The sequence below is a fragment of the Camelus bactrianus genome, chromosome 3 (genome assembly GCF_048773025.1).
Source record: "Camelus bactrianus isolate YW-2024 breed Bactrian camel chromosome 3, ASM4877302v1, whole genome shotgun sequence".
NCBI lineage: Eukaryota > Metazoa > Chordata > Mammalia > Artiodactyla > Camelidae > Camelus > Camelus bactrianus.
This window is the reverse complement of record NC_133541.1, coordinates 87,410,774-87,482,862: the sequence shown is the minus strand read 5'-3', so window position 1 is coordinate 87,482,862 and position 72,089 is coordinate 87,410,774. Positions and strand designations below refer to the sequence as shown.

Below are 72,089 nucleotides of genomic sequence, written 5' to 3'. Positions count from 1 at the left end.
TTTTCCATAGCATCCTGTCATCTTTTTCTTTGTTTATTGATTACAACTTTTATGCAGCTGGATTAGAAAGGCCAAGGAATGGTCTCCACTCCACCACTGAATCTCTTCCTTGAAAGAAGTTGAGTATTGGCTTTGGTGTGTCCATTTCATTTTATCTAATTTGTTCTCTGTGTGGCTGAAATTCCCTATACCTTTGATTGTTCTTCAGTTTCAAGAGTTATCATGTGTTTTTTTTTTCCCCTCTGTCTCTTTAAAATTTTGTTTTTTTCTTTGTAATTTTGTTCAACTTCAGTGGAAAAAGGGTTTATAAACTTCTCCATTGCCTGCTTTTCCAGAAGTTACCCATTTCTTCTATTAAAAAATGTTGCAGTGAAAACCTTAGCCCATTTTCATTGGCACCATTTCATTTTTATCACACTGAAAAATGAAAGAGGGCTGAAAACTTAATTAGCATGAAGATTTTTTTTGGAAGAACCTAGAAATGAGTAGCTTCTAAGAGATGCTATATGTACAATCCCAGGAGAATTTTCAGTTTGTCCTCTTTGGATAACTACAGTAGAATAAAGACAGTTAGTATATATAACTGCCATTTACAAAGATGCACTCTAGAGTTTGTGCTTATTTACTGTCTACCCCAATATTATATAAATAAGGTGAATTCAGAGGTATACCTTGACACCCAGGACACTGAACCTTTACAATGCATGTGTTTTAATTATCTTGCTTCTTTGCCCTACAGAAATGTGCTCACCTGGTAAATTTTTTTTTTTTTCCTTTGCTTTTCTCTTTGTTTTATAAAATCTAATTTACCTGAACACTTCATTTGATGACTATTAAAACTAAACAAATGCCTTCCCCTTCCTTCTCTATTTTTGAATAGGCTATCCAGACTATCACTTCCTCCAAATAATTTACTCACCCTTATTTTTGCTTGAATGCCACAAAAAATGGCTATCCTATGAGGTGATTGGGATTTTAAGACTACTTTTCCTTTGCGTAACATTTCATCTTTTAGGACATATGTGTCTACATAATCATGAGCCATCTTAATTGTTGTATTATTTATAGTGAGTTGAATTAAAATTACAGTAGGCAACTGGTGCTTGCTTTCTGTTGAAGAATGAATGACCTGGTCCTCTAACACATATATTTTTCTCTGTTACCTTTCTTTTTTCTCATTCTCTTCCAAGTATTCTGTGACAGGTGTGGTGGCAGGCAAAATTTTGTCTGAATGAGCTCTACCTCCTGTTGATTATGTTATGTTACATGAAAAAGGGGACCTTGCAGATGCATTTAAGGTTTTGAATCAGTTGATTTTAAGATACAGAAATTATGTTGGATTATCTCTGGGCCCAATGTAATCACATGAGCCCTTAAAAGCAAAAGTGGGAAGTAAGGAAAAAAAGCAGGAAATTCATAGTGTAAGGAGGACTCAGTATGTCATTGGGACTTTGATGATGGAAGGAACCAGATGCAGAGGAATGAGGTAGTGTCTAGAAGCAGACTGCAGATCCTGGGTGACAGCCAGCAAGGAGATGGGGACCTCATTCCTCTAAGACCTCCAGAAAGAAGGCCTAATCCAGCCAAAACTTTAAATTTGATCTTGTAAAACTCAGAGCAGAGGATCCAGTCAATCCTACCCAAATTTTTGACTTACAGAAGCTATGGGAAAGTAAATCTAGTGGGGAAGAAAAATGAAGACAATAAATGGATATAGTAAGCTACTAAATTTTCTGTGATTTGTTACAACATCAATAGAAAACTAATGTCATCCGTCGGCTGGAGGAGAGACCAAATGGAATTGGATGTGGTATGGAAAACTGATGCCAATAAGGGCTCCTCGCAAAGAATGGCGTATCTCCTGAGTCAGTGTGAGTGACCTCTCTGGGTCTGAGGCTGTGAGTTAGGCAAACAAAGGAAACTGAAAGTAAACTTCCCTTTGGGGGCAAGATAACTTAAATTGTAGAAAGTTGGACAAGTGGAGCTTCCTCTCAGAGTGGGAAAGGCAAGGAGCAGGAACAGCAGTCAGAGAGCCTGTGAGAAGGGGCTTCCTCCAAAACAGGCAAGCCCAGGAAACAAATTCTGGGCCTTTAAAAATACACAGATTCAGATTTTTACCATTTCCTTTTTAATTGGATTAATTTTTTGAAAAAGGAGTCTAGAAAATGACACACATATTTAGAGGAATAAGTTATAAAGAAGAAATCACTTGTGATCAGAAAAGATCCCATGGGTATAAGAACTTGATTGCAAATTAAAAAAAATTTTTTTTAAGTGAATAGCTTGCAAGAGAGAAAGAAAATAAATTAATTCAGGTAATGAAAAGGAAAACCTGATACAGAAGACATATAAGAAAAGGCAATGAAATAAAAGATGAAAAACATCAAAGAAAGATCAAGAAGGTGTGTGTGTGTGTATATAACAGGTATATAACAGATATACCATTTGGCATGAAGTACTAAATAAAGTGTAGAGGAGAAAAAATTTTTTTAATAACTTCCTAATTTTGCTTGGTGTTGGAAATGATCTCTAGTGAAAACCTCCCATGAAAAATCAACAACTGAATGTATTTAATTCTAAAAAGAAGCATTCAGAGCACAGTCCTAAGTATTTTCAGAAATCCAACTCCCTATTTTAAAAAGCACGAAAAATATAGACAAAAAGGATGGAACAGAGCCTGCCTTCAGCTGCCCCAGACTGGTCATGGTGGGAGCAGGGGCAGTTCTGTGTCTAGTTTTCCCAGCTGTGGAATAGGCGTGGCTAGGCGGGAGACCAAAGCCCTACCCAGCTCTGGCTTCATAATTCTTCCTTATTGTTTGTAATTTTCAGTTGTCTCTTAGACCTACACCTAAAGTTTTGCTACAAGGTGTTTCAGCATAAGGTGGTCACAGACAGAAGCTAAAACACTCATCCCATCATTAGGCTGATCATGTAAAAAGGCTCCCACCAGAGTTTGCCTACAAGCTCCCATTGTTCCTCCAGACTCCCACATGGGGCGCTGCTGGGCCACTTCACATGGGTTCAGTAATAACCAGAAAAAATAATGAAAAAGTGCCAAGAACTCTTACACATATGATTAGACTAAAGATAGATTAAAAATAATTCTGTGAACATCTGAGAGGGGGAAGTTATATCCAAATAAAAGTACAAAGGCTTGAGAATTCTCTTCAACACTAAACACCGAAAGACAACAGAAGATACTGTATTTGAAATGACATTTTCTTCTAATTAAAACATAATACCTGGAGTGAGAGAAGAAGAGTCAATATGTAGGGAGGGTCAAGGAAGCCATGAGAAAAGAGGGGGGACAGCTGTCTCTAAAGTCTTAGAGACTGTACTGTCCTTCTGAATATTTTTAACGAGCTTCCTTTAAACAGTGGCATTTGTTTATATGTTCAATAAATATTTAAGGTCATAAGGAAGGAAATAAATCCAGTCATAATCCCACCACCCATGGGACACTACCTATAATAATGATCACTTTTGGAAGGTAGTTACGTATTTCCTTACTCTGACTGAGATCACAGGATACATAACTGAAAATACATACTGACAACTTCCCAAGTTAGCCCCAGTCCAGACCCCTCCGTCAGCTTCAAACCCCGCTTTCTGCTGAGCATCCTTATTTGAATGTGGAGGTTAGCATATCTAAAATAAAGGGCTTGATTTGTGGCTCTTCTCTTCCCATAATTCTCTCCTTTTCATTTTCCTCACATTAGAAATTAGTGTCACCCTCCACTCAGTTTTTCTCCTTGAGTTATAAAGCTGGAAATCAGTCCTTACCTCTTCTCCTTTTCCTTAATGCCGTCATCCAAATTATCAGAAAATCTTAGTCATTCCATTTCTAAAACACACCTTGGATCTGGCCACTGTTTATAAAACAGATTGCAGTCTATGCACACCACTTCCCTTTCTCACCTGGGATGCTAGGTTGCCTCCTGTCTGCTCTCCTTACTTATCATGCTTCTCTTCAATCAGTTCTGCACTAGAAAGTGGTTCATTTTTCATTTTTTGGTTTTTTTCTTTTTAAACAAACCAGATCATGTTTAAAATCAGTTTTAAACAGTTGAAAAAGAAATACTTGTACAAAGAAATAAATCTAAACCTCTTACTTTTAAAACCTTGTAAAGCTTTTGAAGTCATCAATGAACAAGTCTCTGACTACCACTCAGCCTTGTAGGTCATGATTCCCTATGCGTGGAATGTGCTTTAGTCACGGAACATTCCATCAGTTTGCAGACTGTTTCGTGTTCTCACTCCTCTTGAGCTCTTCACATGTGCTGTTCCCACTATTTGAACTGTTGTCACTACCATTCATGTGACTTTATGTTTCTAATGACCGACGTTTTCTCTTTGCAAAGAGAGGCTTTCAGGCCACCTGATAGTGGAGAGCTGCAGTCTTCCGGCTTACTTCCTGTTACACCAAAGTTGGTGGTTATATATTTGTTTAGTGCTTTGTCTCTCCTACAATACTATAAGCTTCTTTCAGGTAGAAGCCATGTATTTTTTTTTTTAACTCTTCACATAGTTAACCCTGCTCCAGTGTTTAGAATTTAATGGGTGCTCCATAAATACATTTTGAAAAAAATGAACATTTTTCTTTATTATAGAGGCTTCAAAAACATGATTTTTTCTTAGCTGCAAAATATTTCAGTATAGGAATGAATAATAATGTATCTAATCATTGATTATTAAATGCTTAGTTTTTTGCAGTTCTTCACATAAAATGCCAATGTATTCAAACATAATTTCTTTAACTTTTAAAATTTAATTTTATTGTGGTAAGAACATATAACATGAGATCTACCTGCTCATCAGTTTTCAAGTGTACAATACAGTGTTGTTGCCTACAGGTACAATGTTGTGCTTCAGATCTTTGGAGTTTATTCATCTTACTTTATTGAAAGTGTATGCTCCTTGATTAGTAACTGCCCATTTATCCCTTCCGCAGCCCCTAGCAACCACTTCTGTAAGTCTACTTTAGATACCTCTTGTGCGAAGAATCGTGCAGCATTTGTCCTTCTGTGTCTGGCATATTTACCTTAGCATAACATCTTTAAGATTCATCATACTGTTGCATAATTTCTGCCCACTTATATATATATAACATATTCTCCTCATTGATTTGCACATGGACGTTTAGGTTGTTTTTACATCTTGGACATTCTGAGTAGTTCTGCAATTAACATGGTGCTAATAATGTTAAGATTCTGATTTCAGTTCCTTTGGATAAATACCCAGAAGTGGGATTGCTGAATAATATGGTGGTTTGATTTTTAATTTTTTGACAAAATGCCACACTGTTTTCCATAGTGGTTGCACCATACTGCATACCAATAAAGGGGAGAAGCGTTCCATTTTTGCCACATTCTCACTAATACATGTATTTTTTGCTAAGAGTCATCTTGACAGGTACGAGGTGATATCTCACGGTTTTGATTTACTTTTCCCTGATAGTTAGTGATGTTGAGCATTTTTATATACCTGTTGGCTATTTATATATGTATTTCTATCTATTTATTTTTAATAAATATTTATATTTATTTAATTCTTTTGAGAAATGTGTATTCAAATCTTCAGCCCATTTTTAAATGAGGTATTCATTATTTGCTCTTGAGTTGTAGGAGTTCCTTATATATTTTGGTGATAAACCTCTTATCACATACATGGTTTGCAAGTGTATTCTCTCATTCTTTAAGTTGTCTTTTCACTCTTCTGATTGTTTCCTTTGTTGTGCAGAGCTTTTTAGTTAGATGTAGTTCCACTTGTGCTTTGTGCTTTTGGTATCACAATCATTGCAAGATCAATGTCATGAAGCTTTCCATCTATGTTTTCTTCTTGGGATTTTACAATTTTAGGCTATAAGTTTTAACCCATTTTGAGATGATTTTTTTGCATAGTGTAAGGTAAGGGTCCAACTTTATTTTGCACATGGATATCTGATTTTATGTAGCACCATTTGCTGAAGAGATTAGTTTTTCCTTATTGTGCATTCTTGATACCCTTGTCCCAAGAGCAGTTGACCATATATCCTTGGATTTATTTCTGTACTCTGTGTTCTGTTCCATTGGCCTATATGTCTGTTTTTATGCCAGTACTTTACTGTTTTGATTACTCTTTGTAGTATATTTTGAAATCAGGAAGTGTGATATATCAAACTTTGTTCTCCTTTCTCAGTATTAATCTGGCTATTCATGGTCTTTTGTGGCTCCATATAAATTGTAGAGTTGTTTTTCGCTTTTTGTAAAAACTGACCCTGGGATTTTGATAGGGATTGCATAGAATCTGTAGATTACTTTGAGTGGTATGGACATTTAACAATATTAATTTGTTCAGTCCATAAAAATACCTTTCCATTTGTTTGTCTCGATATCCTTCATCAGTGTTTTGTAGTTCTCAGTATACAATTCTTTTTATCTCCTTAGTTAAATTTATTCCTAAGTATTTTATTCTTTTGGATACCCTTGAAAATGGAATTGTCTTTGTAACTTCATTTTCAGATAATTCATTGGTAGTGTCTAGAAACACAACTACTTTTTTGTGTGTTAGTTTTGTATCCTATAACTTTACTGAATTTGCTCACTATTTGAAACAATTTTTTGATGGATTCTTTAGAGTTTTTCGTGCAAAGGTCATGCCATCTGCAAATAGGGACAGTTTTACTTCTTTCTTTCCAATTTAGATGCTTTTTATTTCTTTTCTTGCCTCATTGTTCTGAGTAAGACTTGCAGCACTGTATTGAATGGAAATAGTGAGATTGGACATCCTTGACTTGTTCCTGATATTGTAAGAAACTCTCAGGTTTTCACCTTGAGTATGATGTTAGCTGTGGGTTTGTCACATGTGACTTTTATTATTTATGGAAATATACAAAAGACTATTGCTTATATCCTAACAATGAGAACAAGCTGGATAGGTGATAAGATTCTAGTTTCGTTTAAATAATTGAGTCAAAGACACAAAGACACCTAAATGAACTAAATTTTAAACATGATGGGCCTATCCTGGGGAAAAAATACCGATGCATGTTTTCAGCTCTGTTGAGGTGATGGGAAGAAAAGAAATCTACCACAAACAAAGGAATAAACCTGCCAAAATTTTAATTAATCATCTTGTGGGCAGACAAGATGGATTACAACACCAAGGATCCCCAGCCATAGAACAAATCTACACCTACCCAATAACTCTTAAAGACCTAAACAAGTGCATGGGCATAGGATGTTGAAGCTTGTTGGTAAAAAAGGACAGTTGAGAGAAATTCTTCCAGATCACTCTAGAAATTCACTGATGAAGGCAGAATGTAGGGCAGGAGAATTGAAAGGAACCACACTGACCAGGTGCCCAGACATTCACAGAGTGCGCACCAGTGACCTGCTCAAGGTTGAGAGCAGGGCAGAAGAAAGAATAAAACCTCTCCGAGGTACACTGAATCTCCATTGATGGGAAGACAGCAGATTCTGAATGCTGGGGACAGAGGAGCAGAGTTGAGAGAAGTCTTTCAAAGCCTGGAAAGTCAAGGAGGACTGGAGAGGAAAAAGCAGCATCCTAGTGATTCACAAAGCTATCAGCCAGGATGTAAAACAGCAAAGATGTGGTGTTTAGGATGTAGAACATAAAAAGATATCTAAAATCTAGCAGGTACATAGATTCCAAGTGTTGCTGGAGTAAAAGTTCTGGTTTCACCCTCAACCATTTGAAGTCAGTGATACACTAAATTTATCTAAAGCTGTGATACAACCCCAGGCAAACTCAACTACAGGTGAGATGGATTTATCCATCCATGCTACCACCATAACAAAAGAAGGGTATGTCCTTTTCTAGAGAGTGATAATATTTACTAACCAGCACATGATCAAAATATACCATAAAATGGACAAATAACACAAATTTCAATACAATATTATTTACAAGTGTCAAAAGTAATCTTTAAAAACACAAAGTTTGGAAGTAAAAAGTAGAAAAAAAGATAAACCATGCAAACTGAAAGCATAAAAAGGTAGTGTTAATTATTCAAAATCAGCTAATACAGGCTTCCAGACAAAAGGATTATCAGAAATAATGAAGAATATTCTATAAGGATAAAAGGTAATCAATAAAAAACAATAATCTTACAGTATGCACCTAGTTCTGAGCTTCAAAGTGCTTGAAACAAGTAAAAGACAGAAAAAAGGGAGAAAGTTACATTGCCAATCATAGCTGTAGATTCTGTCACCCCTTCTGAGTAATCAATAGAAAAAATAGATAAAAATTGGTATAGATAGAGAATATTTGAAACACTGTCAGTCAACCTGATCTTATTGCCATTTGTAGAACACAACTATCAACTGCAAAATACACATTCTTCTCATGAGCATATGGAACACTCAACAAGATAGACCGCAACAAATCTCAAAGGAATAAAATCATAAAGTATATTCTAAGCCTCCGTGTTACTAAATTTATCCCTTCCCACCCCATTTTCCTGGTAACCGTAAGATTGTTTACTATGTCTGAGTCTGTTTCTGTTTTGTAAATGAGTTCATAGTGTCTTTTTGTGCTTTCTTTTTTTTTTTAGATTCCACATATAAGTGATATCATATGGTACTTTTCTTTCTCTTTCTGGTTTACTTCACTTAGAATAACAATCTTTAGGTCCATCCATGTTGCTGAAAATGGCATTATTTTATTATTTTTTATTGTTGAGTAGTATCCCATTGTATAAACATACCATGACTTCTTTATTCAGTCATCTGTTGATGGACATTTAGGTTGCTTCCATGTCTTGGCTATTGGATATAGTGCTGCTATAAACATTGAGGTGCATGTATCTTTTTGAATTAGAGTTCCTTCTGGATATATACCCAGAAGTGGGATTGCTGGATCACATAGTAGGTCTATTCATTCAAAAGTCCATGAACAATAAATGCTGGAGAGGGTGTGGAGGAAAGAGAATTCTCCTACACTACTGTGGGAATGTGGTTTGGTGCAGCCACTATGGAAAACAATATGGAGATTCCTCAAAAAACTAAAAATAGTCCTACCATATGATAGAACATTAATTTTAAAACCTAGCAAAGACATTACAATAAACCAACATCCCTCATGAACACAGATAGAAAAATCCTTAAATAGAGCAAATCAAACCTAGCAATATCAAAAAAGGCTATGTCATGTCCAAGAAGCATTTATCCCCAAAAAGCAGTTTGGTTTCACATTTGAAAATCAATGCTGTTCCCCAATTAACGGTGTAAAAAAGTGTATGATTACATCATCTCAATAAATACACATCATGTGTTCAAAAACTATGTAATGTCATAAGAAAATGCATATTGTTATGCTATAGACAACATGGAAAACCAAAACTCTGTCTCAAACGCACCCACATATACACACATGTGAATACACGTATAGTTGACCTTTGAACAACATGGGTTTGAATTGTGCAGGTCCATTATACATGGATTTTTTTTTTCAGTAAATACTACAGTACGACATGATCCCAGGTTCGTAGAGTCCACTGCATATGCGGAATCACAGATACGAAGGGAGGGCTGAATGTGGAGTTACACTTGGATTTTTGATGGCACAGAATGTCAGTGTCCCTAACGTGTGCATAGTTCAGTGGTCAACTGTACACGCACACACACACACACACACACACACACACACACACACACGTACACGAGAGCTTTATACCCCAAATTTTACTTTGGCTTTTATTGTCTTCCTTATAGTTGTTATAAGTTTTCTACAAAGAATATATTTTTAAATAACTTTAAACAAACCTTTAAAAAGTTGAGTTCACATTTGCAGTTCTTGGAAATTTTCAAATACTCATGGAAAATGAAATATGGTCCTGTTCACACAGTGAATCTAGAGAACTTTCTACTACAAAGCTACACTGCCATTAATTGTTGCTTCCTCAAATACAATTATTTCCATGAAAGAAGTTTCCTATCTCTGCAGAAAACTTTTAATATAATAAAAGGTGAAATAATTATTGGAAAGAATTAGTAAAGATGAAAACATGTTGCTAAAATAGCTCTTCTAAACATTGGTGCTTGCTGTGGCTTGCAGTTAAAATTTTAAAATAGCACTTAAATATGCATGTTAATAACATCCAGAAGGCATTTCTTTCAAGCCTGTTTGGGCTGTTGAAGGGTTTAATTTAACCACAGCATTCATTTATGTCTAGCAGTTAAATTTTTTCTTTCAAGCTCAAAGGAACTGTGAGTTGTAACTATGATCTAATTGGTAAGGAATGAAGAATGTTTTTCATGTTTTATAGACAACATGAATCCTGATCATTTTACAGCAGTAAATTATGAAGCACTCCACTTGCTGTGTTTCCCCCGTGGAAGCCAGGGCTGAGCTCATTAAACTATGAAAATAACTTGCTGGGTTTCACAGCTCCTAGAAAGGCCCTGTGACAAGGTGGGTTATTTTTATTTCACTAATGCACATTCACCCACAGTCCAGAGCAAGTAGATTCGTTATGGTCCCCAACTAAATCAATTTATAACTATATCTACATGTCAGAGGGGACGTGCAAAGAGCCTAAACTGCTGTATAGGAAGATAATTTATTATTGATTTTTTTTCAACTCTTTTTTAAAAGCAGCTGCAATTCACTGGTTCCTTGGTTCCTTTCTGCAGCGCAAACAAGCTCTATAATACTAGAGATGCGTCAAGCCAGGTTTTTGGGGCAAAGAAAAAAAGACACAGGAATCAGGAGTACCTGGCTTCCAGATGACTGAAAGAGAAATAAAGAATAACCAAACGGTCATTTAAAAACAAGGAGCAGAAATCATCTGTCAGCCCTGCCCTGTTGTCGAAGATCTTAAAAAATTAAATGCTCATGATCTGTTGTTTAAATATGCATATTAAATTACCTCTTACCTAATAAATCAGGTACTTAATTTTACTGGAAAAAATTACCATAAAGATCTTATTTTTCTTTTGGCCTTCGAGAGGCACATAACCAGTTGTAAGTAATTTGATAATCCTTCCTTCAACTCAGAACTGAAGGAAGTTAGAAGAAGACTGTGACACAAAATCGGTAGCCCGCAGAGTTGAGCCCTTAACGATTGATTCTGATCTCTTTACTCTGGTTTGGCAGTGAACACACTGTGTTGTAAGGAATTCACATTTTCAACAGCAATTTGAACAGAACATGTTTCTTTTTCTATGATTGGAATCAGGGCGATGTACTAAGACTACAGTTCTAAATTCCACCTACCACAGAGTTACTTGACACCTATTCTTTGTTTTTAACCTGACTTTGTAAATGTAATCTCTGTCATCACGTTACTGTTAGGATTCTCTGGTAAAATATTAAATAGCGTGATACCCTTCCTGAAGACTACTATGATAATAATCATCCTGTAATGATTGTGACACAGTGAAAACAGCAAAAAGCCTCATAAACAAATTGCAAAGCATGTGGGCAGAAAATGTACCAAAATTTACTATGGTTCCCACTGCCCTTCTCATACCCCATGTACCCCTCTCATCAGTGTCTTTATTTCGCACATTGTTGGTAAACTTGTTAAAGGCTCAAACTTACTCTTGCAAATAAATTATGCTTACTTTAAAATTATAATGCTTTTACTAGTAAATGGGAATTATGGGATTTTGGTCCCTGGCAAAGTATAGTCTGATAAACCTGAAATCAAATTATCTGACTTTGAATACTGGATTCATCACTTACTAGTTTGTTTTTAATTGTTTTTGTTTTGTTTTATATCTTGGACATGCCACTTTTTTTTTTTTTAGTTTCCTAATCTATAAAATAACAATAACAAAAACTATTTAGTCTATCATTCATATTTTTTGAAGATTAAATAGAGTAAAGTATATAAATATATGTGAACTACACAGCACTGTACAAATAATACATTATTAATATGTTGTCGTTGTAACATTCTACTTACTAGATGGTCATATTTTTGGCTAACTAAACCATCTAGAAAATTGTCATAAGCCTGTAAATAAGGACAAAAGGGGCCTGTGTCTGTCAAGGAAAATAACCGTCCAAGATGTTGTGCATTTTGTTGGTAGAGAAAATATGGGTACACCTAGAAGAGCCTACTGATGAAAGAGGATGACTTGTATAATAAATTAATCTAGTTTCTAAGGATAATATTGGTAGTATTGATCAGAAAAGAAAACATACGATTTTCGTGATCAGCAAAAGTGATTATTATCACAGAGTATGGTGACAGAACTCTCCAACCTACTGACATCTGCACCCACATACTTCATGGTCATTCTCACAAATGTGTGTAAAGTGTCCCCATGCCTTGCGCAGCCCAGTCCACAACTTGCGGACCATGCATCCCCTCTCATCAGTTCGAGAGGATGGCTGCAGCGATCTGTAGGTCCTTCGTCCTCTACTGAATTATTACTAATAGCAATCATGTGTTATTTTTCCCATTAAAAAAATCTCTCTATAAACTCACTCCCAACCTCTGCCAGCTATCACTCCATTTCTCTCCTTACCTTTACAATAATACAAATCTTTCTTGTACTTAGTAGCTCCAATTTTTTTTCCTTTTCTGTGGTATAATTGACATATAACATATCAATTTCAGGTGTACAGCATAATGATTCAATATTTCTCTACCTTGAAAAATGATCACAATAAGCCTAATTAACATCTGTCACATTAAAGAGTTACAAAATTTTTCTCCTTCTGATGAGGACTTTTAAGATCTATTCTTTTAGCAACTTTCACATATGCAATACAGCATTGACTATTGTCACCATGTGCTACATTTCATCCCCATGACTTCTTTGTATCCGAAAGTTTGTACCTTTTGACCCCCTTCACCCATATTTCCTACCCCAACCCCTCTCCTCAAACAACCATCACATGTTCTCTGTATCTATGAGCTTGTTTTTTGTTTGTTTTTGGATTCCATGTGTAAGCAAGTGAGATCATACCATATATATTATATATTTGTCTTTCTCTGTCTAATGTATTTCACTTAGCAATAATGGCTTCAAAATCTATCCATACTATCCTAAATGGCAAGATTTCATTCTTTCTTTATGATTTAATAGTATTTCCATTCTCTGTATATACCACCTCTCTCTCATCCATTTACCTATCCATGGACACTTACGTTGTTTCCAAATCTTGGCTATTGTGCATAATGATACATGAACATGGGAGTGTATAAATCTTTTGGAAGTAGTGTTTTCATTTTCTTCAGTTAAATACCCAGAAGTGGAATTGCTGGATCATATGATAGTTTTATTTTTAATTTTTTTGAGGAACCTCCATACTGTGTTCCTCAGTAGTGTACCACTTTCCATTTCCCACCAGCAGTGCACAAGTATGTCCTTTTCTCCTCATCTTTGCCTACATGTGTTTTTTCTTGTCTTTTCTATGATAGCTATTCTACCAGGTGTGAGGCAATGTCTCATTGTGATTGTGGTTTGCATTTCCCTGATGGAATGTCCAAAATGTAGCTCTTGATATTCCTCTCCATAATGATTCCTCCCATAATCTCACATCTTAATCTTTCTAAATACTCCAGCAAAAATCTTCACTCTTCCTTGACCTACTTTTCTCTCTCACAACCCACAACCACAGTATCAACGCATCCTGTCTGGCTCTACATTTAAACCATATCAGGAATCCAATCATTTTTCATCTCCACTCCTTACCATATAGTTTAAGACATCATTAAATGTTGCCTGGATTGAAGTACTATATTCCTAATTGGTCTCCATCCTTTAACCCTGTTCTTCCTCAAACTGTTTATAACATAGTGTTCAGAAATTCTGTTGAAACATTAGTTAGTTCAGGTCAAATCTCCCCCCTGCCACCTCAGAACTTTCAAATATCCCTTCATTATTTCTCATCGTAAAAGTCATATTTTTATAACCAAAAATGCCCTATATGATCTGACTAACCATTATCTCTCTGATTTGATTACCTTCTACTCTTCCATTCATTCTGCTCCAAGCATACTAGTCCCTTTACTGTTGCTCAAATAAAGTGAACACAGCCCTTCCTTGGGGACTTTGAATTTGCAGTTCCCATGACCTGGGATTCTGATATGCCAGATATACAAGTAGCTCACTTCCTTCAGAACTTCTCTCGGACATCACTTATTGTGGCTCTGTGGACAATTGATTCAATGTTCTCTAAATGAAATTGTCTTTATTTTGCCTTCATTTTTGAAAGATAGTATTGCTGTATAGAATTCTTTTTTGTTTGTTTGCTTGTCCTTCCAAATACAGATAATTTTTTTTTATTGAGGTATAGTCAGTGTATAGAGTTCTTGATAACAGCTTTTTTCTTTCAGTACTTAGAATATGTGATTACACTTTCTTCTGGCTTCCACCTTTTCACTTAAGTAGTCAGTCATTAATTTTATTGGTGCTCTATTGTATGGGATAGATTGATTTTCTCTTGCTGCTTTTAAGATTTTTTTGTCTTTTACTTTCAACACTATAATGTGCTTAGGTGTAGATTTCTTTGACTTCTCCTACTTTGGGTTTGTTGAACTTACTGGATATGCAGATAATTTTTTTTTCATCTAATTTGGGAAGTTAAGCATTATTTCTTCAAATATACTTTTTTCTGTCCCTTTCCTCTCCCTCTAGTCTCTAACTACACATATATTGATACATTCAATGTGGTCCCACATGTCTTTGAGACTGTTCATTTTTCTTCAGTCTTTTCTCTCTCTGTTCTTCAAATTGAAACATTTGTATTTATCTTCTAGTTTAGATTCTCTTTTCATCCATCTCCCATCTGCTGTTGAGCCTCTCTACTTTACTCTTAATTTTATTAATTGCACTTGCCAATGTCAGTTTCCATTTGTTTAAATTTCTGTCTTCTTATTGAGATTCTCATTTGTTGATTAACTGTGATCATGCTCTCCTTTAATTCTTTAAACATGATTTCTTAAGAGTTCTTTGCACATTATTTACATTAGCCACTTTGAAATTTTTATCTGCTAAGTCCATCATCTTTGGACAGAGTTATCTTCTCTTGTTTGTTAGGATTTTTCCCAAGTCATACTTTTTTTAATCCTTTGCATAGGTTATATTTTTGTGGAAAACTGTACATTTTAGATAATGCATAGTACCAATTATCGATTCTGAATTCTCCAAAGCTCTTATTGTTGCTGGTTGTCTGTGTCTTTTATTTGTCTGTTTAGTAACTTGCTTGGTTGAAACCCGTGGGCTTTATCTCACATGCACTGTGTGGTCAGTAATATGTCAATTCAAGTTTCAATTTTTATTAAAGTTTGACTTAGAGTTTGTCCATGTGTTTGCACAGCTTAGATGTCATTCAGAGACTGGACAGAGGTTATCTGCAAGCACTTTAAGCCAATAAGGCTTCAGTTCTCTGACAGTGGATGTGGATTTGGAAAGGGGGTTGAAGAGAGATTTATAAATATATATCACTTTGCCAGGTTACCTGGAAATTTGCATTTGTGTGGCTGGTGACATTTTAGAAGGTGGTAAGAGAGGTTGAGGAATCTGGAGGCAAGAGTAGCATTTAAGAACATAGCTCTACCCCATTAGAGGGTAAACTCCTTCAGGGTATGACTATTTGCACTTGTAACTTCCCATGTATATAACACAGGGGACAAAAAAAGTGAAGATAGGTAGAATCTCCAAAAAGTTTCTTTATTGATGACAGTATAGATGAAAATAATGTGAAGAATCACAGATGCATCATACCGTTAACACAAGAACTTTGTTTAGGAGAGAAGGGCAGAGTGAAAAAGAAAAGCAAATTTGCAATGTTGAAAATAAGCAGTTTTAGATTGGCTTACACTAAACATACTCTAATTTGAGGTGACAATTCTTTAGTTAGGGATTATGAAGAAGTGTACAATGCGAAGAATGTTTTTCATCCTTAACAAGAAAGCTGTTCAAGAAAACCTAAGCAAAACCATTTTTATATCTCAGGCTAGGCTACCAAAAGAGAATTTGTATAACTGCTCTTTGCAAAAGCACATTTTGAAATTCACATTTCCCACTAGACACATCCTTGCCTTTTCAGTTTCCCCCTCTCTGAAGACTCCTTTGTATATAACTCATATATGTCTGTATGTTTTTAATGGACTTTTAGTAATAGTTCATACTGTATTTACAAGTCACTCACTTTCCTTTACATAAATCCAAGACTTGTACAAGTCCTTAGATCTCAATCCATGTCCAAGTTGGTGAAAGGCAACAAATGAAACACTCCTAAAATGGAACATTTCATAGAGAGCCACTGTGGTCTTTATAAGTATTTTAAATATGTGTTGGTATTTTCAAAGATATCTTTACAGGAATTTGTTAAAGGCTTAAAAATTGACTATAAAGTATTTTACCATGTTAGCTCTAAATCTAATTACATTCTTAAGACTATCACCATGAAATATTTCAATGAACCTATGGATAGCTTTTTCCATAGTGATAGCCGAATTCTTTAGGCTACCTCCGAGGACCATTTCTTTACTCACAACTCTTTCCTTAAATGTGAGAAAGACATAAAGACGACTTTATTTCACATTTTTAAGTTGCAAAGAAACCAGTTTGCTTTTGCTTGGTACCACGAGCAATTTAAGTCTCACTACTCCAGTCCCCAGTGGTACATAGCAATACAGCTTTCTTTCAAAGACTTATCAATAACTATCTTCTTGGCAAAGTTTTATTGAACACATCTTTCTTCTGCAGCAAAATGCAATCTGGTTTTGACAGATAGGAAGGATGGTAGACACAAAGGTGAAAGTATCACTCAGTTAAAGAAAAAGTATTGGCCAAAAGGGGAAGGAAAAGGGAATTTTAAACCATGGTCTGAATACTGAAAGATGGATGAAAGCTCTGGGACTACAGGAGTGGTCTCCATCCACATAATAAACACCAGAGATGAGTACAATTATCCAAAGCACATAAGCAGTAACATGACATACAGGGAATGAGATATAAATTTAGGAAAACTTTATTAATATTGGCTCAGTACTACAAAGCATAACCATCAAACATGAGCCAGTGTAATTATGGTTTCCAAACTGTAATTTACTCAAATTTGAAAAGGCAGTGACACAGTATATAATTAAAAATATACAGAGCCACTCTTCAAAATATTCTCAGCCCTTTAAACACTTATGAAGTGTATTCTGTTTAATTTCTGTGCCCATATATTTGTAGTTTATCTGAAATTTCTGTGTGTGTTTCTGAAGTAAGTTTAGTTCCAGCTGAGCAAGATCCTCTTGAATGAAGAGACAAATCATCTATTTTAATATGTATTTTTGTACAAACCGATTTTATGAAAGTATGTTGTAATTGTATTATGTTTTAGATTTCGTAGTTAGGACTACTTGTTATTTTTGGGCTCTGGCATTGAGCATTCCTGTGGTGCTCTTGAAATATTTAAAATAACAGTGTTCATAAGAGAAAGAATATTCTGTTACCTGTAAAAGTGAACTTACATAACAGATAAAAATAAACTTCTTGGAGGAGTTTATATTTCTCTTTGGAGTCTGTTGCCCTGATGCTTTCCCATTGTAGCAAAATTGACTTAGACTCAGACCAGGCACTTCTATTCCTTTAATCCACCATAAGCCAAACATTTTAAATTAGTTAAATCTGTGGTCACATAAAAAGCAATCATGTCATTAAAGTTCTTATTCTTTTCACCTACCAAATTTTCCCACATGGGCAATATTCTGAATTATAAAACCATCTTGCATACATATAATTAAAGCCAGTTTCCCACAATTGGCTCTCTTAACTTGTATAAGTTCAGTTCTAAGTTAGTAAAATGGATTATATTTCTTCCTGGTCAGGCAATAGAGTGGTTGGAGACCTTTCTAATTTTCTTAGAATAATGTTTCTAATTTGCCCACTTCAAAACACAAAAACATATCTAATATTAGAAAAAGTAAACAGTTGCAGTAATAACATGTATCATTTAATGAATACTTAACCATGTTATAGGGAAATGCTAAATACATGAAAAATATAATTTAAAATTCAGATAAGCTATTAATATCCCTGTTTTTGCCATAAGGAAATACTTAAAAGAGGTTTGGTGATGTATCCAGTTAAACCAAGTAGATGTAACCTATTGGTGACAAAAAGAAAAAACAGCACATGTCAGTCTTGAAAGGAAAACTCGCTGCAAGGTATATTATAGTCAGAAATTTTCAAACTGTATTCTCCAGGTGTTCAAGATGTTCCAGAAAGCACTTGATTTAAACCTCTCTATAACAGTTATATATTAACCCATATGAAGATTGTAAAAAGCACAGTTTATCACATAATATATATTGACATATGAGTTGACTTACACTTTGATTTTAACTCACTTTGGAATGAAAGCCTCATCTACCATACTGGGAACATATTTGGACTTGTAAATGTGTTATTTATTGAATGATTATTAGCTCAGGACTGGCCCTTTTGAAATTTCATTTCAGTGAATGTGTTTATAAAATTGGATGTCAAATATCCTACTTTAATTTCTAATGCCACTCAAATAATGTCCTAGGAGGTTTAGATAAATTTGCTTGGGGAACAGTTTCATCCTAACATAGCAGTTCACTGGCGATCACAAGAATGTGTCAATATTTAGTCATGATGATACTGTAGATACTTTTATAATTACTTACATTGGAGAGCTTATATTTTGTAATATATTTCATTATTTTATATCTAAAAGTAATAGCCATTGTCTGTAGAGCCATAACACAGTGCTTATTTTACTGATAAACTGAGTTTCAATAAGTTTAAGTAACTTTTTGCCCAAGATCGAACCCTTAAAAGAGTTAATATGTGAAGACAAGCAGTCTGATTACAGAACACTTGTAACCCATCACAGCTCTCAAGAACAAAAAATGTGAGCACTTTAGTCTTAATGATGGAACTTTGAAACTAAATAGTCCTACTACTCCACTTGGAAGCTACTGAATCAGTTTAATTGAAGAGTATCCTCAGAGTAAAAGGTGATTTATTAGAAACATTACCTGCAGGTACTTATGCAAATCATAAGGAGATGAATTTTATATGTGGAAATGATACATTAGAAATGATGTTTGTAACTGCAAACTCAAAAATTGTGCTCATCATCAAAGAAGCTTCATTATTCTCATTCATTGATTTAGAGTTAGTAAATGTTGTAAATTTAACTCAGACTACACATTGTTTACTGTTAAATGCCACCTTCATCTCTTTTAGCCTCATATGACTTCATTCAGGAAAATGACTCAGGATTTAAAAAGCACAACTAATGGAAAGGGAAGAAGTTGTGGAGTCCACAGAGCTCCTATTGAATCTTGGATTACATGGTGTTGGGCAGTTACTTAATTGCTTTAAACTTCAGAGTAGAGTGGAAAAAAGAAAGGGAAGGCACGTTTATTTAATGGGAGCAGTGACATCTTCAGGGGATTATTGCAGTACATAAAGGAGAAATGCATGCAGAAGGGCCCGGTTAGGTGACACTCACAAGCTACAGGGCTGTCCGAAGTCCAGCAGCCCACGAGTTACCCGCTCAGCAAAGGTGATGGAGTACTCACCGTGGACACAGGACCAAGGCAGCGAAGTGATACCTAAGTGTATGCTTGGTCTGCTGGTAATATTTTAACTCATTAGGGAGAGGAGAGCCAATAAAATTGTTCAAGGGTCTGGATCAATTTGAGGTAAAATCCCTCAAAGAGATTCCTGGAGTTAAAAGAAAAACCCAGAAAGCAGGAAGTTTTCTTCATCTTTGTCTTTCTGCGGGGGAAAAAAGATATTTTTTCAGTGGAGCGAGATAGGCAACTAATGGTCTGAGAATTCTTCTGTAGAAAAGGAAAAAAAAATAGCACAAGATGTATCTATCTTTAAAATGTCTGCAAGTTTATATAATGGCAGAATAATTGGACGTTTTCTATTAACTGCCAAAAGATAGCTATGGACAGATGGTTAGAAATTAGTTACAGAAACAGTTTTGAATTTAATATGTAAAATCAATCTTACATTTAGAATTCCTCAAAAGTAGAATGCATTAGAAATAAACCCATTTCTAATAAAGTAAGGCTCCTGGATTATTACTCATCCGTAGAGCAGGCTGACTTACTGAAATCAGTATAGTTATAGTTAAACACCTAAAAGACACCTGTAGCAGGAGGAAGGAGGAGGGAAAGGCACTAATGCTCCTTTTTCTGAGACTACAGAATAGAAATAGACAACCTTTCTGGTATGTTTCACAATTATCTATTAGTTAGACAGTTGACATTATCCTAGGCAGGAAGACTGTTCCTACTACGTAGGATACAAGTATCCTAAAATCCCCTTCCTTGACTAGGAATGAACATTCTGTAAGGCACTACTTTAACCATTGTATAATTGAGGGCAAGGCCCTACTATTTTATAATATACAATTGAGAGCATATTCTAAGTAATCTTTCATGTCTCCAGAAAAAGAAATGGAGACTTTTCAACATTTGACATCTGACAGCTTATTTAGCTTGTACAACTTCACAAGAAAAGAAGAAATGAGAAACAATGTCACTGAGATAGAAATATGCAGGAATTACACCAGTGGTAGCAACAAACTATAAATTGTCATCTTTCGTCTGTTTCTGACAGTGTACCATAATATTTTTACTACTGCTAAAAAAGAATACGTATCAGCTGCCAGCAGATATTTCAAATATTAATCTCTACTGACCCTCAACTGTCTAAATTGCATGACTCTATTTTGAAACTCTTTTTCTGTAGTGGGACAACTCAGTCTTGCTGTTTTGACCTTTCATTCCTTCTCTGCCTTCATCATCTGTAGTGAAATATATGGGATTGTTTGACCATCGTCCTTGTTCAAGGAATCACTTCTCTCTAGTTCTATCCACATGGCTTTCACAGGAGCCTCCCTGTTACTTACAGTGTCCCTACATCCAGTTTATTTGAGACAGTCCTTGTTTGTAATAGTTTTGTCATCAGGTGTAGCATTCGTCCATGATTTGCCACTTTATCATTATGAAGAGCTGCTTTAAAACAAGGCACGATGGATTTGATGACTTCCAGTTTAACTTCTGTTGTGGCCACATCCAAAAGCATGTGAGAGGCACAGCCAGTGAATAGATTCCTCAACATTTAGCACATAACTAAATCAGAAAGACAATCAAAATTGAAAATTATCTAGAGGAAAGCTAAAGAGAAACTGAAAATGGATATAACAAAAGCTCAAGCAATCCAAATTTAAGATCCAAATTTTAAATGGTATCATTAGGTTTTGGAGTATCTTTATTGTAGTAACATAATTTTTAAACTTCTAATTTGGAAATAATTTCAAACTTACGAAAAATTACTAAAATAAAATTCTTACAAGGAACACCAATATGCCCCTTCCGCGAATTCATTTATTATCAACATTTTGTTCATTGGCTTCATTCTCTTACTCCCCTTTCTCTCTCCTTTTCCTCTGTTTTGTTTTGAAGCATTTGGGGGTAAGATATTTCTGTAAGGGCCCTAAATAGTATAGTGTATATCTCCTAAGGTTAGGGATATTCTCTTGCATAGCTATAGTAATTATCAATTTACTAATCTACTGTCATGTTCTAACTTTGTCAGTTGATCTAATATTTTTTTTTAGAGCATTTTCCTCACCCAATACAGGATTCACTCTCTAGAGTGACATAGTGGATTTTGTTGTCGATGGTCATGTTTCTTTAGCTTCCTTTTATCTGGAAGAGTTTCACAGCTTTTATGTTTTATGACATTGATGTTTTTTAAAAATCTAGTCCCCCTTCCAAATTTTCCCTATTGTAATACAATATTAGGAAGACCATTTTGATCCATTTCAATTGAATAAATGTATATTCTGTACTAGAATGGAATAATTAAGAAGGCCTGTGATTTTACGTCGTCTAAATTTGGAGAAACCTTCAAAAATTGTAGTGATATCCTTATTGTAGTAATATCCTTATTCAAAGTACCTTTGAAATATTTTCATATTTCAGCACAAAAAATAGAAATAAGAATATCTAAATTAATACCCCTCATTAAGGAGAATTTCCTTTTCTCTAGTTCAGGACCTATGTATAAAATACTTTCTCAAATAATGTTGTGGTCTATAAAGTAGAATCAACTAAGGCTGCCAACAATTTCAGATTTATTAACCATTAAAATATTTTTAAAAATTATAGATACTTATGAAAAATTAAAAACTAATGGGAATATATTAAAATATATTCTATATAAAGAGATTTTACCCTGCATTAGAGCCAAATATAGCTGAGAAACTGTTAAAGTACACCCATGTATATAAAAGACAATGATTGTTATTTTGGGGAAATAAAAAAGTCAAAACCTGTTAAACACATACTATGGGAGTTTATAAATGAAAGATCCTCAAGTGTACAAACCATCTAAGGAGATAACTTTAAAATAGTTGTCTCTCATTATCTACAGGGGGACTGGTTCTACCCCCAGCAAGGGAACACAGTCCTCAGATACTCAAGTCCCTTATATTAAATGGCAGAGTACAGGTATTCCTCTGTATTTGCATAATTTGAGATCATCAGTAAAGAAGATGATAGATTCCAGTGGGAGACTCTTCAGAGCAAAACAAAATTGATAAGTGGAGAATGTAGTGGTGATGCACTTTTCAGGAATGTTAGTTATCTAGTGGTTTGCAGAATGGGGAGTTTTCAGGGAAAACACTTGAAGGCTAAAGAAACATTTAGCTATGCTGTCAAGAAGCCCTGCCTCGCTCAGTTGGTTATAGGGAACGTTTCAGAAAAGCATTATCTCCTAGGTATTTTACTCCTTTTGATACAGTGGTAAATGGCAGTGTTTCCTTAATTTCTCTTTCTGATATTTTGTTGTTAGTGTATAGAAATTCAACAGATTTCTATATATTAATTTTGTATCATGCAACTTTACCAAATTCATGAGCTCTAGTAGTTTTCTGGTAGCATCTTTAGGATTTTGTACATATAGTATCATGTCATCTGCAAAAAAGTGAGTTTTACTTCTTTTCCAATTTGTTTTCCTTTTATTTCTTTTTCTTCTCTGACTGCTGTGGCTAGGACTTCAAAACTATGTTGAATTAAAGTGGCAAGAGTGGGCATCCATGTCTTATTCCTGCTCTCACAGGAAATGCTTTCAGCTTTTCACCATTGAGTATAATGTTAGCTGTGGGTTTGTCATATATGGCCTCTACTCTTTTGAAGTTTGTTCTCTCTGTGCCCACTTTCTGAAGTTTTTATTATAAATTGATGTTGAGTTTTATCAAAAGCTTTATCTGCATCTTGTGAAATGATCATAATGGTTTTTATTCTTCAGTTTGTTAATGTGGTGTATCCCATTGATTGATTCGCAGATATTGGAAAATTCTTACATCCCTGGGATGACTCCACTTGACCATGGTGTATGATCTTTTTAATGTATTGTTGTAGTCAATTTGCTACTATTTTGTTGAGGATTTTTGCATCTGTGTTCATAAATGATATTGGCCTATAATTTTCTTTTTTTTGTGTGATACCTTTGTCTGGTTTTGGTAGCAGGGTGGTGGACTCATAGAATGAGTTCAAAAGTGTTCCTTCCTCTCCATTTTTTTTCCTTTTTTGAATAGTTTCAGAAGGATAAGTGTTAACTCTCCTCTAAATGTATGGTACAATTCACCTGTGAAGCCACCTGGTCTTGGACTTCTGTTTGTTGGGAATTTTTTAATTATTGATTCAATTTCAGTACTGGTAATTGTTCTGTTCATATTTTCTATTTCTTCCTGGTTCAGTCTTAGAAGATTGTACCTTTCTAAGAATTTGTCCATTTCTTCTAGGTTGTCCATTTTATTGGCATATAGTTGCTTGTATGAATAGATGTGTATTCTGTACTAGAATGGAATAATTAAGGGATGTCACCCACAGTTGTTATCTCAGGAAGACAATCAACTTCCCCTGATTCCAGTGGCTATAGATGAATACTGTGAACAATCCCAACTGCCTGTACATTCACACTTCCATTCCCAATATATGTAGATAAAATAGAGACTTGAATATATTTTAAGTCAGCTCTTGAAGGGAAAATTAGCAGCTGCTTCCTCCTCTCTCATTCGGTAAATATTTTTTGTGTTCCTACTCTGTGCCAAGCCCCTCTAGGTTTGGGCATTAAACAGTGAGCAAAACAAACACCTCCAACTTCTGTTTGAGAGACATATTAATTAAAGAAAACATGCAGTATGTCACATGGTGATAAAACAGAGCAGGGAAACACAAGTTGAGAGAGGTTGGGTCTCCCAAATGAGGAGGCAGCAGGAGCAGAGGCCCTGAATTGCCTGTGAGGAGTTCCTGAAGGCTGCCTTGCCCCCTTTATCCACCCTCAGTACATAACGATGTAATGACTCAGGTTTCCCAACACCTGGCTTTTTTTTTTCCTCCGCAAAGAAACAAAAATCTTGCAGTTTCTGTTTTTGCTAAACAGATGTACATGTAAACTCAGCAGAAAATTGCTTTTAATGAAGCATTGCTGTCATTTAGACTGATACTGATGTAAGATTCACTGTACCTTTTGCAAAACAGCATCTGAAATGCTTGTGCTTTCACAAGTATTGTCATCTGAGTGTTCATGTATTTAACATGATTAATCCCTTGTAGATTGTCTGGTTTTCAGGGACTTTTTTTGTTAACAGTGAATATCAGAAACATTAATGTAAAATCAGTTTCCATAGAATAAGTGAGGTTAAGCATGCGTAGGACTCAAGCCCTGAAAATTATTATTTTTTTTATTTTATAATAATTCTGGGTTAAGATTGATAGTCTCTAGGTAAAACCTGTACCTTTGAAGTTGTAACTAATTACTGGTCTTCCCAAGCTGAACAAGGCTAATACAAAAGAATTCCTAATTATTGTGATTGGCTGACCTTTCCAATAGGAAATGACTGGAAAATAAGCCCCTAGCTGTCAAATCAAACCAACTCACAATTGCAGCTCTGTTTAGTTGGCATTTAACATCACAGAGCTCTGTACTGAGTTCATTTTAATCATGGGCACCTGGAAGATCTGCAGTGCTTCCTGGAATTTCAGATATTTTCTTCAGTTCCCTTTTCTTCTGTAAAATTAGCCTATGAATAAGTAATACTATGCAGAACTGAGTGAACATTTAAAAACTGTCCAATTTCTAGAGCCCTCTGTATAGCAAATGGATTGGAGCCAGATGAAATCTGAAATCCCAATAACTTTTTGTCCTAATTTTATAGTTGGAGAAACCAGCCCAGTTAAGACGTTCCTTTTGCCCAGTATGGGGAGAAGCACAAGAGCAGTACTATATTGAAATTTTCAAACAGCCAAACATCCTCACCTCTCAACATCCTCCCACCTCTCCCCCCAACCACCATCCACACCTATTAAGGAGCTTCACATACTAGAGTTTCCGCTCTATTGCTGTCAACTCCTGATTGCTCTAATATTCCTTGAACTTCTTTTTTTTAAGCCTGTAGTTAAAACCTACAGCACTAATTTGAAATACTCTAATTATTGTACCATCAGCTACTAGCTTCCCAAGTTTATTCTAAGTTCTTCGATGACAATCTCTGTACTGTCCAGTTTTCTGATTGGTTACTTGATGGCATAATGAAATGGTATTTCTTCAGAATGAAAGAGATGCATTCGTAATGAGCAAACATGTTCTAAAAATGGTTATTAGCATCTCTGTTAGTCATTGCATGCCCTGTGAGGAAACAGTAGAAAAACTCAGAAGACGAAGTCCTTTCCATTTAGTAACTAAAAGTAACAGGGGAACACCCATAGAAACGGCAGTGTTTTATTTTTGTTTTAATAACAGGAAGTAGATAAAGAGGATGAAATGGCCAGATTGGGAAAAATTGTACTTGAAGCAGAAAATATAATAGTCAATATGTAATATGAGATGGTAATTTGAGTGACAGGTTTCTTGTAACAATGCAAACACAAGGAAAAGGACAAATGATACTCTTTTATATGTATGTCATTGCTAATAGATAATTCCTCTTCATTGTGTATGTTTTTGATAAAGTTTTAGGGTAGGCATTTTTTTTAAGCAGAGCTACTAAAATCACTTATAACAATGTACTACTCCATGAAAAGTAAGAGATTCTTATTACCCCTAAATTTGCTTTTGCACACATGACCTTGCATACAGATCAGAAGAGTTCCAAAGTGGTAGCTACTTACAGGAGCATTACTACAGCTGTCCATGCCATTCTCACTGAGTATACTCAAGCTGCCTGTCATTGGTAAAGGTATTTCAAGAACAGCTTATACATTTCCTCAAGACATTTCATTTATTAGCAGTGACACTGGGGTCAAGATAAGGTAAAAATTTATATCTGAGAATCGAGAGTCTTACTCACATTTTTGATTCACTCAACATATATTTATTAAATATCCAGTATATATTATATTCCCATATAATTAAATGCAAGTTGCTCACATTAGTAAGGTTCTTATTTGCACCCCACAGAGACTAATTTAGGCTTATTCAAGAGAAAAGGAAATTATTGCAACTTTAATATGTAGATCACAGACTTGCTGGGAGTACTGCACAACCTGGCTCAGAAGCGAGGGAAACCATACAGCCAGAGCTACAGCCCAAACATGCCATTGACTCAGTGCAGTGAGAACACCAAGACCACTACCACTGGGCACAGTTCTCTAGAGCTTGTTCCATTCGTGCCAGTGACAAGATGCTGCACGCCACAGCTTGCTCCACCGGTACCACCATCCTGGGAAATGGGGGTTGACGACTTTGCCAGCACCACCAAAACAGTTCTCTCCTGTCCAGGATTATTTGTGTCATTTGCTCCAGAAGTAAAATTAAGGGAGACGTATCTGATTAGCTGAGCCCTATCAAAATGAGTATCTGGCATTTGGAAGCTTCTATCTTTGGAAATAAGCAGTGTGCTAAAACTATCAGTCATTGGAATGATCTATTTTTCTATCATTTCTATCAAATGATAATCCTGATGCTGTTAATAGCAATTCAAAGCATAACTGTATTTGATTGGCAAAACATTTAGACATACTGTCCCTAGTAAGACCATAGCAAGCGTTTAGATAATCGTTGGTTAAACATAGTCCTCCCTACTTTTTTCTCTTCATTGAGGTAATACCACCTTAGTGGATGGAATGACTCTGTAAATATAGATTAAGTACATAGTTCAGTAATTAAATACCACAGTCAGTAACGTCTGAGACTATATTTCAGTCTGATGCGCATAAGGAGAGCCTGAGGAACAAATATCACAAGACTGACTCGTCATTAAGATGGATCTATTAAATCATGCTTTTTGAAAATATCCCCTTTCCATTTCTGACTGAAGGAACTGTTCTATAAACTAGTTTTTTGAAAAACAGGATGACAATCAGTATTTGGAAAATGTGGTGTATAAAAAAAAATTGCCTCTGGACTTGAACAGACTTTGGATTTTTCTTTCTTTCCCAGCAGTTCTTGCTAGTTCTTCAGCCACTTCACCAGTGAAAATCAAGTCACCTGTCTTGGAGCTGATGCTATTCCCAGCACTTTCTTCTCTGCTCAGATTGTTCTCTCATTTCCCGGCAGCCAGACATCACTTCCCCCTGTCTACTATTATCAAGATTATTTAATATCAACTCTATTAATGGAAATTCTCACTCATGGGAAAGATCTTTTCTCATACTCCAGACTATTTTTTATTAATTTAATATAAATGTTAATATCACTTCACAAACTTTTCCTGTTTAATGTCAATTAAGAAGTCACTGGTTTGCTTCTCAACACAGCACTTAATGTCAGTTATTTCAATCAGCCTTTCATTTGAAAACAGGATTTTTTAAGTGAAACCAATTTTAATATGTCTTTAAATTTTCTCAGTAATGAGTTGAGCAGATTATAAAAGACAGTTCTTTCAACTCTTTATTATTTTAAGGAACTGGAAATGGCTACTGGAGTTTTCTAACTGATCAAAACTGTACATCAAAAAATTAACACAAAATTATTAACACTTACTCAGGTGGCCCTTTAATGGATAAATCATATTACCACATTTCTACCAAATATCATTTTGGCTATTGCCTTAGTCCTCCTGTTGTTAGAGTTATTTCCAAGTCTTTATGCTTGACAAGATTGTAGCCATCATACACAACTTGGTTTTATGAGAAAGATCAAGAAGGATGTTCTGTCTTTAATCATTTAAGCTATCAAGGAACATGTCAATTTGCATCAAGTCTAGGAACAAATTACACTTGTCTCACCAGTCGATGAGATAGTGGGGAGAGATACCATCCCTAAATCATGGCAAATATATGAAAATCAGAATTTAAATAATGTGGAGTATTACCGTACAAAGAATAAAATATTTACTCTCAGCTAATTTGACCACTGATTAACATAAAAATTAATATTAGTAATTATTTTAAGGTTAATAGTATAATAAAATTAGGTCTTTTGATTCTTTACAGTGGTATTTCACATAGAATATAAAGATCACTCCTTTGTCATGCACTGAATTCTTAATCCAATTCTTTTAACCCAATGATATACACCAAATTTTATGTTGTATAATATTTGCTTTTTTTATTTGGTTATTATGTATAGCTTAAAAATTAAATCTTGTTAAAATCACTTTTCATTGGGCATTACATTCAATCTTGGCTCATAAAGAGCTGTTAGGTGGTCAGGTAGCCTCAGAAATTACACATGATGTTTACTTCTCTTGCATTCAAGTTTTAGCCTACAGTATTCCTACTCTTCATCAGTATTTTGTTTGTTTGTTTCTTTGTTTGAAAAGACCAGTTTCTCAAGACTATAAGCAAATTTCATGTAACATAGTATTATTTAAAAATGACAGAAATCTCTAATTTTAGTGAAAGAGTCTTAACAAATGTCAAAATATTGACAACTGTAGATATCAAGGCATTCATTATGGAAATCTTACCCATTTAATGTCCTTCAAATAACCACAATATATCCTTCCTGGTTTAAAAAAAAAAAAGGGTATTGTCAAAAGTTAAACACCAAAGAACATTTTCAATTTAACAGTTAATGGTCCTTTGAAAAACTGAGTTCTTAGACAACAGAAACATCAGTGATTGCTGCGGTCTGTCTCCCATGACTACTTTGATTTCTCAACTATCTGAGAGGGAAAAGTGAAAATACAGGGGAAAAAAAAAGAAGAGCTAAAATGATATTTTGGCCTATCAAAGTTTTTTCTTTTTCAATCTTTATGCCCCTTTATGGCACTGATATAACTTATACCTGATTATCAAGGTAGAAGGAAAAGTGTGAAGATGTGGATCCTAGATTCAATTGTTTAACTTTTGTGGGACTCAATTTCAGTTTTTGCAGAATGGAAAAAATATATGCTAATGTAAAATTTTAAAGCTGAGAAGTTCAAATGAAGCAATATGAGATTGTGATTTTAATACTAAGAACTGCACATATATGGAATATCAGATGGTGCCAAAGTCTTAGACAAGATATGAAATTACAGTCACCCCTTCGTATCTGTGGATTCTACATTCATGGATTTAACCAACTGTGGATTCAAAATACTTGGGAAAAAAATTCCAGAAAGTTCCAAAAGGCAAAATTTGAATTTACCTTCCTTGGGCAACTTTTTACATGACATTTAAATTGTATTAGGTATTATAAGTAATCTAGAGATGATTTAAAGTACGCATGGGTTATTTGGAATGCTGTGCTGTTGTGCATAAGGGACTTGAGTATCCTCAGGGATCCTGGAACCAATCTCCCATGAATACCGAGGGATGACTGTATAAACCTGTACAAATTTACAACATAAATGTCCAAGGACCCCTACAATATTTTATATGTGAAAAAAAGCACATTGTATTGATATAGCATCAATTATTGCACCCATTCAGCACAACATACTTATTATAAAAATATTATACTCCTTCAAGTTTAAAGTGCCCAAAGTCATCACACTTTTTTTTGGTAATTCATTATGCAATTTAGGAATAGAATTAGATTAGGAAGCAGGTAACTAAATCACGTTTCAGTTTGCTTCTAATTTTCTGGTTTGGCCTTGTACACTTTGCTTCATCTTCTGGCACACTGCCTCCCCATCTGTAAAATAAGCGATTGAATCACATAATTTCTAAAATCCTTTTCAGTGCCATAATTTGAAAATTCTATATGACTTTCATTGAATTTCATAGATAGTTGTATATTTAGTTCATGATTGTGGTTTTCTTTGATGTTCTGTCACTTATTATCTAACCTAGGAATTGGGTTGAAAAGGGTAAAATAGGTGACAGCCTGTGTATCAGTGATTTTCCTTCAAAATGTTTCTGCAGGTTTTTTCTCAGTGAAAACGTAAACAGTTCCAGTGCTCAGATAATGAGAATGTTTTAGTTGTAAGTGTACTCAGAGTACTCAAAGATAGCTTTTCACTGATGACTGTGTCATGTCCAAAGACTAATTTTTTAAATTTATTTTTAATTCTTATCTTTAATTGAAGTGTAGTCAGTTTACAATATTCATTTCAGGTGTATTAGCAAAACAGTTCAGTTATACATATACATACATATGTATTTTTTTCATATTCTTTTCCACTATAAGAAATTGAGTATCATTCCCTGTACTATACAGTAGGTCCTTGTTGTTTATTTTATATATAGTAATGTGTATCTGTTAATTCCAGACTCTTAATCTGTCCCTCCCTCACCCTTAGCCCAGAGATTAATTTGACTATTAATTCTGTCTCCCTGTGTAGCATGAAACAGTTGAGGCAAACACAGTTAGATCCCCTTCTCTGTGACTAGGACTTAGGGGCTTGTAAGCCAAAGAGAGGTCAGTCTCTAATGTGATACAGCAGCTTTGGATGACAAAATTGCAAGTCATGGCCATTCCCTGGTAGAAGAAACTGGAGTCAACAGGAAGCTTCAGGGGGTTCGGTGGGGAGAAGCACAATAAAAAGTTTGAGTTCTAGTCAGACTGCGGCAGTCGTGGTTGACATGCTTAGTCATTGCTTAGTTCCCAGGGGAACCATTAGTCCTGTATCTGCTCCAATATTTCTTTCCTGAAGTGAAGAATTCCACAACCTAGATGGTGTTATTCCTTAAAGACAGAGATGGAACTTTAGAGATTCCATCCCAAATGTTGCCATTTCTTTATTGTCCTTTCTATTGCACACCAGTAGCAAGGCCTTTGTTCTTACTTGTTTCTGAGATTAAAAAATCATTATGGTGGTCAGTGTACTCTGGTAACTAAGGAGAACCAGTAAAGCCTTCATGTAAATTACCAGAAGCCATTTCCCAGTAATTATAAAATAGACTAGGATGCTTCCATTTATATTTTCAATATAGTTTAGCATCATTAGTTGGCATTCTCATAATTTCATGAGGTCATTTAGAGCAGATAACAAGAAAGTTATGAACTCTTGTCATCTCTTTCTCAATAATAACTTGCAGAGAACATAGAGGAAGAATTATTTTGGTTAGATGACCCAAGTTAATAAAGCAGTTAAAATTAGATAGAAAAACTTCTTAAAATTCTGTTGGGATACTATCTGGATTAACTAATCTTCCTACTGATAATTTTTTAATAACATTTATAATCATCTAGAAGGATATCTGTTATTAAAGTGTCAAATTCTCTTGATTCATGCATTATAAGCTAGGTCACATAAAGAGGTCTAATTTCTGCTGGATCCAGACAATATACAGAAAATAACTCTTAGTAAATAACGCATAACTTAAAGAATATTTAGGTGCAGGAATCTAGTCAAGAAAAATAAGCAGTATGGAAGATCCAGGAAGAGGAAAAACTAGTGTACAAAAGCTTACAGAAGTGCAAAGAGACAGGAGAAGCATTTAAGGTACTACTGAAACAAGAGGAAGTGAGAATGATTTGGAAATCCTAGGCCTGCTACCCATTACATTTATCACTCCTTCCCTAACATCATGGCTTACCACAGTTGTTAGAAAATAAATTAAACTTATACAGGCATTAGACAGATCTTGGGTCTTGATCTTGACTCTGGCATTTGGTAGTAGTGTGATTATTGGATTAAGTCCCTAAAGATTGTTGAATCTCAGTTTTCTCATCTCTAACATGGACGTTATACTATCTTATCCTAGACACTGCTGTGAACATGTCTAAGCAGAAACCTTGACATAACAGTAGGCACACAGCTACTCAGTAAGTGATGGTTTCCCTTTGCCTCTTTGATTCCAATTCTCTTTCCGCATCACCTGTTAAAGCAATGGTTAAGGGTTATCTGTTAAACAATAAGATTTCCATTTAGGTTTTGGTTTATTACATAATAACATATGAATACATTACCATTGTAATAATAACTAAAAATTCAAAAGTTCATGGAGTAAAATGTCTTCCTACTCCATCTCTCAGCATCCAAAACAGTCATCACCCCAGGAGTAATCTTATTTAGCATTTTTAAATGTAGTCTTCTACCTTTTCCTGGGCATAGATATAAAGATATATCTTTTATATAGGTATAAAATACATAAATTAGGTGTTTCACACACATGGAATTTTACTACATAATTTAACCTGCAACTTGCTTTTTTACTTTAACAAAAGTTTGAAGATCTTTAAAAGGTAGTGAATATAGACCTATAGCCCAGTAGTCTGGATTCTGAATGTTCCCACAATTCATTTAATAGTTACCCTGTTAATAAATACTTATTCCCAGTGTTTCATAGTTACAAATGAACAGCACTGCACTACGTACTTGTGTACCCCTCTGTGCTCATGGTTGAGCATAGCCTTAGAATAGATATTTAGGAATAGAAATACTGCAAGACTGAAATATCCACTGTAAATTCTTACAGGTAATACCTTCAGACTATCAGACATGTTTAATCTCCACGCTGCCATGTCATTTCTCTTCACGTTCCATTGGTCTATGCCAGTCACCTAGCCAACCATGATAAGGGATTGGGAAAACACTCTTTTTACAGGAAAATTAGTGGACGCTTGGCAATAACAGTAGAATTTGTCACAGATAGCAAGCCTCAGAATGACTCTTGAACTTCAAAAACACAAGAAAAAGTCTTGATATCTGCATTTAAAAAGAGAAGACAGTAGGGTAGTAGGAAGAAATTAAGTAAGCTCCCTAACAACACTCAGTGCCAGCAGTCATAAGAGAATATTTCTATGGGAAAGAATACATGCCTCTAGAATTACAGCCAGTCAAGGGTATTGTCCAGATTTTTGGCAAGCAGGCATCATTTTGTCCCTTTGTCCACCCCCACCCCCTCACCCCGTCACTGTATTGCAAGGTGACAGGCGAATACCATTTTCTCCAATGCCAGTTGGCAGAGTTCCAGATGGGATTCTGCCAGTGAGAGGAACTTGAACAAGATTCAGAAGACAGACAAGATGAAGAAGCCATCATAGCTTGGTGCTGGTAGCAAGCAAACGTGGGTTTTGGCACATAGCAGTTTCTAGGCATCCCCCTGCAGAGCACTCATTTGGGTGCTATTGGCCACTGAGGTCATTGTGATGGCTTCCTGAGGTTTTTGTCCTTCCTGATTTCCTGAATATCATTTTTCCTGATTTGCACTGCTCCAGCCCTTTCAACTGTCTAGGAAACCCCTAACTCCCTCCATCAAATAGCACTCTATTTGAAACACCTGGACTTACTCTCCGTCCCTGATAGACCTTGACTGAATACATATAAAATAGACATTCCAATGGATACCAAAAAAAATTGAAAAAATAAAGAACTTAAGAATAATGAAATGGATATATAGAAGTAGAGAAATATGGAATCCAGATTTTAAAAACTATGGTGATATGATTATAGCATACACTGTAATGTTATAAACCTTGGCATTGCAGTATTCAGAACTACTAAAATCCAGGAGGTAAGGAAGGAAGAATGATAGGGAAATTTTAATGTGCTAATGTCCAAATGTCAACATCTTTCATAGCAGGTCAGGATAAATATTGTCTGAAGTTTAAGAATTTGACTTTTAAAATGAACTCTAATCTCTTTAGATTTTTGACACTCTTTTTCCTTGAATCATGTACTTGTGTTTCAGGAATTAATTCATGTTTATTTTTCACTTTTCAGTTAAATTTTTTTCATGCTTTTAGAATTAATATATAGTTTTCATAAATCTTGATTGCTCTATTTATATATCCTTTTATCTATATATATCATTGCTCATCAAATTACTTCATTGTAATATCTGGGTGGTGGTTTTTGGTTATTTAAAATTTTTATTTTATATAAAATTATGTTTCATGTTTAATAATGTCATTAATAAAATCATTATTCCTTTTGTATAAAAACCAAAAATAATAATTATCTTTAGCCCTTTATTATCACCCCTGCGAAGTATAGTATGTATTGCTTTAGATTTGTCAACAATCTTTTTTTTTTTAATAATCCTGGGAGTAATGTTACTGACTTCTATAAAATTGATTGGTTGCATTTGGGTTTGAACTATTTATTTATGTAATGCAATATATTTAACTAAGTGACTCCAGAGAATTTATGGGGAAAAAATGACCTTAAAAATGAAAGTTAAATGAATAACAGAGCATACCAGTGCAAGAGAAAGGGCTCTTCCTAATTATCAACTATGAGTTGGTTATAGGAATTAACTTATTATTAAACAGTTTTTATTGTAATCAGTTCACAAATGCTGATAGAGTTTAAAATAAAGCTAATAAAAACTTTAAATAATTATTTTAGTGAAAATAAATAGTACTACACCCAGTGATCTGGGAAAAGATTATGTGTAGCTCTAAGGAAGAAAAGATTATTTAATCTTAGACTATTGCCATACCTACCCCAGTCTAGCATCTTTAAATGAAATAAACACATCTTTGTCTAAGCAACTGTAAATTCTGAAATCAAAGCATATGTAAAATAGTACTCTCTTGTGTGTTTTTTCCATGACATTTATCCTGGTATATCTTGTCAGTAAACATTTATAAGGTATAGTGAATCATTGACATACATTAATCTCCCAGGGTATATTAATGGGAGTCGCAATGATGAATATATACCACACTTTTGATTGCTGACTCAATCCTATGAGAAAACTGGACAAAATTAAGTTCTGAATACAGATGATACAGTGTATCAGGAAGAGTCTGCAGATCTACCACTCCCCAAAACCCTTTCCAAAGAAAATAGATGGAGAAGATTCTTTGTTTTGTTCCATGTAACTCTGCTTCCCCAATCATTACTGATAGATCAGACATGGGGGCCTGCCTGTGACATTGTTTAGCACCAGAACTCTGCTGATTGGGGAAAAATCGAAATTAGAGATTGATTTATTCAATATTTCATTGATTTTTGAGATCCTGCTAAGTGCCAAATGCTCTTCAGGGAGCTGGTAACTAACACAGCGCTTAGCCCAATTAGAGACAGGCTCAACCCTCATGAATCTTACACTTTAGTAAGAGAAATAGGTGAGCTACAAATATGTCAAAATGTGTCCTTGTCACGGAAGATTATAGGGAGGACATAGTCATAGTGAAAGGGAGGACTGGTGGAATGTTACTTCTTAGAGAAAGTGACATTTGAGTTGATACCTGAAGGAGTAGAAGTAGTTAAGCAGGTGAAATCACAGGGGTATAGGTAATAGTCAAAGGCAAAAGCATTGCTGAATGAAAACACATAATGGACAAAATAGCAGAAAATGAGAGAGACCAGGAATGATATTCATGAAGCCACAATATTCAATGACCAGGAAGATTTGGGATCTGAAAAATGAGTCTACAAAGGAGTAGCCAAAGATGTAGATGGAAACCCATGAAGATGATTAAAATAATCATCACCTTTATTTTGAGAATGGATAGTGTTTGGAAGGGTTAGAGGCCAAAATACATAGAGAAGCAAACAATCTCCCAGGCTGGAAAACTATGCACAAGTTACAAAGAGGAGAGGCATAAAGAGAAGTTTTATTGGAAATGTCTGAATCAGACAGAGATAGAGTCACCCAAAGATCAAGGCAACAAATGTTGGCTGCTGAGGCCAATGGCATTACACAATCACTGAAGATAAAATATATTTTAAACAATATCCTATTTTCTGAACAGCATTGTAATCTCAGGGCACCTGGATATGTAACAGTTGAAATTATTTCTTGTCTTTCTTACTTTCCTGTGTATCCTTACTGTAAATACCTTTCAGCTGAGGTGACTCAAGCATATCTATTTTCTAGCAACATGAAAGGTCCAAACTAGCTTATCTACAAAGTGTAGGCTTAACAGAATCAAGTGCTAGCTCATCGTGGTACAGAACTACAGGAAATTGTTCTTGCTCTTAAGTCTATGATGTACTTGAGAAACAAAAGCTAATTACAAAAACTATGAAAGAACCTTTAAGAGTGTGACTTTAAAGTGAAACAAACTCTAGGAGTAATAGATTATATCAGATTGCCTTAAAGTATGGTCAAAAAATGGGCCACGCTTCAAATACGGATTAGATAATTCAGAGGTGGAAAGGGGAGGCACATAGAGAGGGACTTAGCTTAGCTTGTGGCACTTATGATAGGATGGTACAACATTAGTCCCTAAAATTCTGCTCATTAAAATACTCCATTTACGAGATTTCTGGTCAAGATGGCAGAGTGGTAGGACCACAAGCTTACCTCTCCTCATGACTACAGCAAAACTGCAACTGAATGCTAAACAATCATCAAAAAAAGACTGGGACCTAGCAAAAAAGATCTTCTGCAACTGGAAACATGAAGAGGGAACCACAGCAGGATGGTAGGAGGGGCGTGCTCACGATATAATTGGGCCCCATGCCCCTCGGGTGGGTGACCCACAAGCTGAAGATTTGTTAAGTCGCAGAGGCCCTCCCACAAGAGTGAGAGCTCTAAGCACCACATCAGGCTCCCCAGCTCTGGTCCCAGCATTGGGAAGAGAAGGAGACCCCATGACATCTGGTTTTGAAGGCCAAGGGGTGCTTGGCTCTGGGGGCCTCATAGGAATGGGGAAAACAGAGACTCCATTTGTTTGAGAAGTGTACATGGAAAGTCACGTGCACCAGGTTCAAGGGCAGAGGCAGTGATTTCATAGGAACCTGGGCCAGACCTGCCTGCTGGATTTGGAGAGTTTCCTGAGGTCATGGGGGATGGCTGCAGCTCACTAAGGGGACATAAAAGCTGGTGGCAGACATTCTGGGGGTGTTAATCTATGTGAGCTTTCCTGGAGGCTGATAGATTGATTGGATCATTAGCACCAAGACCTAGCCCCACCCAACAGCCTGTAGGGAAGCCTCAGGCCAAACAACCTACAGGGTGGGAACACAGGCACACCCATCATCAGACTTCCTAAGCCTCAAAGGCCTCTAGACACAGCCCTTACCACCAGAGGTCCAGGACCAAGCTTCACCCAGCAGTGGGCAGGCACTGGTTTCTCCTGCCAGGAAACCTGCATAAGCCTCTAGTCCAGACTCATCCACCAGAGGCAGATAGTAGAAATAAGAAAACAATAATCCCAAAGTGTGTGGAAGAAATCTACAAACACATAGAAAGATAGATGATATAAGGCAGCAAAGGAATATCTCCCAGGCCAAGGCACAAGATAAAATCTCAGAAGAAGAAATTGGTGATGAGGAGGTAGGCAATTTATCTGAGAGAGTTTAAAGTAATGATGGCCAAGATGTTCAGAGAACTCAAGAGGAGTATAGATGCACAGAGCAAAGTTTTTAGCAAACAGTTGGAAAATATAAAGAATACTCAGAATTGAAGAAGAAAATCATGAAATGAATAACACACTAGAAGGAACCAAGGATAGACTAAATGAGGCAGAAGAATGGAACAGTAAGCTAGAAAACAGATTACTGGAAATCACTACTTCAGAACAGGAAAAAGAAAAAAAGAATGAAAAGAAATGAGGATAGTTTAAGAGAACCCTAGGACAACATGAAGAACACTAATATTCACATTATAGGAATCCCAGAAAGAGAAGAGAGAGAGGAAAGGACTTGAGAAAATTTTTGGAGAGATGACCACTGAAAACTTCCCTAACTTGGGAAAGGGAACAGTCATCCAAGTCCGGGTAGCACAGAGAGTTCCACACAGGTCAGTCCAGAGAGGAACACACCAAGGCACATAGTCCTCAAATTGACAACAATTAAGGATAAAGAGAAAATATTAAAATTACATAACAAGGGAACTCTCATAAGGTTATCAGCTAATTTTTCAGCAGAAACTCTACAGGCCAGAAGGAAGTGGCATGATATATTTAAAGCAATGCAAGGGGAAAACTTACAACCAAGAATACTTTATCCAGCAAGGCTCTCGTTCAGGCTTGATGGAGAAATCAAAAGCTTCACAGATTAACAAAAGCTAAAAGATTTCAGCACCACCAAACCAGCTTTACAACAAATGTTAAAGGATCTTCTCTAGTCATCAAACCATAAGAAAAGAGAAAAGAAAAAAAAAAAAAGAGGAAAAAATAAAAACAAGAGACTTACAAAAGATTACTTTGGCTGTTTGGGATCTTTTGTGGTTCCTTATAAATTCTGGAATTGTTTGTTCTAGTTCTGTGAGGAATGTTGCAAGTATTTTGATGGGGGTTGCATTGGATCTGTGGGTTGCTTTGGGTAGTGTGGCCATTTTGATAGTGTTGATTCTTCCAGTCCAAGAAGTCTTTCCATTTCTTTGTGTCATTTCAGTTTTCAGAGTATAGGTAACCTCCTTGGCTAAGTATATTTCTAGGTATTTTGTTGTTTTTGATGTAATGGAAATGTCTCTGCGAGTTATAAAATTCTGGTTTTTGAAGTGGGAAAAAAAAGTGAATGAAGGGCCGCAAATTTCCTTTTTTATGGGTGAGTTGTATTCCATATATATATATATATATATATATATATACACACACACACACACACACACACACACACATATATACACACATACACACACACATATGTATATATATACACACATATACAGCATCTTCATTATTCAACTATTGATGTGCACTTAGTATGCTTCCATATTTTGGCAATTATAAATGTTGCCATTAATCGCAGGGTATATGTATCTTTTTGAATTAATTCTTATTTTGTGGTTGGCTTTATTCCTTTGATAACTATGTAAGTTTAAAAAGCTAAAGCTCTAAACATTCTTAGAAACAATGAACAGTACATATATGTAAATTTAAAAATATATGCGCAGTAAAAAAAGATCTATCAAGCCATTAAAGACATGGAATAAACTTAAAAGACACATTAGTAAGTGAAAGAAGACAGTTTGAAAAGGCTACAAACAGTACAATTCCAACGAAATGACATTCTGGAAAAGGCACAGCTACAGAAACAATAAAAAGATCGTGGTTTCCAGGGGCTTGGGGAGAGGGAGGGAGGGAGGAATGAATAGATGGAGCCCAAGGGATTTTTAGAGCAATGAAATTGCTCTGTATGACACTATAGTGGTGGCTACATGTCATTATGCATTTGTCAAAACCAACAGAATGAGAATCAAGAGTGAACCCTAATGCAAACTATGGACTTTTGTTGATAATAATGTGCCCATGTTGTTTCATCGATTGTACCAAATATGCCACACTGATGTGGGATGTTGAGGGTAGGGGGGTTATATATATGTGGATGGGGAGGCCTTTATGTGAACTCTGCATTTTCTGCTCAATTCTGTTGTGAACCTGAAACTGCTCTAAATCTATTAAAAATTTTTAAAAAGACCCAATATTGTAGATTAGTATGAAGGAGAATAGTGAAAAGAGCACTTGGGGCTCTTTAAAATGGGTCAAATATAAAGATTTTAAAGGACAAAAAAATACTCCATTTACAGCTTTGAACTGTGTCAATAATCTCATAAAGATACCATGAAACAAAACTTATGCAGCAGGAATACCATGAGAAAACTACCTTCTTCATGTCGTCAGGGTTATGAGTTCAGTCGGAACCAACACTACAGGAAGATAAATGATCTGAAATATTCACATACTTTTTTATGTTGATGATTTTTAAATTTATTTTTATTGAAGTACAGTTGATTTACAATTTGTGTTTCAGGGGTACAGCATAGTGATTCAGGTTATTACAAGATGTTGAACAAAGTTCCCTGTGCTATATAGTAGGTCCTTGTTGTTTATGTGTTTTATATATAGCAATGTGTTTATTGTTAATCCTGGACTCCTAATTTATGCCTCCTCCCACCACCCTTCTTCCTTTTGGTATATGTAGTTTGTTTTTCTGTCTATGAGTCTATATGCAGTTTGTAAAGAAGTTCATTTGTATCATTTTTTTAGATTCCACATATAAGTGGGTAAATGATATCATAGTATTTGTCTTTCTCTGTCTGATGTACTTTACTTAATAATCTCTGGATCCATCTTTGTTGCTGCAAATGGCATTATTTTCATTCTTTTTTATGGCTGAGTAATATTCTGTTGTATATATAGACCACATTTTCTTTATCCATTCATCTTTTAGCTTGTTTCTATATTTGCTATTGTAGATAGAGCTGCTATGAACGTGGTGGTGCAGGTATCTTTTTGAATTAGAGTTTTCTGCAAATATATGCCCAGGAGTTTATTCCTGGATTTTCTATCCAGTTGCATTGATCTGTGTGTCTGTTTTTTGTGCCAGTACCATATGTTTTGATTATTGTAGCTTTGTAGTATACTCTGAAGTCAGGGAGTATGATTCCTCCTGCTCTATCCTTCTTTCTCAAGATTGTTTTGGCTATTTAGGGTCTTTTGTGTTTTTATACAAATTTTAAATTTTTTTGTTCCAGTTCTGTGAAAAAAAGGCCTTTGGTAATTTGATAGGAGTTGCATTGCATCTGTATATTGCCTTGGGTAGTACTGTCATTTTAACAATATTCATTCTTGAAGTCCAAGAGCACTGTATATCTTTCTATCTGTTTCATCTTCAGTTTCTCTCATCAGTGTTACATAGTTTTTGGAGTACAGGTCTTCTGCCTCCCTGGGTAAGTTTATTCCTAGGTGTTTTATTCTTTTTGATGCGATGGGAAATGGGATTGTTTCCTTAATTTCTTTTTCAGATATTTCATTGTTAGTGTATAGAAATGCAACAGATTTCTCTATATTAATTTTGTATTCTGCAACTTTACCAAATTCATTGAAAACTCTAGCAGTTTTCTGGTAGCATCTTTAAGATTTTCTGTGTATAGTATTATGTTATCTGCAAACAGTGACAGTTGTACTTCTTTTCCAATTTGGATTCCTTTTATTTCCTTTTCTTCTCAGATTGCCGTGGCTAGGACTTTCAAAACTATGTTCAATGAAAGTGGCAAGAGTGGGCATCCTTGTCCTGTTCCTGATCTTAAACGAAATATTTTCAGTTTTTCACCATTGAGTATAATGTTATCTGTGAGTTTGTCACATATGGCTTTTATTATGTTGAAGTATAGTCCCTCAATACCCACTTTCTGGAGAGTTTTTATCATAACTAGGTGTTGAGTTTTATCAAAAGCTTTTTTTGCATCTATGGAGATGATCATGTGGTTTTTATTCTTCAACTTGTTAATGTGGTATATCACACTGATTACCTTGTAGATACTGAAAAATCGTTGCATCCTTGGGATAAACGCCACTCAATCATGGTGTATGATTCTTTTAATGTTTGTTGGATTTGATTTGCTTGTATTTTGTGGAGGATTCTTGCATCTATATTCATAAGTGATATTGGCCTGTAATTTTCTTTCTTGTGATATCTTTGTCTGGTTTTGGTATCAGGGTGATGGTGACCTCATAGAATGAGTTCAGAAGTGTTCCTTCCTCTGCAATTCTTTGAAATAGTTCCAGAAGGATAGGCATTAACTCTTCTCTAAATGTTTGATAGAATTCACCTGTGAAGCCACCTGGTCTTGAGCTTTTGTTTCTTGGAATTTTTTTTTAACATTGTTTTATTGAGTTATAGTCATTTTACAATGTTGTGTTAAATTCCAGTGTAGAACACAATTTTTCAGTTATACATGAACATACATATATTCATTGTCACGTTTTTTTCAGTGTGAGCTACCACAAGATCTTACATATATTTCCCTCTGCCGTACAGTATAATCTTGTTTATCTATTCTGCATATGCCTGTCAGTATCTACAAATTTTGAAATCCCAGTCTGTCTCTTCCCACCCTCCTCCCCCTTGGCAAACACAAGTTTGTATTCTATGTCTATGGGTCTGTTTCTGTTTTGTATTTATGTGGGGGGTTTTTGTTTGTTTGTTTAGATTACACATATGAGTGATCTCTTGATATTTTTCTTTCTCTTTCTGGCTTACTTCACTTAGAATGACATTCTCCAAGGACATCCATGTTGCTGCAAATGGCATTATGTTGTCATTTTTATGGCTAAATAGTATTCCATTGTGTACATATACCACCTCTTCTTTATCCAGTCATCTTTTGATGGACATTTAGGCTGTGTCCATGTCTTGGCTATTGTAAATAATGCTGCTATGAACATTGGGGTGCAGGTGTCATCCTGAAGTAGGGTTCATTCTGGATAGATGCCCAGTAGTGGGATTCCTGGGTCCTATGGTAAGTCTATTCCCAGTCTTTTGAGGAATCTCCATACTGTTTTCCACAGTGGCTGCACCAAACTGCATTCGCACCAGCACTGTAGGAGGGTTCCCTTTTCTCCACAGCCTCTCCAGCATTTGTCATTTGTGGACTTTTGAATGATGACCAATCTGGCTGGTTTTGATTTGCATTTCTCTGATAATTAGTGATATTGAGCATTTTTTCATGTGCCTATTGATCATTTGTATGTCTTCCTTGAAGAATTGCTTGTTTAGGTCTTCTGCCCATTTTTGGATTGGGTTGTTTGTTTTTTTCTTATTATGTCCAATGAGCTACTTATGTATTCTGGAGATCAAGCCTTTGCTGGTTTCATCTTTTGCAAAAATTTTCTCCCATTCTGTAGGTTGTCATTTTGTTTTACTTATGTTTTCCTTTGCTGTGCAGAAGCTTATAAGTCTAATTAGGTCCCATTTGTTTATTCTTACTTTTATTACTATTGCTTGGGTAGACTGCCCTAGGAGAACATTTTTGAGATGTATGTCAGATAATGTTTTGCCTATATTTTCTTCTAGGAGGCTTATTGTATCCTGTCTAATGTTTAAGTCTTTGATCCATTTTGAGTTTAGTTTTGTGTATGGTGTAAGGGAGTGTTCTAGCTTCATTGCTTTACATGCTGCCGTCCAGTTTTTCCAACACCATTTGCTGAAGAGGCTGTCTTTATTCCATTGTATATTCTTGCCTCCTTTGTCGAAGATTAGGTGACCCAAAGTTTGTGGGTTCATTTCTGGCCTGTCAATTCTGTGCCATTGGTCCATATGTCTGTTTTTGTACCAGTACCATGCTGTCTTGATGACTGTAGCTCTGTAGTATCGTCTGAAGTCTGGGAAAGTTATTCCTCAAGCCTCTTTCTTTTTCTTCAGTAATGCTTTGGCAATTCTAGGTCATATACAATATAAATTGTATTATGATCTGTTCCAGTTCTGTGAAATATGTCCTGGGTAATTTGATAGGGATTGCATTAAATCTGTAGATTGCCTTGGGCAGTATGGCCATTTTAACAATATTGATACTTCCAATCCAGGAGCATGGGATATCTTTCCATTTTTTTTAAGTCTTCTTTAGTTAGATTTATTCCTAAGTATTTTATTACTTTGGTTGCTATTTTGAAGGGGATTGTTTCTTTACTTTCTTTTTCTGTTGAGTCATCGTTAGTGCAAAGAAATGCAACTGATTTTTGTACATTTATCTTATAACCTGCTACCTTGCTGAATTCTTTGATTAGTTCTAGTAGTTTTTGTGTGGACCTTTTAGGGTTTTTTATATGTAGTGTCATGTCGTCGGCATATAGTGACACTTTCACCTCTTTTCCAATTTGGATCCCTTTTATTTTTCTCTCTTGCCTGATTGCTATGGCTAGGACTTCTAAGACTATGTTGAATAGGAGTGGTGATAGTGGGCAGGCTTGCATTGTCCCAGATTTTAGTGGGAAGCTTTTGAGTTTTTCACTGTTGAGTACTATGCTGGCTGTAGGTTTGTCATATATAGCTTTTATAATGTTGAGATATGTTCCCTCTATACCCACTGTGGTGAGAGTTTTTATCATAAATGGGTATTGAATTTTATCAAATGCTTTTTCTGCATCTATTGAGATGACCATGTGGTTTTTGTCCTTTCTCTTGTTGATGTGACGTATTACATTGATTGATTTGTGTATGTTGAAGCAGCCTTGTGTCCCTGGGATGAACTCTACTTGATCATGATGTATCATCTTTTTTATGTGCTAGGATTCTATTTGCTAATATTTTGTTAAGGATTCTTGGAAAGTTTTTAATTACTAATTCAGTTTTAGTGCTGGTAATTGTTCTGTTCATACTTTTTGATTCCTTCCCTTTTCAATCTTGGGATATTGTGCCTTTCTAAGAATTTGTCCATTTCTTCTAGATTGCCCATTTTATTTGTGTATAGTTGCTTATAGTAGCCTCTTATGATCCTTTGTATGTCTGTGGTATTGATTGTAAATTCTCCTTCTTCATTTCTGATTTTATTGATGTGGCCCACCCCCCTTTTTTCATGAAGAGTCTGGCTAAAGGTTTATCAATGTTGTTTATCTTTTCAGAGAATCAGCTTTTAGTTTCATTTATCTTTTCTGTTGTTTTTTAGGCTCTATTTCATTTATTTCTGCTCTAATCTTAATGATTTCTCTCTTTCTACTAACTTTGGGCTTTGTTCTTTTTTCTCTAGCTGCTTTAAGTGTAAGGTTATGTTGTTTGAGATTTTTCTTGTTTCCTGGGGTAAGCTTGTATCTGTGTAAACTTCCCTCTTACAAGTGCTTTTGCTGCATCCTGTAGGTTTTGGATCATTGTGTTTTCATTTTGATTTGTCTCTAAGTATTTCTTTTAATTTCTTCTTTGATTTATTCATTGATCCATTGGTTGTTTAATAGCATATTGTTTAGCCTCCACCTGTGTGTGTTTTTTGCATTTTTTTCCTGCAGTTGATTCCTAATATCATAGCATTGTGGTTGGAAAAGATGCTAGATATGACATCAGTTTTCTTACATTTACTGAAGCTTGCTTTGTGGCCCAGTATGTAATCTATCTGGAAAATGTTCCATGTGCACTTGAGAAGAGTGTGTATCCTTCCGCTTTCAGATAGAATGCTCTGTCAATATCAGTTAAGTCCATCTGGTCTAATATGTCATTAAAGGCCTGTGTTTCCTTATTGATTTTCTGTCTGGATGATCTTTCCATTGATGTAAGTGGGGTTCACATATGTTGTTAATGATTTTAAGATCAACCCTATCTATTTTTGTTAGTTGAAAATGACTTTTATCAGCTGAGGGGAGTGCTGAACTTTTGTTGCTTTTGATGTATTCATATTTCTCCTTTTTAAAGTTACTATTACCCCTGATATTGGATATATATTTAGACTTTCAAGCACAGACAATCATACTGTCAGCTAGCGAGGGATCTTTGAAGTCATCTAGTCCTACCTCTAACCCATTTCTCTCTATGTAAAAGTATAAGTTTGTAAGATCTAAGGGATTTGTGATCTACACAGTGAAACTTACTAATAGATTTTGGTGCTTATTTTATACATATGTGGGCCATTATTTCCTCTTTCTCATACATCATCAGTGTTTCCCTTTCTTCTACATCATTTTTGTCAATATACTGTACTGTACTGTACTGTAATATAATATACCCCATCTTAAGAATATCCCTGCCCAGACCCCTTTCCAGTTACTTCCCTGGTTTTCTTCTCATTTTGACAGTAAAACTCCTATAAGACATAGGACCTTGCTGGCTTCTTTCCTCTCATTCTGTTTTGAATTTCCTCCCATAAGGCTTTAGTCCTCATTACTGCACTGATCTCTTATCAAGATCACTATTGACTTTCATAGAGCCAAATCCAATGGTCATTTTTTTTTATCTATTCTTACTTTCTGTATCAGCAGCAGTCACATAATCCAAAATTTGTCTGCTTCTCATCTCTTCTGTTGCCAGCACCACAGTCCAAGCCACAATCATTTCGTCTAGATGATTGTAATAGTCCCCTGTTCTTTCTGCTACCAACCCTGTCCCCTGAATCATTCCACACTCAGCATAGTCATGCTCTGAAAACCTTTGTCAGATCATGATACGCCTCTGTCCACAGTGCTCAGAGTACTCACAGTGTCCTTCCAGGTGCTACACGATCTACCCAGCGTATACCCATAGATCATCTCATAGAGCACCCCACCTTTCTGTCCTCATGCCCTACCACTTTTCCCTAACCAGACACATTGACTCCTCTGCTTTTCTGAGAACTCACCCCAGGACCTTTGTGCTTGTTGTTTTCTCTGTTTGCAATGCGCTTCCCCAGCATATTCACAGGGCCTACCCCTTCACTCCCTTCAGATCTCTGCTCAGATGGCCCCTTACTTATGAGACCTTTCCTGAGCCCCTTGTACAAAACAGTGCCCTCCCCCACCCCACTCCCAATTTTCTCCATAAAAGTAACCCTCATCAGGCATACAGAGAGTTATCTGTTTCTTTATTTGACTTTTCCCACTGGAATATAAGCTCCATGAGGATATGGACTTTGCTGTGTTAACTCCTATATCCGCATGGCCTAGAACTATACCTGGCACATAGGAGGTACCTGATGTATATTTATTGAGTGAATGAGTTGATGAATTTGATAGCTAAACATACAAGATAAACTATCTATCTCCTCCTCCACCTATGCTGTGGTTTGCTGGTGAGTTAGGATAAGCTACCCTCAGTCCTTCTCAGGTGTTTCTCTATGATGCCTTCTACTCCTCAGTTGAGAGGTTTTTGCAGCAAATTATTGTGGAACCCTTCTTATTTTGTAAACTGGACTTTTCTACGTCCTAATCATGCTGGTGGTTATTTCTATCCCACTAAAGGGCACAAAGCGCAATGTATTTTGCAGTATTTATCAACAAAGTGCATTTAAGTGAGTTAGGTCACAGTGGGAAAAGAAGAATGTGTGTGTGTGTGCATGTGCGTGTGTGCAAGTGTTATGTGTTTAATGTTTTTATCAGAAAATTTGTTTTATCTTTGACCTTAACTAACCTTCCTTAATATCTGAGGCAATTCTTCTGTTTAGTAAAACTAATTTATATCAAATGTGCTTTTCTATGTTGTGTTTGTTAAACAAGAAGTTGTACAACAATGGTCTCTTCACATGCTGCACTTCTCTCAAATGAGCAGAAAAGGTATTACCACACTATCAAAGAAAGAGAGTATGAAGTATTATAAACTTGAAATATAATTTTGAGAAGTATAAAGACAGTGCATCTCATTAGGCCTATTTTTTAAAGTAAGAATATAGGACATCCATATCCCACACTGAGTTCAGCATCACAGAACTAGGCTGATTGGAGTTCAACCCATTTACAGTTTATAATGAAATGCAATTGTGGCTTTTCTTTTAATTTTCAACTGGCAAGTAGTAATCTTACCATTGACATCAGTGGAGAAAAAAAAAACCAGTATCTTCACTTGGCAAGAAGCATTTATGGCTGTATATAATGCAGATAAGTTTGTTTGAGAATGTAGACAGCTTCCTAGACAATCACTAGAGATAGAACCTTAATTTAACCCCAAGCCTGAAGCATTTCCTCTGGGATGTGGATGACTGATAACATAGTGGAGGGCAGACAAAGTATAGATTTATTGAAAAATGGACGTTGCAAGCAGGGGGTGTTAAATTTCTTCCTCTAAATCATTGTTTAAAACGACAAGCTTAGATTCCTGCTTCAGGGTGAAAACCATAAGTGCTGGAAGAGAGAAATTTTTTAAATCACAGGTAGTTGACATTTTCGACATTTCATTTCAAAAGATAAGCGATGTACTTACCTCTAGCTCATCTTGCAATAAGATGGCATGACTGCAGTTGCTTGTAATATCCTCTACACAGGATACCTCAGTGATTCCTAATTTAAAGAAAATGAGTCCTTTACTGACAGCTTAATAATCTTTCCTGTGGGAACAACAGAAAAAAAAATCTGTTCATGGCACTAATGAGCATCATATAATAAGCAGATTCTTTAAATGGTGAAGTAAATAGATCTGTATTAACAAAGATTATGTATTATGTGTTTCTATAGCACAGTCTTCAAGAATAACCCTTTAACAAAGTGAATAAATAAACCATAATGGGTTTCTTGCCCTTTCCTAAGCAAAATATTAAGAAGTTCTGCAAGGGCAGAGGTTAAGTAACTCCTTTATTTACTAATAATGAAGTTAATTGTGTGAAACCTAATTCTACCAGGTTGGGAAAAGAATTTTGCTTTTAACTAACACTTGGCCCTCACAGCAATTTTTAAAACATATTATAATTCTTCAAATAAAGCTTACCCTTATCTTCTCCTATAGTTATAACTAATTCACAATTGCAAGCAAAACACTGGCTATATTCCACTTAAAATGGCCAGCTAAGAACAGTAAATAACTATTCTTTATGGGGGCTGCTCAGAGTAGTGGTTTCAATATCCATTAATAGTAAATATTCCTTATTATCCCTTTCATCGAGTTGAACAAACCAAGTGGCAGAGTTCTATGGCTAATTATAAAATAGCCTACATTATAGAAGAATTAAAAACAGCAAATGAATCGTCTGGAGAGCTGCCATGGTTTTCCTAACATTCCACACACACTACACGTGAATTTTAATATATAATTTTAATTACACAGTTCTTCCCAGAGCACTCGCCTCATCACTTAGGCAGCATGTGCATGTGTTTCTTTTACCTTGATTACAAAGTCAAACCATTTTAGCTGAAATTAAAAATATCTGTGTATTTATAGAGAAAACAGAGGGCTGTGTTTTGATAGGGCCTCTGGAGGAGGAGGGAACGACGTAACCCTGTAAGGAGAGGAAGGCTGCCTGGTCTCCGTATCAGACACTGGCTAACGGAATCCTAAGAGAGTATGTTACATGAGCCAGTGGGCCGAGGCAACCTTTAACATGCAGGAAACTGGAGTTAATTAAACCGTTACCAGGATCCTATCTGTCATCCTCGCTGTGTGCTCTCTCCCAAGTCCCCATTTACATTTTCAAATTGAAAAAAAAAAAAAAGATGTTCTCAGGACTGTTGATAAACCATGTTTACTGTCTCTATTGATTTGCTACTTTTGCATAACCTTTATGTTTTAATTATCTTATAGTATTTCTTGAAAGCTCTTGTGTAGCAGTCACGATCTGATTAGACTTTACTGGCAATTACTAGACACTCAGAGTACACCTTTTAATGGATTAATCTGCTTCGGAGTTATTAGATGGCTGCAGGAGTGAAACTGCTAAGAGAAAATAATGTTACGTTCTACAAGGGCTAGTTTCAAACCACAGTTGTGCTTGCTGTGGAGGAGACAGCCTCGGATTATTTTCCTGCTTTATTCAATGGAAGGCCTAAGAGGGGGTTATTTTGTAGTTAGTATGTCAGAAAAAGCATACACTAGATGGCTGTCTATGGATAATTAAGACAATAGATTTAACACCTGGTGAGCTTGCATTCTGTGCAAGACCTGAGGCCAGACCTTTTTCTAATATATTTTTATTGAATGAAATCTTAATATAACTTCAATGAAAATTGCACAGTATGTGCTTATTCATTTTACTAACATTGAGTGCTTACAAGGTTTCAGGCTCTGTACTAAGAATTAATTACATGGACCATCTCATGATCATTGGGTCATAATAGCCCATTTTACACAAGAAGAAACAGAGGCAGAGAAGTTCAGGAATTTGCCTTACATCGCACAGCCTCCAAATGGATTTGTAACTTAGGGTGTCTGATTCCACAACTCTCTAGCTTAACCACTGGGTGATACCCAATGGGCTGTATTTCAGTAGTGGAGCCTGCAGGTCACTAAAAGAAGAATGATCAGGCCATGTTATGCTTTTAACATTTTAATATCCAAATACTGGCCCAGAGCTTTAATTTGAAAACCCAACTGTGACTATTACCGAGTCGAAACTCGTTCTGCTCACTGCATAACAGGCCAAAAAATCAGGAGATGAAGTGTTGGGGCAAGGAATAACAACTTTATTCGGAAACTCTGCAGACCAAGAAGATGGGGAACTCATGTCCTAGAGAATTATCTTCCCCAAGTCAGAATTCAGGCTCCTTTTATACTGAAAAGGGGAGAGGGTGTGGTTGGCTGTTGCAGACTTCTTAGTGTCAGAATCCTTTGTTCTTGCAGCTGTCCATGTGGGTCAGATCATGGTGTCTCTGTAAACCTCCAACAAGACAAATGTTATTCTCTGTCCTGTAATTTTATCTCTATATGAATGGGAAAGTGTTATATCCTTAAAGGTCAGAGCCTTGAGAATGGGCTGTCCTGTGTATTTTAGGCTCTAGGCAACACTCTTTTACAAAAGGTGCAGAACCAGCATGACTCAGCACAGAGTTAGAGCCAAAGGAGCAGATCTAATGTGGAGTCAGATTTGTTCTTCCCTATCACATGAGAGCTGTTTGTAAAATTCAAGTTTATAATATTAATATTAAATATTATAATACTAAATTATATTATAAAAAGTAATATTAATTATAATTAAAAGATTTGAGTTTATGTGTACATATGCTATTTCAAAGAGCTCTGACCATTATAAATGGACTTCCACCAGGAGCTAGAACAAGGAAAACAGGAAAAGAATCAAATTACTTACCTGCTGCTTGCTCTTCTAAAGCCAAAAAATATGATCCCAAATTTGCAGTTTCAGGGGGAGGGTATAGCTCAAGTGGTAGAGTGCATGCTTAGCATGCATGAGGTGTCCTGGGTTCAATCCCCTGTACCTCTTCATAAATAAATAAATAAATAAATAAATAAAGAAAGAAAGAAAGAAAGAAAGAAAGAAAGTAAGTAAGTAAGTAAGTAAGTAAGTAAGTAAGTAAGTAAATCCGAATTTGCTGTTTCAGCACTATTTAGCCTTAAAGATGAATGTTAACTTCAAGAAACATACGTGCTTGTTCTCACAATGTCTGTTGTTGTTAAAAGGAACCTGGTAACATTTTCCCTCAGCACTCCAGAGGCAATCCCGAGTTCCAGTTCCATTCATTTATTTGAGTTGTGAATGTGGGGGAAAGGAAACCCGTAATCTTTCCAGCACAAGTCAGGGAGTCAGAGCCACTAAAGTTCTGGTCCCATGTAGGATCAGACACCTCAAGCTCAGTAAGTGATATAAGCTGCTGATCACCCGCTCTCCCATCCATCCGTCCTTCCGTGTTATATTTAGTAAGCAAAGCAGGAAAGCATGGGATATCAGAGCACAGATTCTGAAGCCAGGCTTCCTTCACTCTCAGAGGTTCTGCCTCAACTAGCTATATGACCTTGGGCCAGTCAGCCACTCTGAGCTTGGTTTCTCCATCTGTAAACTGGGGTTAATATATATTGAAGTTAACTTATGGTGAGGGTTAGGTGAATTGCCATAGGTAAAGAACTCAGAAGAGTGGCCCATACACAGTGAACAAACTACTAGTAGAACACTGTCCTGGGGCACTGTGCTAGGGCCTTCGATAACATTCCATCCATATGGTAGTGTAACTTTGATCTACTTAGTGATTTGCTGAAAAACTAACAAACAATGATCAGAGCGAGATACAATCCTTGCTCTCACACTGTCACATCCTTTTAAAAATTTCCCCAGTACTTAGACCCCAAGGGGAACATGGCTGAAAACAGGAATAGTCCTGGGCGAAATAGCGCACTTCCCAAGCCCTCCAGGGTCACTCTGAACGTGATGTTCACGTGCCCCCCCACCTGGTCAACGCCCACTATGGCAGCAGCCAGTCTTGTGGGCTCATTGCTCAGGACCCTTCAAGGTACCATGAGGCTTCAGCTGGAAACTTGCAGAACCTGCTCATTATCCCAGGAAAACACCTACCTCTTTTGCCACGCTCATGGACTGCAGGCACAAAAACAGGGATCCTTTCCACAGCCCTTAATAGTGGTTTGCCCAAAAAGAAAAAAGAGACATCCATTTTTAAAATGAACATATCTCATTCTTTTGAAACAGTGAGGACAAGAAGCAAATAACCTCCTGTTACTCTCAAACGCAGCGAAAACGGACAGGTAGGGTAGAGTAGGGAAAAAATCTTTTCCTCTACTCATTTTAGATTCTCTGGCTGCAGCCCTGTAAATTAGATTGACAAAAGGCAGATTAACAGGAGAAAAACAGAAGTTTATTTGCATATATATCACACAGACACATGGGAGTACCAGTGATGAGTCACTCCAAACGGTGGTTAGAACTGGGGCTTATATAGCATGTTAACAACAGTAATAATACTCATAATGAATGTTTAGAGAAGTGAGAACACAAAAGGAGTTAGAGTTTTGAGGGTCAGCACATTGTGGGAGGCAAAATATATGGGGAAAACTAATGGCAAATGAGAGCTGGTTTTAACAAAGCTTTTTCTGTAGAGTCGTCTGGTACTGTCTCTGGGCTGATGATGGTCTGGAGTTGTCTCTGGTAACTAGTTTCTGTACTTCCTGGTAAAGAGAGGAGGGGAGATACTTTTACAAAGTTTTGTCATGCTTTTAGGCAAATAGAGGGAAGGCAGAGAGCTTTTCTTATATCTGCTTCTTCTCAATTGCCTTCAGCTTAAAATAATCCTTATGTCAGTGGCATATTCTGCTACCCTTCAGTAGTCACTTCCTGCTTCTTCCTCCAAAAGCAAGTTGTTTAGCTCTATCCTTACAACAGCCACGATCCAGGATGAATAAGAGAAAGCCTGGACCATGGTGCTTCAGTGCCAGCTCTGAATACCTATAGATTCAGCAGTGCACATTCTTTAGCCCCCAGCCTCCCTTAGGAATTCCAAAAGAAGGCTCCAATTCCCTTTCTTCCTGGCCTACCTGTGGCCACAGATCCCCCTCCTTGGAACGCAATGCCCATCTTCGTTTCTGGAAGTTGCTACCACCAGCAGATTATAGGCCATCCCACCCATCTCCTCCCTCTGTGTTTAATCCCTTGTCGGCCCCTGTAGGACATGATGTAATCACGTGTTTGTTTTATGAGGGTACTGGGGTTTTACACAATGATTTAGGTGGCAGGTGGAAATTTTTTTATCTTATAGTTTAATAGTTGAGTACTTAATTTTTTTAATATATTGTAAAACAGCTTATTAAAACTACAACTTCATAGGTGTTTTTGCTTTGAATAAGCTCCCTCCCCCCAAAAAATAAGTTAAACTTACACTAGAAAAAGAAAATAAGTATGTATAGGTGATGTATGAGGACAGTACACAAATGAATGACATTGGAGGCTGTTGTCCTACCCTGACTATATGGCTGATTAAAGGTTATGGCGAAGAATAAGAGGATTATTCTGCCTTTTCTATAACTGAAGGAAATAATTAGTGAAAGGAAGTGAATTCTAATGCACAAATGTGAACATTAAGTATTAGCTGTTTCATCAAAAGCTTTGATGAACACTAATGAAATGATACAAATACGTGGCTGATGTTTCTCCTGACTTCTTGTTTCGCTTTGTTATGTTTTGTTTTCACTTTTAGAGGGGAATGATTTGTTGCAAGTTTTCAGCCCACCAGGTTGTGGTCTGTCACACAGGCCTGAGACTCTGCATGCTAAGGAACCACGTGGCAGGACCCAGGAGGAAATGTGCCTGTGAACAGACACGCGAACACTGGAGGGTTCTCCTCAGTGCTTTACTTGTTAGGCTTACCCCGTGCCCCTGCTGACAGCTAGTTGAAATCTGTTTTTTTCCAGACAGGTGAGAACCTGTCTGGAAAAAACCCCATAACCTTGGTAGATGGGGTAAATTTGCATTTGCAATCAATTTGTATTTGTTGTTAGGGATTTGATTCTAACTATATGTTACATACTAGAAGAGGAAAAAAATCATCTCAAAGGAGATGCTAAATCTCTAGTAGTTGAGGTAAGGACAAAGACTAAAGCCATCTTTTCAGGCTTTCCTTTCAGATAATTCTTTAAAGGCAGCCTTTGAAGAGCTAGACGAAAAGGGGACACTCTCCTTAGATTACTTTGCCTCTTTTTAGTTATTTTGAGTTAGGACTGAATAAGAAAAGTGAATAAGCCATCAGAGGTGGGCTTTTGAGCTATTCTCTTTATAACAAGGATGGCCAGTGCTGTCCCCAGGTCCACCGCACCTCAACTTGGATGCAGCCCAGGGGCAGGGAGCCAGGTGGCATCACACAGTAGACACAGCACCTCTTCCTGAAGCTCAGATTTGCTTTGCTTGTTTGTAAGTCATTTTAGGTCATTTTTATATCAAAGCAAACCTGAATATACACTGGAATTGAAAATACTCAAGAGTTTTGAAAACAACCACCACATCTGAAAGAAATCCTGAGCTTCTACCAGTTCCCTTTGGGCTAAACCCCTCCCAGTCCTCCAGGGGGACACATAACCCCCCCTCCTCTCCCTTCACAAGGACTTGGGTGGAACACTGTAAGGAGCCCTTCCTGTCTCCACTGCTTCCACCCATTCTCATCTGTGTGATTCCCTGTCAGTGCTTCTGGCTCCTTGCAGCCTTGTACATTTTGCTTTAAAGTTGGGAAGTCCACAAAGCTATCGTTAGCATCTGCAAGGACATACATCTAATAAACCTTTCTTGGAGCTTTCTCTCCACCCCATCTTAATGCTCATATACTAGCTCTTTCTACTTCAAAATGAATTTAATTCTCTTTAGCCCCCCACAGGCTCACTTACATTGTACACTTTTACCATAGAATGAAAGCCTTTGCCTCATTTAAAGGGAGTCTGGCTTCCACAGGCGAGAGAGGGCCCACTGCTGTGAGGCCCCCTTGCACACACGGCCCCTTGGGTGCCGCCTCCTCCAAGACCGTAGAACATGATTCTGAAGTAAACCTCACTGTCAGGCAGCAAGCTTAAATTTGGAATTCTGTCCTGCTTTCCCTAGATAGATACAGTCTCCTTGACTATCCAGCTCTCCTCTCTGCCCGTCTCTCACCCCTTGGGCTGAAGTAACTAGCGTGGATTAATTGGACTAGTTCTAGTTCGTGCCCCCGCACAACTTGTGAGGTCCATTAAATATTCATTTTCTGCTCCTGGGGTGATCATTACTGCTCCAGATCAGAACTGTTCTCATGCACTTAAAAGTCAGTATTTCTCAGCTTAATTTATCATGTGTTCTTTCAGGTAGGTAATCATATAGCTGCCAGTCTGTATACATGCCAGGGTCTCCCATCCTCTGCCATGAAGGATGATTGCTTAGTGAGGAAACTGGAAGACACTCCTTTTTATCTTTAACTGTAAACATGAATTAGATGCTTGGCACACATTAATGGTTTTAAAAACATCTCTTTGTAATGTAATCTGTCATGGTGTCTTCATCACTATGCCAACTGGAAGGACATTACTGTTGTCTCTGATAGGAAAGTTGAAAACAATAACGAAAAGAAACCGTATTTATTTACATCTTGTTTCCATAGCGGTCAGGAGCAGGAAATAGTTTGGGTATATTACCTAGCAAGTTGTGAACGCAGAGACATGAGACCTTGTTATGTATTTGTCTGTTCTGGTGGAAACGTGGTTACACAGAACAACTTTCCCTTGGCTGTTTTGGGCCCAGGCTCAGAGGCAGTGCCACACACAACCGTGTCTGTATTCAGAGCTGCTAGGAAATGCTGCTGGGACTTGGTTACAAATCAGCCCTCCTCTGGCAAACCTGCCAGGGACAGGATTTATCCCCCTCCTCTCCCGGGGTCTGTTTCCTTGTCTCCTTGTTCACGCTATTACTACTTTTGCTTTTCTTTTGATTTTGTATGTTTTTTCATTCTCTAGTCCTCTCCTCCCCAAAGGATGTCTCTCATCAGGTTGTCTTTAAGGCCAGCCTCATTACATGGACCTGACCCAAGGCAGCATCACTCCCCTTCCCCTGTTAACAGTCCTCCCCATCGCTGTGCAAAGCCTCACTGCTGCCTCTGTTGTCACAAACCCAGTTGATGGACGGTCCTGCTTCTGTGTTGAGGACTGAGAACTAGAGGTGCAATTCTGGGCACAAAGATGGGGACACAAGAGAGCCTGCCTCATGGATGTTGTTGGTCTTCACCTGCCTCTCTTGTCTAAGCTTGTTGTTTGCCTCCACATCTCTCTCCTGGTACCTAAAGGAGTACAGTGCCATGTTTGTTCGAATTAACATTGCCAGAGACTAAGACAGGGTTTCAGAGTTAAAATGCATTCCCCATTGTCAAGGAAAGCACAGGACATGAGAAGAATGGGGCCTTCCTAACCCTTATTCATCACCTTCCATTCCCCAAGATTAAACGGCACAGCATTTTCTAACGAAGGTGATTTCTGAATACTGGGCTAGAATGGCTTTTTACATACCAATCATAGAACAGAACAGATAAAATTTACATGGAGCATTTGTGTCTATAAGTCCTGAGAAATTTGGGAAATTAAGAAGGTCCCCCCACCGCCCCATTTCTTTTAGAAAGCGTGTGAAAGCATTCTTTTCCTACTAAATGGATTTACTCTAACTGCCTAATTCATTATGCTAAAACCATGAAGCAATTTCCTGTTCAAAGCCCAGCTCACAGGCTCTCTGTTGTCAAGTATTTGAATTTCAGATTAGAAATGTGTTCATTTGGATAGCTTGAAAAGAGAGCTTTGTTGTCAACTTGGCTTTATGTTCTGCCAGAAGCCAAATCCCTCCTCTTCAGCAGTCACCAGCAAAATACCAGACCTCAACTCTGGCCTCAATGTCTTGAAACAAACACAAACACCTCTGGCCTCTATGGTCAAAACAATGCTTAGAGATTTACTTTCCCTAATAATACAGTTCTCTCTGATGACCATTTCTGACAGAGAGCAGCAAATATTTAGGGTCTCCACTCTGTCTACCCTCGCTTTCATATCACCATCACCCATCACAATGTTGTTGTTGTTGTTTTTTAAAAAAAAGAGGAGTATTTCTGCCAGAATATTTTTTCGAGTAAATCAGTTCTGTTAGTATCTGAGCTGTATGTAACAGAACAATGAATTGACTGGGGCTATATTTTTGTCACCCTTTGTCTACACTGTGTAACACTGTCCCATCCACCTGCCATTACTTGTGATTTTTTTCCCTTATTGATCTTAGAAATTTTTACACAGCTACTCAGAAAGTCAGAGGTCATGCTTTTGAGCTGAAGAAACGAAGTGCAGAGGGCAGAACTCCTTGTTGCATGTACAAGGGCAAAAGAAAATAGACACCTGCTAGGCTAATGATCATGGAGGTTCTGATACTGGGTGGAAAGTCAGGCAACAATTTTTGCATTTTTGAAACTGCAGCATTCTACAACATTGTCAGTTTAGTTCTGTGATTGCACTGTGACCATCTGATTATTATTCATCAATAAATATTTGTTGAGGCTTCCTCTATGCAGTTCTCAATCCAGTCCTTATCTGTGATAACACCATGCAGTATTTTTGATTGTCCCTCATATTAATAACTAATATTTGTTGGGTGCTTTTACAGTTTACAGAGTGCTTTCATCATCACTACCTCACTTGTTTGTTATTCTGTTAGACAAATCTTTTTTAAAATTTTTAATTGAAATATAATTGACAGTATAACATATCAATTTCAGATATACACGATGATCTAATATCTGTATATCTTGTGAAATGATTACCTCAATAAGTATAGTTAACATCCATAATCCCATATAGTAACAGTTTTTGTGTGTGTGTATGTGATGAGTACTTTTAAGATTTACTCTTAGCAACTTTCAAATATGCAGTGCAGTATTAACCATAGTCAGCATGCTGTACGTTACATCTGTATGTATGTAATATGGTCTGTCCTAGAAAGTATGTCATGCGCAGCTGAGAATGTATATTCTCTTGATGGAAAGAATGGTCTCTATTAGAGCCATTTGATCTATAGTGTGTTCAAATCCACTATTTCCTTATGGATTCTCTGTCCACTGTTTCCTTATTGACTCTCTGTCTGGATGATCTATCCATTGTTGAGACTGGGGTATTAAAGTACCCAACTATTATAGTATTATTATTTACTTCTTTTAGCTCTGTTAGATGTTGCTTTATATGTTTGGGGTATACCAATGTTAGGTACAGAGATATTTACAACTGTTATATCTTAGTAATGTGTTAACCCCTATATCATATAATTACCTTCTTTGTCTCCTTTTATTGTTTTTAGCTTAGTCTATTTTGTGTAAGTATAGCTATCCCTGCCCTTTTTTGGGGGAGTGGGGTTATCATTTGCTTGAAGTGTCTTTTTCCATCCTTTTACTTTCAGTCTATATGTGTCTTTAAGGCCAAGGTGAGTTTTTTGGAGCCCCTGGCGATGATTCAGGCCTTATTACAAAGAGAGGAAAAGTAAAATTAAGGAGAAAGTAAACACAAATTAAGCATTAGGTGGTTTTTAAGGGAATACTATTGAAGGAGAGGAACTCTTATCCTCATGGATGACTCACTTCATGGCCTTTGATCTCATTTATAACTCTTGGCCTACTTAATTCTACTAGGTTGTTTCTATGCTTTATTTTCCTGAGTTGACAATTAACGTACAGGATTTTTTTTAATTGTAATTCTGATCCACATTATATTGTGACCCAAAAAACTGTATGTTGATCCAATATTACAGTTTCATTCTGAGAAGAAGCCCACAACTTGACATATTAATCACTGAAAGACAAAATGTCTCAAACGCAGGAAAAACGTAGTTCCTACCATAATACACAGCCTTTTTCAGGTATATAGTTATCATTTTTAGTGATTTTTAAATACAGATTCAACATAGATTATCTATCCTTTCTTTTGCTTTCCCGTTGTATAACCTTTGTCCTGCTTTTCTTTCCTGAGTTACTGTAATCTTAGACCTAATAAACTTTTTCTCCTTGTGCAGAATTAAATAATTTGACTAGTTTAACCTCTGCCAGTGGTAACACTGAGGTCACATATGCTGCCTTGGCTCCCAAGGGGCTGACTGGCAATGATGGTCAGTGCTGAGCTTATTCTGTTTCTCCCAGTCTTCAAGGCTTTATTACTTGCCATCTCCTACAGGAACTCTTCATCCACATTGCTGACCCACAGTGGATTTTCCTCCTGTAAATGTGCGCATATGGTAAAATCTCATTTTCATTTTTCATCACTAAAAATATTTAACCTTCCATGACTTGATATCATCCTTCTGCCACTGGATTGCTACTCTCTTTAACTAGTGAGCGATTTATGTCTGTCTCTGTGTTCCTCATGACTAGCACAGTAGCACTTGTGAGTATAACAAACTTCAGAGTGGGCATGAAAAGGCTGACTGGTCACCAATCTGTGCTATACCTGGAAGATGAGAAGGTGCAAGCGTGTCCTGAAAGACCCACCTTCAAGGCTGAGCAGTAATCAGTCATTTTATGGCATGACCAAGGGAGGTATTTATTATAAAGTTGTAACTGTATTAGATGTGTGGCTTGCTCTACCCCGTCCTCCTGTCCTCCCCACTGTAGGTTCTGAGCTTAGCATAGTGGGAAAAAAGACCTGGTCCCTGCACAGCTATTCCCTCTGAATAGTGTGTGATAACCTGTGTTATAGCACATTCTTGAGAAAGGGTGGAAGAGGGAAGCTTGTTCTGGAGCCACAAGCAGCAGGCAGGGCGTTGGAGATTGCTCTACAAGTGTACAAAGAATAGCTAGTACTGATGTGTGTATGCCCTGAGTATTACAAGTAAGAACATTCCTGTCTAGATGTGCTTTCCACTAGATGATAAAGTCTCTACCCTAGGCTAAAAGACCAGGGGCTCTCTGGTCTTTCTTTCTCACATTTATACCCTAGCCCATTTCTGACTAGTCCAGAAGTACCACATTAAAGACATTCAATAAATGTTCTTAAGGGAAGAAATAGGTCCTTGGAAGAGATAAAAGTTAGTTATGTGAGATACTAAGGTTAGGCTCCGACTCATTCATAAGATACTCATGTACATTCAAGCCCCATTCACAGTGCTGTGTACCACTTACTGCCCGAGATCCTTAGTTGTTGACCTCCAGCAATGTTGTGCACTTCCCAAGGATCATCAAATGAGTAACGCTTTTTGCTTTTAAGTATTTTCTGAATTCAATGTATTAAATACCTAATAAACCTTGACAACAAGAGGGGATTAATAGAGATACAAGTCCCATATTTATTCCTACAGGTAGAGTTGCCAGGCAACCATCACGTTAAAATACACGGGACTATCATTGTGGATGCATCTTCTCCTGTAACTCCTTTGCTGCCAAAATGAAAAGCAATGCAGACAATGATGTATGGATCCATCCTCCAGGCACTCTTACTGGATAAAAATCTTCTCTTGTAGAAACTGCAGAATACTCTGGAGCTGGCAAAATAGAGAAAATGCACTTACGTGCATTACATTGAGAGACGACTGTAACTTAAAAAAATAATTAATTCAGAGTATTAAACTTTGAAGTTAGCAATGTAAATTATTTATCGTAAATTAATATAACACAACAGGGGTGCTATGTACTGCAGAACAGGTGCTGTCTTATTCATTCTCTGGATATTTCTCAGCTCTCCTCCATGGTAGTTTCATCATAGCACTCACAGGATGACAATTTTATACCATAAGAGGTCCCATGGTAGTGGATATTAATTTATCAGAGAGGAACAGCAGGGAGAGTTTTTTGTGTGTGCCTTGCCAGTAAAACACACAAACTGCTCCCTTGAGATACATATGGTTATATATTAAAATATTAGTGATGGCACTAGAGTTAATAAGAGATAATATACAATATAACCATATACAGTATGTATACAAGAAATACTGTAGATACTAAAGAAAAGCTCCCAGGATAAATCGTGTTCTATTCTTTCTCATAGTTTAAAAAACACATAATCTTCAAAAATACACAGTGCTTCCCCAATGGCATTCACAGTTATCTGAGGTGAGATATCTGAACTATTATTTTTTTAATGAAGCATGTTGTCCGTAAACCATAATAGAACTGCCAGTAACCAAGGGATGAAATTAATAATAATAATAATAATAATAATAATAATAATAATAATCCTCCTCCTCCTCCTCCTCCTCCTCCTCCTCCTCCTCCTCCTCCTCCTCCTCCTCCTCCTCCTCCTCCTCCTCCTCCTCCTCCTCCTCCTCCTCCTCCTCCTCCTCCTCCTCCTCCTCCTCCTCCTCCTCCTCCTCCTCCTCCTCCTCCTCCTCCTCCTCCTCCTCCTCCTCCTCCTCCTCCTCCTCCTCCTCCTCCTCCTCCTCCTCCTCCTCCTCCTCCTCCTCCTCCTCCTCCTCCTCCTCCTCCTCCTCCTCCTCCTCCTCCTCCTCCTCCTCCTCCTCCTCCTCCTCCTCCTCCTCCTCCTCCTCCTCCTCCTCCTCCTCCTCCTCCTCCTCCTCCTCCTCCTCCTCCTCCTCCTCCTCCTCCTCCTCCTCCTCCTCCTCCTCCTCCTCCTCCTCCTCCTCCTCCTCCTCCTCCTCCTCCTCCTCCTCCTCCTCCTCCTCCTCCTCCTCCTCCTCCTCCTCCTCCTCCTCCTCCTCCTCCTCCTCCTCCTCCTCCTCCTCCTCCTCCTCCTCCTCCTCCTCCTCCTCCTCCTCCTCCTCCTCCTCCTCCTCCTCCTCCTCCTCCTCCTCCTCCTCCTCCTCCTCCTCCTCCTCCTCCTCCTCCTCCTCCTCCTCCTCCTCCTCCTCCTCCTCCTCCTCCTCCTCCTCCTCCTCCTCCTCCTCCTCCTCCTCCTCCTCCTCCTCCTCCTCCTCCTCCTCCTCCTCCTCCTCCTCCTCCTCCTCCTCCTCCTCCTCCTCCTCCTCCTCCTCCTCCTCCTCCTCCTCCTCCTCCTCCTCCTCCTCCTCCTCCTCCTCCTCCTCCTCCTCCTCCTCCTCCTCCTCCTCCTCCTCCTCCTCCTCCTCCTCCTCCTCCTCCTCCTCCTCCTCCTCCTCCTCCTCCTCCTCCTCCTCCTCCTCCTCCTCCTCCTCCTCCTCCTCCTCCTCCTCCTCCTCCTCCTCCTCCTCCTCCTCCTCCTCCTCCTCCTCCTCCTCCTCCTCCTCCTCCTCCTCCTCCTCCTCCTCCTCCTCCTCCTCCTCCTCCTCCTCCTCCTCCTCCTCCTCCTCCTCCTCCTCCTCCTCCTCCTCCTCCTCCTCCTCCTCCTCCTCCTCCTCCTCCTCCTCCTCCTCCTCCTCCTCCTCCTCCTCCTCCTCCTCCTCCTCCTCCTCCTCCTCCTCCTCCTCCTCCTCCTCCTCCTCCTCCTCCTCCTCCTCCTCCTCCTCCTCCTCCTCCTCCTCCTCCTCCTCCTCCTCCTCCTCCTCCTCCTCCTCCTCCCTTTTAATTTTACAAGGAAATCCTAAATTCTCTCCACAACAGCAGAAAGTATGACATCCCAGTAATCAGACTCTAGCAAGCAGAAAGTATGACATCCCAGTAATCAGACTCTAGCAAAAGGTAACAGCACTTCCCTGACCATAACCAAACCCCATCACTCAGTCTTATAAGTGTAAATTGAAGTAAATGAGATGAGAAACCTATTTGGGGGGGGGGGGGGATGGGTCTCAAAGTAAATCTGAGGTCACACTCCAAATTATATCAAACTTGCAGAAATAGGGGCAAGGGACACATTTAAATATCCTCCCCTCTATCCAGTCCCTGTCATCACCGGCCTTGGCTTTGGTGAGTAATTGTGAAACCTCTTTATCATACTCTTGGATCTTCATTGAAGTAAATAAATAATTAATAATAAATTAAGATACTTCAGACACTCCAGAAACCCATCCACAGGATTTTAGCTGCCACATCTCCTGAGGAGAATTCTCACCATCCCTGCTCATTCACCATCTCTGAGGCATCCTGTGCACGGTGGGGCTGTCCCCAAGCCTTCCACACTTACTACATAGCTGAAGCCCATCACACACAGTCTTTTTGAAACTCTGCCCCAAACTAGCATCCTGCTGATGAGTCATGTTCTCCCATGCCGCCCGCAAGCTCCCCAGCCAGTGGGCCTTTGCTCCAGACCCCTGTTCTCTTCTGGCCCCACTCATAGAGATGAGCCAGACTGAGGCTCTCCATCAGAGCCCATGCATTTCCAAGGTCTGACCTGACAAGTACCACAAGCTAGCTGCAACAACAAAATTTATTGTTTCACTGTTCTGGGGGCCAGAAATCCAAGGGAAAGGTATCAGCAGGGCTGTGCTCCCTCTGAAGGCTCAAGGAAAAGGTCTGTTCTAGGCCTCTCTCCCAGCTTCTGACAGCACAGTTCCAATCTCCACATGGCGTCTCCCTATGTGCGTGTTTCCTGTCCCAATCTTCCCCTTCTATGAAGACACCAGTCGTATAGGATTGGAGCCTACCCTACTCATCTTAACCAATAGCATCTTCAACAGTCTTACTTCCAAGTAGGGTCACATTCTGAGGCACTGGAGGTTAGGACTGTGACATGTGAATCCTGGAGGACAATTCACCCCCTTGCAGAACCCCGGAACAGAAAACTCAATGCTATTCAACCAACTGGACATAGATGGAAATGCCAGCCCCTCCAACTTCACATGTAACATTCTAGACACCCCTCCTCAGTCCTCCAGTGTGACTCCTATACTGCCCATCCCCTATACCACTTCCCGCCCCCTGAATTCATCTCCCTATTTACCAGCCAACTGGAATGGCCAGGAGAAAATGTTCAGGGTCACTTTAACTTAACCTTAATGTGTCACTTTATATAGTCTTTTTCTGCATGTGAGCCTGTTTACTGATTCTCTTCAAGATTAACTTTGCACAATGTGGGCTTATTTCATTTCAGTCCAATTTGCTTTCAACTCACTATATGACAACTCACTGTCTCTTAATTGGCCTTTATGGTTTACGTTCCTTTTCAAAGCTTCGGACGGTAAGAGGTTTCTCAGCCAGATGGTAATTGACATTTCCCAGATCCCTCACATTGGGTTTCTGTCTCAGCACAGGAGACTCACTGCCCCTTTCCTGTCATGTTCCCTCCGCTTTCTTGCTGCTTCTCTCCATTCTTCTGATGCTGGGTTGTTTGAGACATTAGTCAAAATCTTTTCACCCTCTACGGTGGACACCATTATATATACTTCAGGAGCTTAATTTAAGTCTTCCAAGGCTCTTGTAACAAATTAAATCTAATAAACCCCATAGTTCACTCTCTTCTCCCTCTCTTCAGTAATATTTTTAGAAAACTTGAGACTTTCCTAAAAAGATCTCAGATAATACACTTGATGGTATTTTCCTCTTTGGCGCTCATTATGCCCAAATGCACTTCAAATCAACTGACGTGCATTTCTGTTTTCACTATCTGGTCCTGATGCTGGTTTCATGAGCTGTTGTTACAGTGACTGTTTGAGAATGTATATCATAATATGTAGAGAAGGGATTCACAGATGTCTTTATAACCTTTTTCTTTTCTTCCAAAGTATTCAGATTCAAATTAGGTCAAACTGTTCTTCCAGAGCAATCCGTATGCTCTGGCACAGAACAGTGTATTAAAAACCCATGTTTTGGGGGTGGGTGGGTATAGCTCAGTGGTAGAGGGCATGCTTGGCTTGCACGTGGAACCGAGTTCAATCCCCAGTGCCTCCGTTAAGGGAAAACAAATTCCATGTTTTCTACTGTGTTCTGCCTTTATGCTCCAGACTTTGATTAAAGAGAACCATTATCAGGAGCATTTGAAAACAAAAACTTCTCCTAAGAATACATTTCATTGCTCAGTCAGCTTGATGAAGGTCTTATGAAAAGCAGCATCTCATGAGGAGGTAAACCTATGATAGTACAAAGGAGCCATTACATATTTAATCAGAAATAAAATAACAGAACTGAACTAATGATACATATCATGTACTTCGCCAAATATTTTTAAAATTTATAAAATTGTATTGCACTTATGTCCAAATCAGGGACAGGAGATAAATGATAAATATAAGGAAAGAGGGAATTGATGTATATAGTACCAATGAAAGTTAAAATGTTGCAGTACAAATCTCAGATTTACGACATCCCAGAATTGTAACTACTTCAGCGTGCCCTGGACGAGGTGAGTTTAGGAAACTAATGGACAAGAGCCAGAGCTGTCTGTACCCTGGAGTGAATGGGTGCTGTGCGAGACAGGCTGTACAGACTAAGCTTTGGAGAGCTGGGCTAAAGGGAAAACGAGGGACCCTGGTAGCTAAAAGGAACCAAAGCTCAGTGTGGTCTGAGAGGAGTATGTTCATAACACTGATAACTTTCTTCCTGGTCACTCTTGTTAGAAAGGCAAAAACTAAGATCCCAGGCTAAATACGTCTCCAGCTACTGAAGATCTAATCCCCCAGCTGTTCTCAATCCTGACTACGCATTACAGTCACATGGAGAGGTGTTTTTTCGTTTGTTTTTTTTTTTTAAATACCAGTGCTCTTCCCACGATCAAGATTAAAATTCAATTGATCTTTCTGAGGCTCAGCAATTAGTAGGTTTCAAGGTTCCCCAGGTGGCTCCAAAGGAGAATCACTCTTGTAGACTAACATGTCCCAAATGAACCATGCACACTAGTAGTCCTTCAGGCTCCTCTGCAAAGAAAGGTCCTGTGTCTGAAACGTTTAGGGAGCTCCTCATGGCGCGTGTGCTCATGGTATCTCACAAAACACATGAGCCTTCTAAATGCTCTGACACATCCTAAAGAAAAGACATCACCGTCCCTCTGTTGGTCTGTAATGGTCATACCTAGTAGCATCACCTTGGAAAAGCTGCCTCGAGTCAAGGTTTTCCAACTGTTTCCCCTGCCTTCTATGTTCCACAGAGGTCATCCTGAGCAAGTTTCAAGATAATTCAATTTTCAAATACCTGGGTATATATGGCCTTATAATAATGGTTACCTAACACAAATGTGTAAGACATACTATATCTCGGGGGCAGTAAGGGGGTGGTGGAGTCAGAAAGCCCAGACTTTGCCAGATGTGCCTTTTTAGAGACAAAGTTGGTCCAGTACAAGGACTGGAGAAGACAAGAGTGAGCAGACTCTCATGGCCCCAACCATGCTGCTTTCAGGGTCCTTTTCCTCAACTACCAGATACTTGGGAAGCAGAAACAGAAGGTTCATACGTCAAGAAATGGACATTGGAGTAAAAAGACCTAAACTCAATGTCATTTGCTGTTCTTATTAGTTAAGTGACCTTGAGCAAATTATCAAACTTACTGCATCTCAGTGTACTCGCCTATGAAATGAGAATTCCAAAATAAAACTCCAAGGGCTGCTAGTAAGTAAAATGAAACACAATACTGCATTTTAAATCTATAATCCAGAAACCTGTTGAAGAGGCTAATGTTGAATTTACTGTCCTACATATTGATCAGAATTTCATGGGAGTGATCTATAACTTATGGAGAATCATCTAAAGGATATTCAGTTTACCCATTCACTCTGTCCATTCTGCTGAAAATCTAAAATCTGTTCCTACATTAAGCTAGATTATCAGAAAGCTCTGGGCCTGCTTGCACAGTGATCTTGCCCACATATGTTTGTGTCCTGAATTATATTTTGGTGCCACCCCATCAGCTCACATCAGGAAACACGCTCAGAGCCCTACAAAAATGTCACGGCAACTCTTCTTTAAGAACGTTATTGAGGATTCTCCTTGGTGTTTTGCAACGTGTCCTCTTTGAGGGGACCCAGAGGAGAAATTTTTCTTATTGGCAGGAAGAGCTTTGTTTTTTCTGACCAACTGGTTTGTTTTACTTTTATGGACATTGTAACACATGAAGCCAATTAAGTTTTGCCTTTAATGCTGGCTAGTGAAAAGCTTAATGTGTGTGAACATTCTCTTGTGAACATGCAGAGCACATACATGAACTATGGCTCACTAATATTCATTACCCTTATTGTTTTCATTACCTCATTAAATCTATCCTATTTTAAATGTATTTTATCTTAGATTTTTTTTTTTTTTTTGGTGTCCTTAAAACATTTTCTTAACATGAGGAACATAAATGCCTGGATATATATAAAATGCATGCAGGTGCCTAAAAACAATGCTTTGCTTCTACACATATTCCTCCTTCCCCTCCTGAGTCTAGAAACAAATCAGCATGGCTTAATGGCAGGCAGGCATGGTTGACCGTTGCCAACTTTGAGATCACCCCCTCTGTAGCACTGGAGACTTCTTGGAGTAAGAAATCTGAGACCCTTGATTACCTTCAGGTCACTCCACGTACATATATAATGGTATAATCAAGGACAGATCCCAGAGCTCCAAGAGCTTCAAGCACAACTATTTTGTGTTCTGGTGACTAAATTTAAAAGCAGGTTAGATCTGATAACTCCTTAACAATTTGCTGTCAAATTATAAGTAAAATAGCCACCTTTCTGTTTCTTCTTCCAAAATATAACATCCACTTCACAAGCCTCCAATCAGCTAGATGCTACCATACCACCTACCAGAGGCCACTTGTCTCCTGCAAGAGTCAGTGTACATACATACACTTTCAACAACTGACTTTACCTCATAAATAAAGGATGCTATTTTCTTCTTTACATCAAACACATATGACTTCTCATTGAGCGAAAATAAAAGAATTGTTTTGGGTCCTACAAACTTACTCTAAGAAAATTAAACACTCCTTTTATCATCCATAGGAGTCTTTCATTCACACAAAGCAATGACTTTTTTTCACTATTTAAACAACATTCTCAAAAGCCTGGTTAACAGCTGAGTGCAGAATCAGTACATACCTTGCTTTGAGGTCCTGGCAAAATCTAATCAGAATCAAATTGCGTTTTATCAAACCCATATGGAATTTTTAGGGCTTTGAGTTTCTTTAAATACTTTGGAAATTCAGAAATAATTCCCTGAGAGACTGGTAGAGGACTGACTACCAACCACAGGCTTCCTGGCATGCAGTGAAATTCAGGAAGGGCAACACTTGTTTTTTCCAACCTCATCACCCCTAGATCAACAATCTGGCAGTTCTTAAGCAAAAAAAAATGCCCAGGGCACTGAGTTCATGACAGGGTTATTCTGGAGTTGGAACACGTACCCTGGGCAGCAATGCCTGATTCTGACTCAGAATCAAATACTGGGCCACGGTAGTCTACTGAGACAGACCTCCTTCCGTCACTCTGGAATAAGGTCATACCAGTCTCCCTGTCAACAAAGCAAGTTGACAGATCTGTGACAGTTCAATATAAAACAAGACACAATTCAACATGTGAGTTTCTGACTTCTGTTTCCAAAGAGTCTAGGACCCAGTGGTGTGTTGGTAAATCCATAACATCAGGTTCTCTAGAAGATTCTTTTTAAAGCAAGCTCTGATTTACATCATTTGCCTATTTCTGTGGTGTAACTACTACCATGACTGCGGACTGAAGACACTCCATCAATATATGTATGTATACTGTATGCATTTGTGTATTGGCTTTTGTATTTTGTATTCTGTATTGTATTTGCATATATTATATGTATATTAAATTTAATGTATATATATTTATTTGTATATTATATAAACTGTATGTACACTGTGTATATGTTATATATATATAATGTATGTGTATACAATATACATACTCCTAAAACCATACCAGCATTAAAAACTCAAGTTTGAAAATGAGGTATATGGTTCCATTTCAAATACAACTTAATGAATAAAACCCACAGCTTTCTTTCTCTCAAATTCCTGAGATCCCCATGCCTCCTAAGCTGGTATTTGCATGTGTGCTTTGAGAACCCAGCCAGGGGCCACAAAAGTCAGTAGAGAAGCATTAACTAGTTGGCCCAGTAGCATCAGCAATTCTTGCTCATTGTCCCTCCCCTTTAATTTCTCCTCAAACAGATTCTTAACCTGAAGACTAGACGTCCTTCCAGGGGCTCTTCCTGGCTGCCCTCCCTCAGATCCAGTTCTCTGTTACACGTTCAGTTCTCAGATTCAGAAACATTCCCATTCTTTACATATCCCTAGTTGACTCTACAGGTCGCTGTTTTCTTTCCCTGGCATCAGCATCTCTATAACCCCCCTGAAATAACCGAGTTCTTATACCCAGGTGATTAAATACAACCTGGCCCCAGCGCTTCTTACAAGCTACTAACACAAGGACCTGATAGGAGCGGGAAGATGGTTTGGATTCTCCCTACCAATCTTTCATATGGAGTTTCCATCTGCAGAAGCTATCCAAGTTTCTAATGTTCCCTGGGTTATAAACAAGTAACCAAATAACACATCATCCAAATTAGGACACTTTTTAAAATGAAATAAGACACTGAAAATAAATAACTGACCTACAACAGGTATAAACTGAGACTATCCTAGGACTGGCTCTCTCATTGAAACTTCTGTTTTTGAACTTCACACTCCCTCAGGGACTCTAATACCACAATCCTTCTGTCTCCACACAATTCCTCTTCTGTTGATTGTTCATGACTAGGTAGAATAGCCTTGGAGTCCAGGCATACTATCTGCCTCTGCCTTTTCTATGTCTTTTTCCTCCCCCAGAGTGCCAATTCCATCCTGGAAACATGTTGCAAAAGCACAGAAAAACTGGTAACTGGAGTCTGGGTTCCAGTGTAGAACAGCCAGGAACTGTGGTCCTTTCTAGAAGAGGCAATGGAAGAACATAGTTCACAATGACTGAGACAACAAAGACTACAGGAGAAGCATTTTTGTTAACAAAGATCTGGGTTTAGTTTAGGAAATGTTAGGAGATGACTGACACAGAGGGTTAAGTCTAGGCTGTGAGATGTAAGTTTGGGTCACCAATGTACAGAAGATTTTTAAAATCAAAAATATGGGACAATATCACAAGGCTTGTTCAACATTAAAAAAATCAATTAATATAATTCATCACCATCACATACTAAACAAAAATCATGATCATGTAAATAGATGCAGAAAAAGCATTTGACAAAATCCAACATTTATGATAAAAATTCAGTAAACTAGGAATACAGGGGACCTTCTTCAACTTGATAAAGAATATCTACAAAACAAAAAATTCCCACAGTTAAGATCATACTTAATGGTGACAAACTATATACTTTTCCCATAAATTTGGGAACAAATCAAGGATGCCCCATCTCAACACTCCTGTTTATCATACTGAAAGTCATAGCTAATGCAGTAAGAGAAGAAAAATGAATATAAAATTGCTCTAAAAAATGACAAATAATTTCACAGACAAGAAAAAGCTACAAGAGTTTAGCAACACTAAACCCATGCTAAAAGATATTGAAAGGTCTACTCTAAATAGAAAAGCAACAGGATGCTACAGAAATGAGAAACTCACAACTGGAAAGGTGATAACTCATGAATTACAAATAAAATTAACACGAAATTATAAAAGCAGACATACAAATAATTGAAAGTGGGAGAGGGAGGCAGGAAAATACAGAATATATTTTTTTCTTTCCTTTTTAAGTTTTTTGTTCTCGGTAGGATGGGTTTGAGATCATGTTACTATCAGTTTAATAAAAACAGTTATAGTAATGGGCTAACAGACTTACAAAAAAGGGTAACCACAAGCCAAAAACTTACAAGGGAGTCACAAAAACTAAATAAAATCCATGATAATACAAAGGAAAATTACCAAACCACAAAAGGAAGACGAAAGGAACAAAGAGGAAATACCAAATGAACTGCAAAGAGAAGTTCAAAATGGCAATAAACACACATCTATCATTAATTACTGTAAATATTAATGGACTAAATGCTCTAGTCAAAAGACACAGAGTGGCAGACTGGATAATAAAGCAAGAACCTTCAATATGCTGCATACAAGAGACCCACTTTAGGGAGAAGGACAAATATAGATTGAGAGTGAAAGGATGGAAAAGGATATTCCATGCAAATGGAAAAGCCAAAAAAGCAGGTGTTGCAGTAATGATTTCAGACAAAATAGACTTTAAAACAAAGGCCATAAAGAAAGATAAAGAAGGACATTTTTTAATGACTAAAGGAGTGATACAAGATGAGGATATTACACTTGTTAATATATATGCACCCAATGTAGGAGCACCTAAGTACATAAAACAATTACTAACAGAGATAAAGGGGGATATTGATGGGAATACAATTATTGTCGGAGATTTTAACACTGCATTAACATCACTAGACAGATCTTCCAGACAGAAAATAAATAAGGCAACAGAGAAATTAAATAATACAATAGAAAAATTAGATTTGGTGGATATGTTCAGAACATTACACTCCCCAAAAATAGGACATACATTCTTTTCAAGTGCACATGGAACATTTTCCAGGATTGATCACGTACTTGGGCACAAAAGAAACCTCAGCAATTTTAAGAAGATAGAAATTATCTCAAGCATCTTTACTGACCACAATGCCATGAAACTAGAAATCAACAACAGAGAAACAAAGGAGAACAAAAGGAAAGCATGGAGATGAAACAATACATTATTTAAAAACCAATGGGTCAATGAGGAAATCAAAGCTGAAATTAAAAAATACCTTGAGACAAATGAAAATGAAAGCACAACCACACAAAATTTATGGGAAACAGCAAAGGCAATGCTAACAGGGAAGTTTATAGTGATACAGGCCTTCCTCAAAAAAGAACAATCTCAAATAAACAATTTAATCCATCAACTGAATGAACTAGGAGAAGAAGAACAAAAACCCCCAAAAGGCAGCAGAAGGAAGGAAATTATAAAGATTAGGGAGGAAATAAATAAAATAGAAATTAAAAAGACCATAGAAAAAATCAATCAAACCAAAAGCTGGTTTTTTGAAAAAGTAAGTAAAATCGACAAACCTCTGGCCAAACTCACAAAGAAGAAAAAAGAGCACAAATTAGCAAAATAAGAAAGGCTAATGGAGAAATTACAACAAATAAAATAGAAATACAGAATATCATACAAGAATATTATGAAAAACTACATGGAACCAAGCTGGATAACCTAGAGGAGATGGACACGTTTCTGGAAACATACTGTCCACAAAGACTAAATCAAGAAGAAACTGACCACTTGAACAAACTGATCACTAGAAAGGAAATAGAAATAGCAATAAAAAAAACCTCCCTACAAATAAAAGTCCAGGACCGGACGGCTTCACCAGGGAATTCTACCAGACATACAAAGAAGAACTCATACCAGTCCTTCTCAAACTCTTCCAGAAGATTGAAAAGGAGGGAATACTCTCAAACTCATTCTATGAAGCCACCGTCACCCTGATACCAAAACCAGGCAAAGATACTACCAAAAAAGAGAATTACAGGCCAACATCACTGATGAACATAGA

At 37.3% G+C, this 72,089-nt stretch overlaps 1 long non-coding RNA gene across 1 annotated transcript; it reads right to left on the bottom strand.

Moving 5' to 3' along the window:
- Positions 1–15,725: 15,725 nt before the first annotated feature.
- Positions 15,726–50,708, bottom strand: LOC141577075 (uncharacterized). Its single transcript, XR_012505613.1, has 4 exons — positions 50,582–50,708; positions 47,770–47,893; positions 20,860–21,082; positions 15,726–19,712 (listed from the first exon to the last, which is right to left on the bottom strand). It is a non-coding gene; the product is annotated as an uncharacterized LOC141577075 (long non-coding RNA).
- Between the last annotated feature and the right edge of the window lie 21,381 nt (positions 50,709–72,089).